The sequence below is a fragment of the Hyaena hyaena genome, unplaced genomic scaffold (genome assembly GCF_003009895.1).
Source record: "Hyaena hyaena isolate Hyena2069 unplaced genomic scaffold, ASM300989v1 scaffold_16, whole genome shotgun sequence".
Classification (NCBI taxonomy): Eukaryota; Metazoa; Chordata; class Mammalia; order Carnivora; family Hyaenidae; genus Hyaena; species Hyaena hyaena.
Window position 1 is genome coordinate 1,000,560 of NW_024080650.1, and position 57,827 is coordinate 1,058,386.

The 57,827-nt window shown below is 53.7% G+C and overlaps 3 protein-coding genes and 1 pseudogene across 7 annotated transcripts; 1 reads left to right on the top strand and 3 right to left on the bottom strand.

Annotated features, from left to right (window-relative positions):
• Window positions 1-9,038: 9,038 nt before the first annotated feature.
• On the top strand, window positions 9,039-29,893 carry HSPA12B (heat shock protein family A (Hsp70) member 12B). The gene is made up of 13 exons (XM_039224336.1): window positions 9,039-9,132; window positions 14,874-14,933; window positions 16,722-16,819; window positions 17,775-17,899; window positions 21,818-22,004; window positions 22,352-22,456; window positions 22,757-22,873; window positions 24,815-24,989; window positions 25,925-26,011; window positions 26,464-26,568; window positions 26,677-26,935; window positions 27,395-27,498; window positions 28,313-29,893. The coding sequence occupies exons 2-13, from the start codon at window positions 14,891-14,893 to the stop codon at window positions 28,948-28,950; spliced, it is 2,043 nt and encodes a 680-aa protein (XP_039080267.1). The 5' UTR covers window positions 9,039-9,132; window positions 14,874-14,890; the 3' UTR covers window positions 28,951-29,893.
• On the bottom strand, window positions 20,464-20,857 carry LOC120226163 (annotated as a pseudogene).
• A 374-nt stretch (window positions 29,894-30,267) lies between the features above and the next one.
• CUNH20orf27 (chromosome unknown C20orf27 homolog) lies at window positions 30,268-43,344 on the bottom strand. 2 transcript variants are annotated; one of them, XM_039224343.1, is made up of 6 exons: window positions 43,219-43,344; window positions 36,517-36,633; window positions 34,941-35,083; window positions 32,164-32,302; window positions 31,159-31,281; window positions 30,268-30,919 (listed from the first exon to the last, which is right to left on the bottom strand). In XM_039224343.1, exons 2-6 carry the CDS (start codon window positions 36,533-36,535, stop codon window positions 30,819-30,821), a joined length of 525 nt encoding a protein of 174 aa, XP_039080274.1. In that variant the 5' UTR covers window positions 36,536-36,633; window positions 43,219-43,344; the 3' UTR covers window positions 30,268-30,818. The 2 variants fall into 2 exon arrangements, with proteins under 2 accessions (XP_039080274.1, XP_039080281.1); XM_039224350.1 differs by having other exon boundaries at window positions 36,517-36,687.
• Window positions 43,345-52,096: 8,752 nt separating this feature from the next.
• On the bottom strand, window positions 52,097-55,851 carry SPEF1 (sperm flagellar 1). Of its 4 annotated transcripts, none has more exons than XM_039223882.1 (8): window positions 55,584-55,851; window positions 54,271-54,382; window positions 53,796-53,952; window positions 53,573-53,612; window positions 53,358-53,418; window positions 53,037-53,160; window positions 52,827-52,920; window positions 52,097-52,558 (listed from the first exon to the last, which is right to left on the bottom strand). In XM_039223882.1, exons 1-8 carry the CDS (start codon window positions 55,690-55,692, stop codon window positions 52,203-52,205), a joined length of 1,053 nt encoding a protein of 350 aa, XP_039079813.1. In that variant the 5' UTR covers window positions 55,693-55,851; the 3' UTR covers window positions 52,097-52,202. The 4 variants fall into 4 exon arrangements, with proteins under 4 accessions (XP_039079813.1, XP_039079815.1, XP_039079817.1 ...); XM_039223884.1 differs by having other exon boundaries at window positions 52,817-52,920; XM_039223886.1 differs by lacking the exon at window positions 54,271-54,382 and having other exon boundaries at window positions 55,584-55,628.
• Between the last annotated feature and the right edge of the window lie 1,976 nt (window positions 55,852-57,827).

Genomic DNA, 57,827 nt, shown 5'->3' on the forward strand with positions numbered 1-57,827 from the left:
GGAGGGAAAAGGAGAGCTAGATAAACACAACAACAGCTACAACATCTGACTACACAGACAAAGGGCCCAGGCATGGGAAAGTGTGCATGACAAATAGACTCTGTGGTAACATAATGGAAAGGACATCTGTTTCTTCTCTCTGGAAGAAAAAGGAAAGGCAATTAGAAAACCAGAAACAACAAAATCTATTCCAGGGACCGAATATGAAGCAAACACATGTGAGGCATGGCTTTGAGCAATTAGTGGAGTGTAAGAAAAGAGAATCCGCTTGACCTTGATGTTGGAGACGGCAAATCTTCAAGCAGCATAGGGTGGAAGGAATGGTGTTACATTTCCTTCTCAATGGAGCTATCTCATTATTTGGTTCTGTAGTAAGTAATGTTTATATAATCATAAAATTGGTTGGTTTTCAGTTTTCAGAGTCACCCTGAAAATGAAGAATGGGAGATTTAACTGTAATTACAAAACGGAATGTAAGTGTTATAAACGTTGACCATGGAAATGTGAAGATAAAACCAACAGAAATTAGAAGGAGGTGGGGAAGGAAGGCTAGTTAGTCTTACATAGTGATGGGGCTCAAGAAGTTGTCTGAAGTTGGGTAAAGAGGAACTAAGTTTTGAATATAAATTGTTCGGAACTATAAGTAACAGCAACACGAGACTGTGATAATAGTATAGCCAATGGAACCAGAACCGAGAAAGTGGGCAAGGGGGGAGATGGGATATAGTGTGATTTAAATTCTTCCTTTTTAAAAAAGTTTATTTATTTTTGACAGAGAGAGAGAGAATGAGCAGGGGAGGGGCAGAGAGAGGGAGACAGAGAATCCCAAGCAGGCTCCGCACTGTTAGCACAGAGCCCAATGTGGGGCTCGAATTCCCAAACCATGAGATCATGACATGAGCTGAAACCAAGAGTTGGATGTTTAACCAAGGCAGCCTCTTAAATTCTTGCTTTAATGATGAGATATCATTAGATATTCTTGAGTTACTAAATTTTGAACTCTAATGTTAGAAATCCGGAATATCTGAAAATAGGAAAACTTCTGAGGAATGGAACTGCTGTAGGAAATTTTTCTTTCCATCTTGTCCCATCCCATACTGATTGAATTTCTTTACCTACCAGACCCCCACCCACCCACCTTGTTCTATATCTTATGTTCCTATAAAGGGTCAGCACCACCTTCTGGTTTGTCTACCTGTGCTGCAGAGGCTTAAAAACTACATTTGCATTTCCCAGACTCCTTTCCAGCTACCTTAATGCCACCACACTACTGTTCAGCCGTAATTAATTTCTCACGTCACCAGACTGGTCAAATAATAGGGTCTCTCAAAAATCTGGAACTGGGACTAAGCGACACCACTCGGTCTCTTGTAGCTGAAAGGGGGGGGCAGATAAATTCAGGAACGCTCACACGCATGGAGAAGAAAAAAATAAATAAAAGGCAATCTGTTAAGAGAATGAAAAAACAAGCCACAGACTGGGAGAAAATATTTGCAAAACACAGATCTGATAAGAGACTTGTATCCAAAATATACAAAGAACTCTTACGCCTCAACAAAAAGAAATCAAACATTTAAAAATGCACAATGGGGAGCGCCTGGCTGGCTCAGTCGATGAAGCATGCAACTCTTGATCTCATGAGTCCAAACCCTACGTTGAGTGTAGAGATTACTTAAAATAATAAAAAAAATTCTTTAAAAAAATGCACAAAGGATCCAAACAGATATCTCACCAAAGATACACAAATGGCAAGTAACCCTGTGAAAAGATGCTCAACATCATATGTCATTGGGAAATTGCTAATTAAAATGGCAAGGAGATATCACTACGCATCTATCAGAATGGTCACAATCCAGAACACTGACAGCAACCAAAGGCTGACAAGGATATGGAGGAATAAGAACTTCCATTCTTCTCTGGGGGGTGTGCAAAATGGTACACTACTTTGGAAGACAGTTTGGCGGTTTCTTACAAAGTTAAACACAGTCTGACCCTATGATCCAGCAGTCACACTCTTAGATATTTACCTGATTGAGTTGAAAGCACGTCTACACAAGACTCTATATGCAAATGTTTATACCAGTCTTACTTATAATCGCCAATAACTGGAAGCAACCAAGATGCCCTTCAAGGAGTAAACGGGTACATAAACTGCGGTATGTGCATGCAATGGAATATTATTTAGTGAGCAGGACAAATGAGCTTTCAAGTCATGAAAAGTCATGGAGGAAACTTAAATGCATATTACCAAGTGAAAGAAGCCAGTCTGAAAAGACTATATTCTGTATGATGCCAACTACTTGACATTCTAGAAAAGGCAAAAATATTTTTGCCTGTGGTTGCCAGGTTCTCCACAGATGAATAAGTGGAGCACAGCGGATTTTTACAGCAGTGAAACTATTCTGTATGATACTGTAGTGACATGATATTATGTAATTTTCAAAACCTATACATGTACAACACCAAGAATGAACCTTAATGTGAACCATGGACTTTAGTTAATAATGTATCAGTGTTGGCTCATTAATTGTAACAAATTCACAGCAACTAATCCAAGATGTTAGTATAGGGGAGAGACCGTGCCAGGAAAGGATGTATGGGAACTCTGGACTATCTGCTCAATATTCTTGTAAACTTCAAACTGCTTTTTAAAATAAAATCTCTCGGGTAGGGGATGGGTAAGAAGGAGTAAAGGGGAGTGGGAGGGACAGTCTTCCAGTTTCAGAATGAATAAGTCACGGGGATGAAAGGCACAGCATAGGGAATACAGTCGGTGGTACGGTAATAGCCTTGTATGGTGACCCACGGCAGCTGCACTAGTGGTGGACACGGCATGGCGTACAGACTTGTCAAATCACTGTGCTGTACACCTGAAACTCCTGTAACATTGTGTGTCAACTGCACTTCAATTAAAACATAACTAAAATCTATTTTTTTTTATTTTTAAAAGTTTATTTATTTTTGAGAGAAAGAGAGACAGAGCACGAGTCGGGGGAGGTGCAGAGAGAGGGAGACACAGAATCCGAAACAGGCTCCAGGCTCTGAGCTGTCAGCACAGAACCCGACGCGGGGCTCAAACCCAAGAACCATGAAATCACGACCTGAGCCTAAATAGGACGCTTAACCTGCTGAGCCACCCAGGTGCCTCTAATAATTAGTTTTTAAAGGGCAATCTACAAGAGAAGAATCTGGCAGATATGCAGAGAGCAACAGAGAGGAGAGTCCTTGTAGCAAGAGGGGGAGGAAAGTGGCCAGGTGACAGCTCCCTGGCTGCTGGCAAATTTCCAGCGCCTATTCCAGGCTCTTGTGAGGCGCAGACACACCCTTTTCTGCCCCCTGGATTCTACAACACACAAACCCTGTGTCTTTGGCATAAGTTTCTTCTTTACCCACACTGCTCTAACTGGTGTGGTTTTTAAAAAAAATTTTTTTTCACAAAGAGCCCAAGCAGGCGAGAGAGAGAATCTGAAGCAGGCTCCTCGCTCAGCATGGAGCCCCCTACTCAGGGCTGATCCCACAACCGTGGGATCATGGCCTGAGCCAAAATCTAGAGTTGAACGCTCACCTGACTGAGCCACCCAGGAGCCCCTAACGGGTTGTTGATATTTGTGTAACCCTTCTTTCTTTTTTTTTTTTTTTAAATTTATTTCTAGGAGAGAGAGAGAGACAGCATGAGCAGGGGAGGGTCAGAGAGAGAGGGAGACACAGACTCTGAAATAGGCTCCAGGCTCTGAGCTGGCAGTCAGCACAGAGCCCGATGCGGGGCTCGAACCCACGAGCCGCGAGATCATGACCTAAGCGAAAGTCGGATGCTTAACCGACTAAGCCACCCAGGCGCCCCTTTGTGTAACCCTTCTAAGGCCATTATCCAAATGGACCAGTCTCTGAGTGATGTCATGACAGACGAGGTCCAGTCTAGCAACCAAAAAGTAATTTCAACAAATTTCAAGTTCTGTGCGTTTTCTTGAATATCATGAAAGGGATACTTAGGTTATAGCAACACATTATGAAAACCCTTTCCTTTCTTCTTCACCCACTTTGCCGCACACCATAGCGGCTTCTACAGTTCTCTCCGGAAAATCTCAAAACCACTTCCCCAAGCCCTGTCCGTATCCCTCTTACCTTTTCCCTAGCCTCCCTCCATCCTGATTCTGCATCATAAAAACCAAAAAGTGTTCTGGGGAGGCAGAGCCCTCCTTATACGACGTTGGGAGGGGGGCGGATGAAACTGAGTGGCAAAGCCAGAACCGTCTGTTGTGGGCAAAAGGGTGGGGTGGGCTGCCTCCTAGGAAGCCCTCCTCCTTCCTCTTCCACACTGCACACTCTGCCTGGGTGATCTCATCCACTCTCGTGGCTTCCATTACCACGTCCATGAGAACGACTGCCAAATCTCTCCCCGCAACCCCACACTCTGCTCTGAGCTCCAGATCTATATACCAACTGCCTAGTCCACATTTCTCTTTGGGGTCGAATCAGATAGGATTACGTTCTGCCATGAGTAACAGAGCCTGAAAGCACAGTGACCTAAACAAGAGTTTCTTTCTTTTGCATTAAATGTTCGGACGTCCACAGCCTTGGGCTGGCATGGGGTTACTGCTCAAGTGCCAGTCCGTCTGCAGGCCCCTTTTCTGCTACCACTGGGGTGTGTTCCTCAACTTTATGTCATCCAGTTCTCCCCTCAGCGCTCCAGGGGAGAAAAGCAGAATGAGATCAAAGAACAGGCACCCACCAGTGTTTAAGGGCTGGAAGACACCACATAACACTTCTGCTTATGTCTCATTAGCCAGAACATAATCACATGGCCACACCTAGCAGCAAGGAAGACTGGGGAATCTCTTCTTTATGCTGGGTAGCCATGTGCCCAGCTTAAAAGAGAAGATTCTATTGTTTGGGTTTCTTTAAGTTTATTTATTTATTTTTGTGAGAAAGAGAACGAGCAGGGGAGAAGCAGAATGAGAGAGAGAGAGAATCCAAAGCAGGCTCTATACTGGTGGTGCAGAGCCCAAGGCGGCATGTGAACCTGAGAACCGGGAGATCATGACCTGAGCGGAAACCAAGAGTCAGATGCTCAGGCGACTGAGCCACGCAGGCGCCAAGAAGATTCTATTGTTAAGAACAAGAGAGAAGATATCAGAGGAAGGGACAACTGCACAGTCTCCTCCCACGTAACACGACTGAAATGGAAGTGTTTTCTTCTCCCAACATTTTCCTGTTCCCTTCGACCCTCAGCCCTTTTCTGTAGGCTCACAGAACACTAGCAAAGGGGCAATTCTGTGGGCTAGAAGCTGCCAAGGAGAAGAAGCACTCAAGCTAAGGAAAGGGGTGAGCAGAGAGAGAACGTACAATGAAGCTTAACGCTCAGTGTCTGGAATAGAAACCAAAGATCCCAAACAAGATGCCCCGGTGGAACAAGTGGTCAGGTGTTCCTGTCGATTCCATCCTGCTTCCTGCTCTCTCTGCCCTCCCCATCCTCCGCTTTTATCTGCTTTTATTTTATTTCCTCCTCCTGGAACATCCTTCCTACTTCTCCACGTGGATAATTCCCTCAGTCGTCCTTCAGGGCTCAGATCAGGGTCACCTCCTCCAAGAAGTCTTCCCCATGTACTTGCTGAGGACCCTAATAACATCACACTGGAGATGGGGCAGTGAGTGGGACAGTGTTGCTGCCGAGTTCTGAGAGAGGGGCCAATTCTGGTCCTTTGGGTGTCCTTTGGGTGCTGGAGGGGCTCAGCGGGAAGGTGGGAGCCCTGGGCTTTCTTTTTATGGAAAAAGAGGCACCAGCCGCCCACCCAACAGTGGAGGCAGGGCACTGCCAAAGCTGACCACGGGCTGGGCCTCCCACACTCCCATCTCCAGTGAGGAAAATGATATGGCTGTGGGCCACAGAGAGGAAGTCCAGCTGGGTGGGGTCAGGCAGAGTAATTCCTGGAAGGAAGCTTGCACCTCAGGAATCTGGAAGAGGAACACTCTAGAGGCTTCTGTCCCAGGAGTCGTCCACCTCCTGTCCCTGGGAAGGGGCAGGCAGAGCTGGAAAACCATTAGGGAGCCGCCTCTGGCTGCCTAGGTGCCATCCTCCCCCGACAGCCTCCTCGCACAGGCAAGGGCACGGGCCCTGAATCCACCACTGGGTCTGAATGGGGCAGAGCCCTGTTCTCTCTAAACCTCAGCTTTCTCTTCCGTAGAATGAGGATTGAGGACCCTCCCCCCAAAGCGTTTGGTGACAGGGTAAGGTACCAAGCTGGGCACCAGCACACCATGAGATTCAGGCAACAAGGTCTCCTGGTGAATACGAGCCTGTGCCCACCCTTCCCAAGGCACCTGCCCTCCCCCTGGTGTGTTATGCATGTCTGTGCCCCAAGCTGGGCAGGAGGGAGGAGAGACTGAGACCCCCCTGCCTAAAAGCACCTGCTGGCTGCCATGACAGGTCAGGTGGTGGGCGCTGGGAAAGGAGAGCCCTGCTTCTGCCTTCCCAAGCCAGAGTTTTCCTGAGAGCCCCACCTCTGGTGATGACTAGGGCTGGGGGCCCCCCAGACTGACACAGGACCCACAACAGGATCCAAGGGCCCAGTTTCTCCCCGAGGGCTCAAGGGAAAGAAGAATGTTTGTTGAGCAGGTCAGGGGTGGGGCCTGACCCAGGTGGACCGAAGGTCTGGAGCTTGTTGTGGGAGGGCAGGAGACGAGGCTGGAGGTTAGGTCTGGGAAGGCGAGCTCGAGAGGTCAACCAAGGGCAACCTTGGGTCACTTGGGCCTTCCCAAGTGATGGGGAGGCACAGAGAATATAAACTGGTGAAGCGGTGGGGCCAGACTTGCACTTTGGAAAGTCACCTTCAGTTGCACAATAGAGATGGGGGTGGAGGGTGGGGGCCCGGAGTGATGGCATCCTCTGGAGAATGGATCAGCCAAGGCCAGAGTGGGAAGGCCTGGTCTGGAGAGGCTGCTCCTGCGAGGACACTCTCAGAGGCTGATCCTTCCTCCAGCTGCCCCACCCGGAGAAGCAGAAAGCCAGTGAGGTCAGTGGGCAGGCACATGAGGGCACTGGGAGGGAGAAGAGGGGGTTGCAAGGGCACAGAGAAGACGGTAAAGCAAGGGCTCTGCGGGGTCCTTGCGCATGCCCTCCTGGGCCCAAAGCCGCTGGCAACTGAATCGAACATTCTCGAATTTGAGGATTTTCTGGGCTTCCTTGCTGTCCTTCTTTTCTGTCAGACTGGAAGCTGCCCAAGGGTGGGGCCTGTAACTCCCAAGTCAGACTGAGGGGGCCTGAAGTGGGGGGGGGGCAGAAAGGAGGCCAAGTTGGAGGATGCTGGATACCAGATGCCGAGGGCTGGGGACCCCCTACCATGAGCCTTCCCTTCTGCTCTGAGCCTGCTGCTGTGGCCCTCAGAGATGAGCCAGTGTGCAGAGCTGGGGCTGGGGGGGTGGAAGAAAACCACAGTGGAAAAGAAAAAGAAAAACAAGAGACAGGTTGTGTCGAAGGAGCCAGACCCTTTGCCCGCATACACTCACCTGCAGCCACTTCAACCCGCCCAGGCTTTGCTCGGCCTCTGGCATGACATGAAGGCCTGACAGCCCCCATCACACACCTGTCACACACACACACACACACACACACACACACGACACAGCAACACATACATATAATACACACAGAGAGAAAGACACAGTCACGCAGACATCCCTAGAGGCACGCTAACACACGGACACAGACATACACGTACACAGTCACTGGCACACCAAGACACTCATACACACAGACACACCCGCACAAACAGATGCACACACACAGTCCGTGGAGGCTGCCGATAGGATACCTTGCTGGCTTGCGGCCTAGGCACTGATGTCCAAAACCGTCTGGGGCAGCTCACTCCCTACCCCCACCTTGCGGCAGGGTGCTCTAGGGCAGTGGCCCTGACAATAAGGGCAACAAGCCTGCGGTGACACTTGAGCTGGGGGACTTCGAGACGGGCAGTGAGGAGGAGGTACAGTATTCTAGGAAGGGGAAACAGCCTCTGCAAAGGTTTGGGGTGGTGAAGCCGCTGTGATGCCCAAAGAGCTGTGGGACCCTTGTTTGGGGCGAGGGTTGGAGACCAGACAGGAAGCCGGCCCCCCCTGGTGCAGAGGGACTTGGCTGAGAAGCAGCCCCTGGCCCCCTTCCCACCTGTGCCCAGTCTGAGTCCTTGTGGGGGCATACTGGGTAGAGGGAAAGGGGCCCAGCCCAGGCCCTGCCAGAACGAGGAGGTGGTGATGGGCAAGGTGAGTTAGCTGCCTTGGAAGGGCCTAGCGGAAAGGGGTCTCCAAACCCCTGCTTGGAGCCACACCCAGCACCCCTAGAGGGCCTGGTTAGGATAGGAAGAAGGCTAGGAGCCCTCACAGGAAAGGGGCTGGGTGCTCTTTGCAGAGACTGGGTGAGTTTCCAGTGATCCCCTTGCCAGTACTGAGAACCCTTCCTCAACGCCCCAGGCCTCAAGGACAGAACTGGGCCCTAGGCTGAGGACCAAGCGGCTGACCTCGCCTTCAATTCAGCCTTTTCTCTCTGACACTTGGAGACCCGGCTAGGGATGGGTGGGGGGTAGAATGTGGGATGGACCGGCCACTGTAAGGAGTCTGGGCCAGGGGACGGGAGGGGTCCGGGCGGCGAGGCTCTGGAGCTGGGCTGGCCTAAGCTGAGCCCCTGAGGTGGGCCCGTAGGGGCGGGGAGGGGGAGCCTCTCGGCCGCTGGCTGCAGGAGGCCGAAGAGGGGTCTGGAATTCCTCTTCTCTCCCTCCACCTCCCCTTCTCACACTTCTCCCCCGCCCCGCCGCCCACCCCTTGGGCTGCAGGCGGGGCGGAGAAGGGAGGCGCAGCGACGGGGCGCAGGAGGGGCGCCAGGAGGGGCTGGGACACGGGGCCGGGCTGGGCCCCTCCGAGAGGCCCGCGCAGGCAGGCCCCGCCCCGGCCTCGCACATCTGGGCCGGGAGCGCGCGACCATCCGGCCTGGGGGAGGGGGCCGCGGGCGGGGTGGGCCGCGCGGGGCGAGCCGGAGGCGCGGGCTGGGTGCACGTCGAGGGCTGCGGCCGCCGCGGCGGGGTACGGCCAGGGGCTGCGGACCCGGGATCCAGGCGGCTGAACCGAGGTCGAGCTGTCGAAAGGGCAGAGGTGAGTTCTGGGCGGGGGGACTCCCAGAGAGGAGAAGGGCAGCGAGCTGTGCCGCCCTGCCCGTCCGGGCTGTCGGCTGAGAACCGCCCCCCACCAAAGGTTTCTAACCCTGGGGGGCCGGGCTGGGGCAGCTTCTGCAAGACGTTCTCTCCACTGGGTCTGCGGGTTCGGGAAAGCAGTTGGAGCGGCGACCTTGGGCTCACATCCAAGCTTCGGGACCCCACACACACGCACTGTGGAGTGGGGGGAGGGGGGCGGGGAGCGGGGGCTGGGGAGACCCCTGCGCCGCGGTGGAGGGGGGCTGGGGGGCTAGAGTGGGGCCGGGGTCTGCTCCAGTAAGCCAATTTGTGAACACAACGCCTAAGCCAGACGTGGAGACCTGGGGGTTGAGTGTGTGTGTGTGTGTGTGTGTGTGTGTGTGTGTGTGTGTGTGTGTGTTTGGGGGAGGGAGATCGCCTGGTGGGAGAGGGTGGTCTTAGGGCCTATGATCTGGGTAGCTCGAGAGTGGCAGTGACCAGGATGCCACAGTTGCAGACTGTGAGCTGGCCTCCTGACCAGGACCTCTGGATTCTCTCCGGAGGCCAGCTCCGGAGTGGGGGGCGCTGGTGGGGGGCGGGGGCGGCGCGGGCAGGTGGGGTGGGGTCTGGGCTCCCTGTGGGCGCAATGGAGCCAGTATGTAAAGCAAGCATGTGTTGTGGGGAGAGAGACTGGGAGGGAGGGAAGCTCTAAAATATGGCCTAGATGTGAGAGCAAGGGCAGCTTTAGAGCCCCAGAGGTAAGGGAGGTGATGGACCGGTGGGCACAGGATGGGAGGGGCCTCAAGCCTCGGGCTCTGTGGGACAGAGGTTGTTTGTGACCTGAAAGCTCCCATGGTGAGGACCCAAAGGGGGTGGGGCAGGATGTATGGAAAGAAAAGTTGAGGACAGGGAGGGGCCATGGGAGACCATTTATGTCACCCCCTGCCTCAGCACAGGAGGAGGCAGCATCCAACTGGTCCCTCTCCTGGAGGGTTCCTCTCTAGAGACAGACTGGGGCAGCCCTTCGGGTGCCATTTCTGATCTGCCCCTTGGCCCTGGTTGGCCCAACCTGTGGTTTAGGAGAAATGCCTGTGGCCTCTCTGCCTGCTGACAGAATCCCATTCCATTAAAAGGCTGGCAGGATGTTGAGCAGAGAACAGTGGATGGGAGAGGCAAGGTCCAGTAACAGGAAGTCTGCAGGGGATGGAGGGGACTGTGAAGATCGGGGTGGGCTCTTTGTCATACAGAGGACAGGTATGTGTGGAGCCCTGAAATCCAACACCACCACACACCCTGAGTGCTCTTTGGGGGCATAAATACCCAGCCCTAGTGTCCCCTCCTCAGGAAGAGATCCTTGAAAATTCTCTCCATCAGGCCAGAAGTCCTAAGCTTTTGTGAGTCCAGGAATGGACTCTGGAATGGGAGTCTCCCGTTGTGAGTCTCTACTCAGCCACACCCTGTCCTGGTCCCCAGTGACTGATAGGTCACACCTATTGGGGAGAAGTCAGGGCCAGGGGTCAGTGTGAAGCTGAAGATTAGAGATCAATATGAAGCCAAGGGCTAGGGGGTCAGTCCATGGGAAGGTTAAGTCCATGTCTGTGGGTAGGGTAGGGGTCAAGCTGGGGCCAGAGTTTAGCCTGTGCTTGTAGCCAGGAAATGAAGTTGCTTTCTGTATAAATCAAACTGCTCCACCCAGTTATGTTCAAACCCATAAGCATCACCAGTCTGAAATTAGTGGGCCCCTGCGGTGGGGATCTACTTTGCCCCATTTCCAGCTGTGGATTCTGCCCCAGTCATAGCTTGGAGGAACCAATACTGCCTTTAAATGTTTCTGGGTGTGTATATACATGATGGAGGAGGTCCCAAAGATATATGGGGCCACCACCCCCTTCTACCTTCAACTCTCAAGAAATTGGCAGGACCCTCCTTCTTTAACACAGATTGATTCAGGTCCTCCCTCCTTCCCTAAAGAACTCAGAATGATTAGAATAAAAGTCTCAATAAGACCAAAAACTTCCAAGAAGAGAAAATTTAGATTCCATGTCACCAAGGATAAGAACAACTGCTCACATCTGGGGCGTCTGGGTGGCTCAGTTGGGCCAACTTCAGCTTAGGTCATGGTCTCACTGTTTGTGAGTTCGAGCCCCGCACCAGGATCTGTGCTGACAGCTCAGAGCCTGGAGCCTGCTTCGGATTCTGTGTCTCCCTCTCTCTCTCTGCCTCCCCCCCAACCCCCGCTTAAAAATAAAGAAACATTAAAAAAAGAACAACTGCTCTCGTCTGTCCAAGTTCCTGCCCTTATCAATCACCTTCCTTACCTGGACTTGTAGGTATTAACAAGCCTCCTGTGTAACCCATTTTATAGGAAAGACACTGAAGCACAGAGAGGCGACATGACGCACTCTGGCCAGGTGCAATAATAAACCTTGCTGGCCTTGACACCCCAGTGTAGGCATAATCCGTATCCACATACTCAGAGACAGGAGATAACCGGACCAGCTTCAGGTAGCTCGGAGGACTGTCAGCACACAGTTTGGACATGGAATCCAGGTTAGGGGGATGACTCCTGAGTCTTTTTTTCCCGGTAGTTCTAGATTGATTCTCCTCTAAAATCAATAGTCTTCATCCAGAAAATCCATTTCATTCATTCAACCACGTAGCACAGAGCCTGACACAAAGAAATGCTCTATAACTTTTTGCTGAAGAACCGAAACAATGTACCAATAGGGCTGTCAGCTTCCCCCTTGTGGCCTCGATCCAGCGGTGTGCTGTGGTCAACACCGTCAGCTCTCTCAGAGGGAGAAAAACCTGATTTATAGTGTTTGCCAATTTCTGTGGTGTAAATACTTCTATCGTGGCTGACTTCAAGTTAACCGATGTGATGTCTGTGAACGCAGAGTTGGGAAGAGATGCAGAATCAGCTCTCTCACTGGGGAGGACCTCCTCCATGAGCTGAGCCCCTGTCCTGGCTCTCAAGGCCATGTCCATGTCCACTATTTGCCTTCCATTTTCTTAGCATCACCTCACTGCTCTGAGAGCCTAAAAGCAGCCCCAGTCTTTCCCGCGATTCTCATTCCTGGGCATCCAACTGTGTGCCTCTGCTGACAGCAGGATTGCATGTATCTGGAAACTTCTACGTTGCTGGCCACATGGGAGTATCCTGGACGTGTCTGAGTGTCTGTCCACGATGGGGCTGGGCCGTGTAAACTGTGTGTGAGCAAGGGTGTGTGCTCTGCATGTGTGTGCATGCGTGTGATGGTGCCCAGCTCTGTGTCTGCCTGCGTTCTGTTTGCAAAACTTCCTGATCTGGCCGCTGGCTACAGAGAGGGACTAGGCTCTGAGCAGCCTCACCTTTGTTTAGCAGGGCTGCCAGGCCCACAGCTGAGGACCGTCGCACGAGTGATCTGAAGATTGGTCCAGGAACACGTTGAGCAGTACTTCGCAAACTTCCATGTGCATAGAACCACCTGTTAAAATGCAAGTTCTGACTCGACAGGTCTTGGGCAGGGAGTGGGGTTGTGCATTTCTAATAGCTCCCAGGGGCTCCAGTGCTGCTGCCTCTAGCCTGGCCCCCAGACACGAACTCAGGTTCCTCCCATCTTAGGAGAGAAAATGGAAGCACATCCTCCCCTCCTCAGACTTCCTGTTCCTCCAGCTACTGACCTCACACCCACCCCTGATCTCAGCCATGCTTCGTGGAAGTGCTCACTGCATTCTCTTACCCTCTGCTCGCTCGTTGCCCGGGCTCACTTGGCTTCTACCCCATCTCCTTTATTCTTGTTTTTTTAAATTTTTTAACATTTATTTATTTTCGAGAGACAGAGTGCGAGCAGGGGAGGGGCAGAGAGAGAGGAAGACACAAAATCCGAAGCAGGCTCCAGGCTCTGAGCTGTCAGCACAGATCTTGATGCAGGGCTGGAACTCACAAACAGTGAGATCATGACCTGAGCTGAAGTCAGCTGCTTAACTGACTGAGCCACCCAGGGACCCCTCCATCTCCTTCATCCTGATGAAATGATGGCCCTGGGCCATTAGAACAGGTGTTTCAAGGCTCATCTAATAACCTCTAAAGGCATCTAGCTTCATGCGCTTCTCTTAGATCTGAGATCTTCATGGGACCATAGCAAGCATCCAGTCTTCCCAGGCAGCCCACCTTCCTCCAGCCAGCCTTTACATGCTGGTTATCCCTACTCTTCCCCCACTACTCCCTGCCAGGCCCCCCTTGACCATGACTCCCAAATGTGCATCTCCCCCTCGGCTTTCTCTCTGACCTCTGCATCATACATCATCTGGCTCATTGGTCTGTTCTCTGGGCAGTTTCAAAACTGTACCCAGAACTCTGCCCCTTTCCCCTGCCAGCCTGCCCTTCTCCAGTATCCTCCATCCCACTGTCCGTCCCCTAGCTCAAACTGGACAATGTCACCCTTGACATCTTATTCCTAATCCCCCATATCCAATTTGGCCATCTTCTATCAGCCCTGTTTGTCTCTCTAACTTTAGAACTCCACTTCTGTCTCAAGACACATAGCTGCCACCATCATCTGTCACTTGGTGCCCCTATAGGGCTTCTGCTTCCAAATTGCCTGCTGTAATCTGCAATCCATACAGCCAGAGGGACTTAAAAAAATTTTTTTTAATATTTATTTTTGAGGGGTGCCTGGATGGCTCAGTCGGTTAAGCATCCGACTTTGGCTCAGGTCATGATTTCACGGTTCGTGGGTCCAAGCCCCACATCGGGCTCTGGGCTGACAGCTAGCTCAGAGCCTGGAGCCAGTTTCAGATTCTGTGTCTCCCTCTCTCTCTGACCCTCCCTGGCTCATGCTGTCTCTCTCTCTCTCTCTCTCAGAAATAAATAAAACATTTAAAAAAATTTTGTAATATTTATTTTTGAGAGAGAGAGAGCATGAGCCAGGGAGGGAGGGCAGAAAGAGGAAGACACAGAATCTGAAGCAGGCTCCAGGCTCTGAGCTGTCAGCACAGAGCCTGACGCGGGGCTCGAACTCACAAACCATGAGATCATAACCTGAGTCAAAGTCTGATGCTTAACTGACTGAGCCACCCAGGTGCCCTCAGAGGGACTTTTTAAAATGAAGGCTGAGTCATGCCCCCACCTATGCTCTGCTACTTCAAACTTCTCAAGATTTGCTGTTCCCCTTCATAAGAAACCAAATCTAAAATAGAGTCCCAGAGGATCTGCCTACAGGATCAGCCAGCCCAGCCCAGCCTCTGTCTCCAGCCTTACCAAGACTTCCTGCTTGGTTTGTATCCAGCTGTGACCTTGACAGCATCATTTGTAATCTCAAATTCGCTTGGGTGATTATCTGGCTGTAATCAGTTTCCCCACCAGGCCGTGGGCCTCCAGGGCCAGAACAGCGTCTCTCTGGGTGGCTAATGTCTGCTAACACCTGGCACAGAGTGGGCACTCGAAAACATTTAGGAGCATCCTGATTCCAACAAAGCAAATGCTAAGACATTTTGGAGACAGGCTGGCACTGTGGGAATTCTGTTAATAATGTCACACATGATGATGGCGTTGCGACGACGTTTGTGAAGTCTTTATCTGTTGGAGTGACACACTGAAGAATTTATAGGTGAAACAACACGATGTCTGGGGTTTGCTTCAAAGGACTCTAGCCAAAAGTAAACAACGAAAATAAATAAGCTTTCAGTGAGGGAACAAAGGAACAAATAAATGCCATTCTGTTTGTCTGTTCCTGTTGACAGTCACAGGGCCTGCAGAGATGCTGGCTGTCCCCGAGATGGGCCTGCAGGGGCTGTACATTGGTAAGACTCTCCCCTTTTCCCCCAGCCTGTGTCCTGACCCACCACCCCACTCACCCTGGCACTGAGACCCACCCCCTGCCTGCACACGGGCGCCTCTTCCAGATGAGGTTCTTGAAGAGAGTGTGTTTATGCAGGAAGGGTTGGTGGTCACAGGACTGTGTCTGTGAGTGTGTGTCTGTGAGTGTGTGTGCACAGCGGATCTGTGTGCACAGGACTGAATGCATGGGTATGTCTTGAGCAGGGTCTGTGTACACGGGACCTGGTATGAGTGTCTGTGTGTCTGTCTGTGTCTGTGTCTGTCTGCCCGCGGGCAAGTCCGTGTGTACAAGGCCTTGGATGAGAGTGTATATATAGTGTCAGGTGGTCTGCATGCACAGAATTCTGCGTGTGTACACCTTCATCCGCCTGTGGCCTGGTCTGGGCGCAGGCTTCTGGGCTCTCTGCAGGGGTGGGAGGTCAGGAGGCAGGAGGGCCACTCCTCAGGAAGTCCATTAACAAAGACCTGGTGGGACGGGCCTTCCTTCCTGCCTCCCTTCCCAGGCCCAAGCCACAGCAACTTGGCCCCTCAAGCTGGAGCCGGTGGCACGGCCCAGGCCTGTTCTGGCCGCCTAGAAAAAGGAGCCCTGGGAGACTGACCACCATAACCCTGCCCCTCCAGCACCTCAAGACAGACTCTGGCCCTGTCCAGGCGCTTCCTAGAGTCCCCCTCATGTACATGTTCCCAGGGTATCCCAAGGCCAGGAAGAGCTGGGACCCATCACGGCACACAGCAGGGTAGCTGCTAAAGGAACACAGGACCTGGCCTAAAGCGAGCCAGACCAGTTGACATGTCCATGGGTCTGCACGTCAGACCCCATCAGCCTCCCAGACCAGCCTCCCTGTCCCCACACATGAATCTCAGGGCAGCTCAGTACCGCTGGCAGGGGCCTTAGCAAAGCCCAGTGAGGTGGTGATGAGCCACCAGCCTCCAGCTAGGTGATGTCCAGCCACGCAGGCCCCTAAACTGCCTGATCCTCCAAGCTAGGCTTTGGGCTGCCTGCTGGAGCTGCTCTGTTTCCTCCCAGCAAAGCTCCAACTCAGTGCTGGGCCCGAGAGAGGGTTTCAGTGGGGCCTCCTACCAGGTTTCTGTGTGTTGTCGGGAAGGGAGGCTCAAAATCCAACTTCCTAGTGTTGTGGACACCCCTCAGGTCAGAGCTGGGCTGCGGGAAGCGCTATTCCCCTTCTTGATCCTCACCACACAGCCAGCTGGGCCTATCCTTGGCCCTTGGTGGAGGGACTGGGGTAGGGAGGGTGGCTCCCTCAGGTCCTGATTAGAACCCTGTGGCCGAACTCTAGTGGGGAGGGGAGCAGCCCCACCTCCTGTTCAGTTCCGTCTGCAGCTCCCCACCTCTTCTGCTTTCTCTGCCCTCCACCCTCACCCTGCCCCAGGAGCCCACCCACCCCATCTCTCCTGCCCTTCTGACTCTGGACTCAGTCTCCCCCACCCCCCATAATGTTTCTCTGTCTCTCCTTTCTCCTGCTGTGTCCTAGGGATGCTGGGGGACACAAGGAGTCCTCAGGTGAGGCATGGGTCACCCTCCAGGGGTAGGTCACCTCACATTGATAACAGGTCCCCAGACTGCCCCTGCCTGCCTCAGTCCTGTCCCTCCTCCCTCCCCAACTATTTGCCCTTCCACAGCAGGGTGCCCCTTGCCTCAGGCCAGCAAGGACTGATGGAAAACCTCCCAGTGCCCGGCCACCAGCTCCTAACCCGATTGGGTGCCAGAGTGACTTGCCCTCTCTTTGCAGGCTCTAGCCCCGAGCGGTCGCCCATGCCCAGCCCGCCCGGCTCCCCGAGGACCCAGGAAAGCTGTGGCATTGCCCCCCTCACACCCTCGCAGTCTCCAGTAAGCCCGGGGGCAGGGGTCGTGGTGGTGGGTGGCCTGGGTGGTATGCTCCAGAGGGCAAGGCCTGGCGTCTGGCAGAGCCCCAGCAGGGCCGGGGGTGCTGCCTGCATCTTGCCCTTGCACTCTCCAGTCGTGTCCCCCCCAAGAAGAGTTAGCCTTAGATGACCTTGGACAGTAGGGGTAACGGTCTACTAAGGTGAGCCCCATGTAACTAACACCCAAACAGCACCGCTCTGGGCTGACATCCACAGACCATAGCAAGGAGACTTCTGACATGTAGTTACTTCCTCAGAGCACTGGGCCTTCAGAGTTGCTCTGCCTCCTGTGGACCACCACCCTGCCCTCCCTGAATACAAATTATATCTGGGGAAGAGAAGACACATTGCTAAAAATTAGTTTGGAAACTACCAGCTTGAAGTATCCAGTATAACCTTCTCCCAAACTCCCTGGGTCACCCCACCCAGGATGGCCTCACCCTACTCATGCAGCCTGGAGACCCCCTTGTTCTTAGGGAGCCCAGGCCTGGCCTGGGAGAAGGCAGGGACTGCTCTGGGTACATATGCCCAGGCCTTTCTTCTCTGCCACAAAACTGACAGCATCTGGTTGTGTCACTGTGGCCACAAAGATCTAAGGGGTCAAATATACACAGGTCTGTGTATTCCTGAAGGTGCCAGAGGAGCAAGATTGCCCCGCTGGGCCACGGCTGTGCCAGCGGTGAGGTGGGGGTGGGGCTCAGGCCAGCCAGGCAGAGGGCCGACAGAGAACCGAAAGAGGAAAGCAAGAGCTTAAGCCAAAAGCTGCAGAGGGTGACCTGAGAGGCCTTGGGCTTCGGAGCAGTTGCAGTTCCAGGGCTCAGCCTGGAGCCTGGGAGGGGAGGGGATTTCGGGCTGGTGGCTGGACCCAGGACCACTCGGGCCCTTGGGCTGCTGTCTGACTCTGAGTCTTATCCTCACAGAAACCCGAGGCCCGAGCCCCCCAGCATGCTCCCTTCTCTGTGGTGGTGGCCATCGACTTTGGTACCACCTCCAGCGGCTATGCCTTCAGCTTTGCCAGTGATCCTGAAGCCATCCACATGATGAGGTGAGGGTGGCCGGGCTGGGAGATTGGGGCAGAGGGTCCTCACTTCCTGGGATGGGCCTGGTCTCAGGAGGACTGTCACTGAGGAAATGTGTGTCTCTCCAGAGCTCCCTCCATCCCTAGACTGGGGCTTCCCGTGGGCTCAGAAAGTTAGAGGATAGGTCCTAGGCCTGGGTTCCATCCCCAATCAGAGCAACACCTAATAGAAATATTGGGTTTCATTTTTTTTTTAAGTTTACTTATTTATTTTCAGAGAGAGAGTACAAGCAGGGGAAGGAGAGGGAGAGAGGCAGACAGAATCCCAAGCAGGCTCCGTGCTGTCAGCACAGAGCCTGACATGAGACTCGAACCTATGAACCATGAGATCATGACTGAGCCAAAATCAAGAGTCTGATGTTCAGCCAACTGAGCCACCCAGGCACCCCTGGGCTTCATTTTTATTTTTTTTTATTTTTATTTTTATTTTTTTTTTATTTATTTCTGAGAGAGAGAGAGAGAGAGACAGCGTGAGCAGGGGAGGGTCAGAGAGAGAGGGAGACACAGAATGTGAAGCAGGCTCCAGGCTCTGAGCTGGCTGTCAGCACAGATCCCGACGCGGGGCCCGAACCCACGAACCGTGAGATCATGACCTGAGCCGAAGTCGGACGCTTAACCGACTGAGCCACTCAGGCGCCCCCTTGGGCTTCATTTTTAATTTTAAAAAATATTATTGAGATATAGTAACCATACAGTTAAATACACAAATCCCTTTCTGGGCTTGTATACAAATGCACAAAGGCATATATGCACATATGTGTGTTTGTAAAATAAAAGTGGGAAGGGTGCCGGTGGCTCAGTCAGTTAAGCATCCAACTTTGGCTCAGGTCATGATCTCACAGTCCATGAGTTTGAGCTCCAGGTTGGGCTCTAGGCTGACAGCTGCTTTGAATTCTGTGTCTCCCTCTCTGCCCCTCCCCCACTCATGCTCTGTCTCTCTGTCAAAAATAAACGCTGAAAAAAGAATTTAAAATAAAAGAGGGATATCATACAACTTGCCTTACTTTGAGCTTTCAAAATTATTTTGTAGAGGTTTTGTGTCAACACAGAAAGCCACAATTTCTTCTTTTTTTTTTTTTTCAAATCCACCTGCTTTATTTTTTCTTAAAAAATGAAAAAGAAAAAGGAACCAAACAAACAAAAACAAGGCAGCCGCCTGGCTCCCTTGGGCTCTGGGCATTCATCTTGGTTGACAGGCCTCTTTTTTATATCGGCTCCTGCTGAAGCCACAATTTCTTTTAACAGTTGCAGAGTACCCCACAGTACAGGCATAATTTGTCCATTTTTCTACTGATAATTTTAGGAGGTTTCTTGCCCTCTAACTTTTCACTATTACAAAAAGTTCTGCGGGGCGCCTGGGTGGCTCAGTTGGTTAAGCATCCGACTTCGGCTCAGGTCATGATCTCACAGGTTGTGGGTTCGAGCCCCCATAGGGCTCTGTGCTGACTGCCAGCTCAGAGCCTGGAGCCTGTTTCAGATTCTGTACCTCCCTCTCTCTCTGACCCTCCCCACTCACACTGTCTCTCTCTCTTTCTCTCTCTCTCTCAGAAATAAAACATTAAAAAAAAAATTAAAAAAAAAAAAGTTCTGCAATGAATACCCTTCTTTGAAAACCTGTGCTGGGATTTCTGCACCGTAGACTCCTGGAGGCAGATTCCTAGGTTCAACACCTCAAGTGAAGGACGGGGACATGAAGAATCAGAGGGCTGAGTTGACAAGTTACACAGTTGTTATGAAAGAGATGTTAAAAAAAAATCCTGCTGATATAGTTGAGTTTTGTTTGAACAAAACATTTGTTTGACACTCCCCTCCAGGCCTCAAGACCTTGATCCTTTATGTCTTAGTGAAGCTGCAGCCAGTAGGTGGAAGGCCCTTCTAGAAGACCCCAAAGCTCCAATGCGGTTTGGGATGGAGGAGCAAAGGGGCTTCCCCAGGGCCCAGATGGGTAGGTGGCAGGGTGGATGGAGAAACAAACATAGAGATTACTTCCTCAAAGATACAAGGGACTTGACCTACATAAGCATGAACTGCCCTTCCCCTTTCTCTGCTCCACCCATAATGAGGCCACAATGGCTCTGGGCACTTACAGCCCTCTAGGAGCTGCAGGACATCCCAGCTGGCATGTTTGTCGGTGCACACAGCTGAGACCATGCTGCACCCCATGCTGGGATGGAGGACACAAGAAAGGACACTGTCTCAGTCCTATGGAAGGTACACTCACAGGAAGTAATTGGGGGGACATCTTGGCTTCTTCCCAAACCCTCCCCACCCCTACCAGCCATCAAGACCTGTCATTTCTACCTCCCTAGTATCTCTGGAACACCTAGGCACTTCTCTCCACAGCCACCATCTCTAAGTTCAGCTCCACCCACTGGAGAAGGTTTTCCTTCTCCATTTTTCCTCCCCTCCATCTGTTGCCACATGGGGACCAGTGACCTTTCTTTTTCCTTTTCATTTCTTTTCTTTTCTTTTTTTTTTTTTTTTTGACTGGCTAAGCAGCTTTATTAGAGAAGGCCAGGATTACAAAGGACTTAAGAGTTGGCATTAGGGCCCTTCTTTTGACAATGGTGGGCACAGCATTAACAAAGCACCAGTTTGACTGCATCCACTGCTTGGCCTGGCCTGTCTTCTTTTTCTCCTGCTTGGCCACTTTGGGAGTCTGCTCCCTAACTTTCCCAGCATGGTCCAGAGAACCATGGACTTTACCTCCAAGCATGTGGATAATTACTCCAGAGTGGTCAGGGCCTCCACCCCACACAGGCCCTGGTAGCTTCATCTTCTAGGGATGCAACTGTCAGGAGCACGATTTGATCTCCTTGGAGCATGACCCTCCAACAAGTCTATGTGAGCCTTGATCTGGGCAACTGTCTCCTGGCCAGTCACCTTGAGGGTGTGTAGTTCCTGGGTGCAAACAAAAAGCTGCATACCAGCGACTGAATGGTGGTCACTGCTGCTGCTACCACAAAGATGGACCAGTGACTTTTCTAAAGGCAAATGTGGTCATGATTCTTCATTTTTCTTCTTAAAACCCACCAAGACAATTCAGACATGGCATTTCATGCCCTTCCCTAGCTGACCTTATCATTCCTGTATTTTCTTCTGCATATTGAGCCAGCCTATAGCTGGTTCTCCTTGCCCTTTCACACCTCTAAACTTTCTACATGCTGTTCTTTCTGCCTGGATTCCCAGTTCTCTCCCCTAAAGGATGCAGGGCCAACCTTGGCCTAGAGGCTTCAGGACATCAGAGAAGTTAGAGGAAGGGGAGAAATAAGTTGCCAAACCAGTGAACTAGACCGGGAGTTCTGGGTGGAGATCTAGATGGTGCCTGTAGATAGGGAGGCTTGGGAATGTCATTCGGGTTTTGGGGTCCTGCTGGAGGTGCAGTCAACTGGGGTGTAGCTGTTTAAGTGGGTCAGACAGGAATGATCATGAATGCCTTGAAGGAGCTTGGTGGTGGAAGGCAGCCTAGAGGAGGACATACCATCTGGCTGGGAGAGAGCCTCTGCTAGAGTCCTCAAGAGACACATCAGGAGGCCAGACCCAGGCAGGTGGATGATGGCTTGCTGCCGCTTACGGGTACAGGGAAGCGAAGTCCAATGGTATACCTCATGGGAGGAAGCAGGAGCTGAGAATGTTGATAGGTCCCGTGGCCTCATGGATAGAAAGGATCCCATGAGCAGCATTTTATGGAGATTTGAGTGGATGCCAAGCACTGTCTTCACAAGAACTCTAAGAGGTAAGTACTATTATTATCTCCATGTTACCACAGGAAGACTGCTGCTCAGGAAGGCTAGGTGGCCTGCCCAGGGTCACACAGCTGATTCCAGACCGGGTACCCAAACCCCAGGGTTCGCTGACCACACTGACAGTCCTGTGCCTCCACAGGAAATGGGAGGGCGGGGACCCAGGAGTGGCCCACCAGAAGACCCCCACCTGCCTGCTGTTGACCCCGGAGGGCGCCTTTCACAGTTTTGGCTACACCGCCCGAGATTACTACCACGATCTGGACCCCGAGGAGGCGCGGGACTGGCTCTACTTCGAGAAGTTCAAGATGAAGATCCACAGCGCCACCGTAAGGCACATTCTGGCTCGGGACGCTCCAACCGGGGAGGCGGGGGCAGGAGCGGAAAGGGCGGGGCACACGGAGGGTGAGCAAAAGTAAAACGTGAGGAGAGGATGGGGGGCGGGGCTTGGGAGTCAAAGTAGAGGAGGGGCTAGGGGGTGAGGCCAGGATCAGAGGAGGGGCGGGGCTAAAGAGAGGGGCGGGCGACAGAACTAATACGGGTTTAGCAGGAGAGCCCAGCCGAGCCCACACTCCAGAGGGAAAGCACCAGGATATGCGGTGATTTTCAGAGAGGGTTTGTCAGGAAATGGGGGCACAGCTATGGCCTCCTGCAGAATCGCCTCTGTCCTTGCCAGGATCTCACCTTGAAGACCCAGCTAGAGGCCGTAAATGGCAAGAAAATGCCTGCCCTGGAGGTGTTTGCCCATGCCCTGCGCTTTTTCAAGGAGCATGCCCTTCAGGTACGCCGTAGCCCCATCCCTGCCCACCGGGGCAGGGACTCCCGCCAAGTCCATCTTTTCCTGTCAGCCCACCCGTTGGAGGTCAGAGGTCATTTTCTCCAGCCCCTGCCTTCCTATCTGATAGACCTTGCGTGAGCCATATGGATGTTGGGGGAGGAGGTGTTAGGAATTCTTCCAACTCAGCTGGGAAGTCCTTCCTGAGGCCTGATTAGTTCCTCCAGCTCCCATAGAAGGCTGAAGACCCTTCCCCGCCCAGCAACCCAAGCCAGCCTACCTGTCATTGCCCCCCTCCTGCTCCAGGAGCTGAGAGAGCAGAGCCCATCGCTGCCAGAGAAGGACACTGTGCGCTGGGTGTTGACGGTGCCCGCCATCTGGAAACAGCCTGCCAAGCAGTTCATGCGTGAGGCCGCCTACCTGGTGAGGATGTGCAGGGCGGAGCAGCGGCTCTGGAGGGCTCTAGGGATGGCCCAGACCCTCATTTACCCACCACCCTTGGGACCGGTCATTGTGTAAAGACCTCTGGCCTTCCCCTGCTGGGCATTTTGGAAGGTTGTCGCCACCAGGAGAGGGCGTGAGGCAGCAGGAACAGAGAGCAGAGAGACAAGAAGCAGGGCCCAGGCCAGTTTAGCCAGTGTCGTAAGTCAGGTTTCCTAGCAGAGCCCAAGGTGGGAGTTCCTGTGCATGTGGTGTGTTGGAGAAGGGCTCTCAGGAGAAAGAGGAGTGAGGGAAATGGGCCAAGAGAAAGAGCTGAGCAGGAATGTGGTCTCAACTGGAGTCTAGCCTCAGCCCAATCCCATGAAGAACATCGGAGGGAGAGCTGTACCCAGCCGTTGACCACAGTAAGGCAAGGGGGCCTGCTTTTTGTATATCCATAGCAGTTTGTCATGGGTTGCTGGGGATGAGGGCGAAACCTCTCCAAGTGAGGTGGTTTCCAGTCAGCTGAGGGCACTTCTCCAGAGAAGGGGGCAGCTGGGAGCCAGTAACAGCCAACACACAGTAGGTGGGCAGGGCACCAAGAGCATCCACTTCAGCCGGCTCCGGCATTTTGGGGGACTCCACCACCATGGCCCAACCACTGGAAGCTCTTGAGTAGGGGAAACAGGACTATGAAATTATGAGGCGATTTGGGTCAATGCTTGCTGGACTTCCTATCGTAAGAGATGCCCAAAGGTCTGGAGACTGGGGACCTGAGTGCACAACTCAGGTTCTCCCACCACCAGTAAGATGGAGTGGAGAAAGAGGGGAGCACAGCCTCTCAGAGCAAGACTCATTGCTTCGTCCTCCCCCTGGGACCTTGGGGGACACCCGAAGACCTCCAAAAGGCTTGCCTGTGCACCCCCTGGGAGATACCAGAGCTCCCACCCACCCCACCCCCACGCACCTGTGGGCCAGGCATACCCCCCATGCTGGGTCTGCAGGTACCTACACTTGACACTGGAAGGAGCAAACCCCGAGGTGGTGGGCACCCCCTCTGCAGAGACCAGGATGAAAGCAAGGCTGTGCCCAGCCAGAACAAACACCCCCCACCCTAGTGCCCCTTGCTGGTTTATCCACCCTGCTTCCTCCCACATGTTCCTGGCTGCCAGCTCAGGAAGGGCTGGCCCTAGGCAGGAAGTCTCCATACCCGCCCGTGCCCAGCCCCCACCTGGTCAGAATCCAGGGAATCCCACAACACCATAAAGTACTTCCCACAGGGATCCCCTGTCCTGATATAGGAAGTAAGAGATCCCAAGTATTTTTCTCTCCCAACTGGCCCATCCTGGTGCCTGGAATTTCACTGTTGAGAGTCTTCTCGTGCCTATATATCTTATTCTCTGGGGAACAGTGTTCTCCTGGAACTCCCCTGGAAGTGGGGAGGCCTGTGGCTATTATCTGACACCAGCCTGGTGAAGGAAGAGGGCTCAGTGAGCCAAAGGGAACCCCCCCCCCCAACACACACACACCACCTCCTCTGACTGGTGGCCTGGCCATTACACCCCTAACACACTGTGCTAGAGTCTGGGCTAACAGTCCTGCACCTGTGAAGGGGACCTTGCTGCAGCCTGGGCCACTTTGGGCAGCTTGGAGGGGCACATCCCAGATGCTCTAGGTTTTCACGGTCTGGGGTCTCTTCCTGCTGGGCAGTCTCACAGGTATTCTTGGCCATTGCCATGCCCCTCCCCAGCCTGGTTACAGGGTAGCTGTGAGGCAGCTCCAAATTTGTGCAGCTTGGAGGGGCCTGAGAGGCCTAGCATGGGTGAGGTGTGATGGGGAGGCAGTGGGAGCCCCAAAGGCCCTGGTTGCCTGCCCTGAGGTACCACCTTAGGTATGACACTTGGCCCATGGAGGTCCCTGGCGCCACCCACCACCTATTCCCAGGCCGGCCTCGTGTCCAGGGAGGATGCAGACCAACTACTCATCGCTCTGGAGCCAGAGGCTGCCTCTGTCTATTGCCGCAAGCTGCGTCTACACCAGCTCGTGGACCTAAGCAGCCGGGCTCCGGGCACTGGACGCCTGGGTGAGCGCCGCTCCATCGATTCCAGCTTCCGTCAGGGTGAGCTGCCCTCAGGGACACTGCCTGGTGGTATTACATTTGACTGGGGGGTAGGGAGGCGGGGGTCAGAGGGTCACTGAGGCCAGACACTCGGCCATGTCCCACACGAAGAGGAGACACCCTTGGCCCCCAGCCCAGTCTGAGAGGGCAGAAACATCTCTGGTGGAATTCAGTCTGAGGGAGGAGGTGCAGCCCTGCCCTGGGGGAGCCCAATCTGAAGATAGAGATTTCACCTTGTCCTAGGGGAGCACTGTCTGGGCAGGGTAGACTCCGTCCCAGTTCTGAATCTGAGGGGAAACAACGTGCCCTGAGGGGAGGTGCTCAGGTACTGAGAAAGGAGGAAGTCAGCCTCCACTCTGAGCCAAACGTGGTCTTTGGTTGCCTCTTCAACAGCCAAGGAATAAGCAGCCCCTCCCATCCTGGCACACAGCTGGCTTCCCCCTCCCCCACAACAGCCCTGAGCTGCTGCTACCAAGCTCAAGGGCCAGTGTCAGGGCTGGGCACTGAGACAGCTATGGTCAATCTTAGTCACTCTCCCGGATGCCATCTCCCAAGACTACAAGTCCCAAGTCCCAGGCTCCCCTGGATCTCCCAAGACCTCCCCCCCGCCGCACACACACACACAGACAGCTCCTCCAAGCTCTCCTAACCCCTATTTTGCAGTGGCCTGAGCCCACCTGAGTTAAGGCAATGTCCTGAGGCCAGAGATACTTCCCCTCAGCTGTTGGTCACAGCACCTGAGATTACCTCATTGGGATTCCGGGATCCTTTGAGGTTCAGCATTGCCTTCTCCTAGTTAGGAGTAGAGTAGGAGTTTCAGGACAACTGGCTGCTCCAGATGCTCATGGAAGGTGCTGGTGGGAGGATGGGGGTTGAGTGCGGTAGCTGAGGCGCCTCCTTCTAACTGCACTGTCCTGCTGTCCCTCAACCCCCAGCCCGGGAGCAGCTACGCCGGTCCCGCCACAGCCGAACGTTCCTGGTGGAGTCCGGCGTCGGAGAGCTGTGGGCCGAGATGCAAGCAGGTGGGGGGGGGGGGGTGAGGGGTGTTTCTTGGGCCCTGCGTGTCACCACATACCGATAGGGGACATGGGAACATTTACGAAGTGGGGTCCAGACGTTAGAAACCCAGACCCTCCTCCTCCATTGCTGCACCTAACCTGGCAGTCTCCTCATGGTCACCTGCACCGTCACCCCACTCAGCCGCGCCCCTAACTCCCACTTCTCCTGGAGATTCTCCGCGAATGGAGTTGCGGAGCCTTGGAAACATTTTCCTCCAAAACCTTGCGCCCCGTACCGTTGGTGTAAAAGTTCAAGCACCTGAAGTCCCTTAGAGCCACCCCACCCCCATCCTCCCCGCAGGCAAGGCTAGCGACAGGGGCGGGGGGAGGCAGGAGGGGGTGGGTGAGTCTGGAAGGGGCGCAGAGCTGAGGGTGCAAAGCCGGCCAGGAGTGTGTGCTCACGCTCGCCGCCGCAGGAGACCGCTACGTGGTGGCCGACTGCGGGGGAGGCACGGTGGACCTGACCGTGCACCAGCTGGAGCAGCCACATGGCACCCTCAAGGAACTCTACAAGGCATCTGGTGAGTAGCCGGGCAGCACCGTTGGCGCCCAGCGCGCCCAGGCCCCGCCAATGCCCCCTGGCGGCTGAGTCTGCGCTGACGCCCCCTTCCCTCCCTGCGGGACGTCAGGCGGCCCCTACGGCGCGGTGGGCGTGGACCTGGCTTTTGAGCAGCTGCTGGGCCGCATCTTCGGAGAGGACTTCATCGCCACCTTCAAAAGGCAACGCCCGGCCGCCTGGGTGGATCTGACCATCGCCTTTGAGGCCCGCAAACGCACGGCAGGCCCGCACCGCGCAGGGGCGCTCAACATCTCGCTGCCTTTCTCCTTCATCGACTTCTACCGCAAGCAGCGAGGCCACAACGTGGAGACAGCCCTGCGCCGCAGCAGGTGGGCCAGGGGCCCGAGGACTCAAGCAGGGTTTGCGGATGCTGGACGCCCCTGCAAGGGAGGCTGTGGGCCCCGGAGGACAGTGGGAGGCCTGCCCAATCTGCTCTGTGCGCATGTCTTGCCAGCTGACGGCAGGGGACGGGCATAAGCACCCCGGCTAGAATCCGTGGGCCGAACTGTGGCGAGAGAATCTGGAGTCCTGGGGGAAGGGCCGACATTTTCCTCCTCCCCGCACCCCCACAGCCACACACACCATGCCGGCCGGGGCGCCTCGGCTCCCCTGCCCGGAGGCTCCTCTCCAGGGACTCCGTGCCGGGAACTGGAGCAGGCAGACGGCTAAAAGCTCCTGAGGGAGTGGGGTGGGAGGACGCATGCCGTCAGCGCCCAGTGCACGCAGGCCTGGAGCACATGTAGGACTCCAGACCCCGACCCAGGAGCCTGTGCCCCTTTCACCCACAGCGTGAACTTCGTGAAGTGGTCCTCACAGGGGATGCTCAGGATGACTTGCGAGGCCATGAACGAGCTCTTTCAGCCCACGGTCAGTGGGATCATCCAGCACATAGGTGAGTGCCTGAGCTTGGGTCCTCCATTAAACCCCACGTTCACACTCAGATGCAGGAATGATCCCTCCTTATTAGTGCCTGGAAACCTCCACACACCCATACACTGGAATGAGACCCAGAATCGTCTGGAACAACCCGAGGACACAGTGTGGTGGCTATTAAGATCTAGGAGGAACGATGTGTCCAGCGTCTCCAAGGGAAAGAACCTCTGGTGCCTCGGTTTCCTCATTTATAAAATGGGGTGATAGCACTGGGTTCCCAAAACTGTTACCACTGGGACGTAAATGAGCGGAAGTACTAGAGATGCACTCACAGGGGGCAGTAGGCACTGTAAATGCGGGTCCTTATTTCTCGCCCGCCCTCCATGACGTGAGGGAGAGGAAAAGGGGGTTGAGTGTCAGAGAAGCGGAGCCCATGCAGGCTGCCGAGAGCACTCAGTGACAACTTGGTTTTTCTTTCTCAGAACCCGTCTACCGTTTTAGGGTGAAAAGGGTACTTTCTAGTCGCCAGCAGGGTGCAGGCTGGTGGAGGGGAGGTGCCTGTGGCCTCACCGCGGCGGCCTCAGAGGCTGGTGCCCTTTCTCACCTCCCCTTCCATTCTCTCCTCCCGCCCCCNACTTCATGCAGAAACACAGTCTCTGCCTCTTCACTCTTGCTGCTACAATAGTCCATTGTCCTGATCTCACGGTCTTTAGGTTTCTGACTCTCCCTGTGTCCTCAGAGGCTGGTGCCCCTCTCTCTGCCCCCTACCTCCTCCTCCTCCCGCCCCCTCCCGCCTTCCCGCCCCCCCCCCCCCCCCCCCCCCCCCCCCGCAGAGGCGCTGCTGGCGCGTCCCGAGGTGCAGGGCGTGAAGCTGCTGTTCCTGGTGGGCGGCTTCGCCGAGTCCGCGGTGCTGCAGCACGCGGTGCAGGCGGCGCTGGGCGCCCGCGGTCTGCGCGTGGTGGTCCCGCACGACGTGGGCCTCACCATCCTCAAGGGCGCGGTGCTGTTCGGGCAGGCGCCGGGCGTGGTGCGGGTGCGCCGCTCGCCGCTCACCTACGGCGTGGGCGTGCTCAACCGCTTCGTGGCTGGGCGCCACCCGCCCGAGAAACTGCTGGTCCGCGACGGCCGCCGCTGGTGCACCGACGTCTTCGAGCGCTTCGTGGCCGCCGAGCAGTCGGTGGCCCTGGGCGAGGAGGTGCGGCGCAGCTACTGCCCGGCGCGCCCGGGCCAGCGGCGCGTGCTCATCAACCTGTACTGCTGCGCCGCCGAGGACGCGCGCTTCATCACTGACCCGGGCGTGCGCAAGTGCGGCGCGCTCAGCCTGGAGCTAGAGCCCTACGACGGCGCGGCCTCTGGCCGCCGCGAGATCCGCGCCGCCATGCAGTTTGGCGACACCGAGATTAAGGTCACCGCCGTCGACGTCAGCACCAATCGCTCCGTGCGCGCCGCCATCGACTTTCTTTCCAACTGAGGGCGTGCGCGCGGTCGCCTTGCCAGTTCCCCGGTGCCAGGCCCCGCCCTCTTGTGGTCGTGGGGTCGACTCCAGGGGACAGAGCTGGGAGTTCTGAAGTCGCGCCTCTTCCCCCACCCTCCTGCCCGGGGATATGAGGTCGCAGGATGGGTGGGGACAGACTCTGGCTTTGGAATTGGGCCCCGGTCCGCTGACTGGAAGGCTGCAGAGCCCTGCCAAGGGCTGAGGTCAAGGAATGAGAAGAGGTTTGTGAGACGGTGCGCCCACAGGGGGCACGTGACCCCGAAGGCAGAATGCACCAGAAGACCGAGCCCTGGCCTGAAGTGGGAGGGGTGGGGGGAGGCGTGGAGGCAGCTGGGAGAGGCGGAGCAGGGCCGCTCCAGGAGGGGCCGCAGGAGGAAGGAGGGTGTGCAGACTTTGGCCTGAAGGGCCGCGTGCGTGGATTGATGGGCTCAGCCTGCAGAGGGAGCTGGGCAGAGCAGCCCTTTGCCGCAAAAAAATGGCGGGGGGACTGGCACGAGAGGTATAGGGGTATAGGACCTTCCCGGGCGTGGCATTGACCATCCAGGTGTGACTTAATTTTAAAACTTTCTCAGCAGGCTAATGCGGAGGATTCAGGCTGAAGGCACTTATGAGAGGATGTGGGGGAACATGCGGGGTGGGGGGTGGGGTGGCGGCTTCCTTCAAGACAAATGACTCCTCTGAGAAGGCCCCTAGGGCAGCGTATGAATGACCCACTTGCACCCTGTCCCAGCTACCCAAGCGCAGTGGGGCTTGGGGAGCTGTAAGGTAGGCAGACAGAAGGAGCACTAAGAGCTGATCCTGGCTCTGCCATCAACTCAATGTGCCACTGGGACATTCCCTGCCCACCCCCATAACATGCAGCGGCCCCACCTGCCTGAGAACCCTAAGGTGACAATAAAGCATTTATGCTTAAGGTGAAGCCAGAGCCTTCTGGTACCTCACAAGAGAGGACCCCAATGGAGGAGTAGTGGTGGGGGCCTGGGTTCAAAAAAGGGAGACTGCTTTCAACTCTATGCAGAACTGGGGAATGGCCAGAAGGGGGTGCTGCTGTCTCTGTCAAATCTCCCAAACAGAACTTTCTTAGGCATAAGGCCCCTCCCCAGCCAAACTGTTCCAGACTCTTCCCAGGCCTAAAATACCACTCGCGCATCCTCCTTTGGGGGCTAGGTGCTACAATACCATGGAGTGCCCTTGCCTCTTGAAAAGAATGAACACAACCAAAGCTGTTCCTTAACTCCTCCGCGAAAGATTTGGCATTCTCAGAGTGATGGAAAACAAACACTAGCTGGCCTCTGATGTCCACTGAAAGTTTTATTTCTTTTGGGTTTTATCCCAACCAGTCCTTTAAAAACCAAGTAACATAGACCTGGGGGTTAGGGCTTGGGGACTGCACCTCCCTCCTACGCAGCATGGGCAGCAGTAGGAAAGAGGGAGGGGGCAGGGGAGGGCAAAAGCCAGACAGCAGCAGCAGTAATGGGGGTGACGACAACGTCACAGAGCCAGCTCCCTCCTCTCCCAAGCCCTGGCTGGAGCCCCTATGACTTGGGGTGGGGGTGGGTAGAACCCACCCAGGCCCCCCCTCCCCTCCTCAGATAGCCTCCTTGGGGGCTCAACCCATTTCTTCTGGCAGGAGACTGAGGCACACAGAGAGGAGGAAGTGGGAGAGGAAGACACAGGAGAGGCAGGGAGGTGGCACAATGAAGGCAGAGGTGAGAGGCCCCTGGACACCCCACACCCACACCCACCCCGCGGAGGGGTGAGGAAGCCACACCATGACACAGCATTCGGGGAGATGAGGTGGGGTTTAAGGCTATGGGGCCCAGAGGTGCGCAGGGCCGCAGGCCTCAGTCAAAGCCGTGCCAGTCGCTGTGCTCTGAGTCGTATTCTAGCTCAGCACCCACGCACTTGACCCCATCAAGCAGCATGGGTGTGCCGTGGTGTCGGTCTGCAAGGCAGGTGACAAATCAGGATGCCAGGCTGGTTCCCTGGCCCCACCCACTCTAGGAGACTCCCTTCTACCTTCCCTCTGGACTCTGCTGGGGGGTGTGGGGAAGAGTGGGAGAAAGGCACCCGGGATCCCTGGGCCAGGGCAAGGACTCCTTTTACAGATGGGGAGGGCAGAAATCCCTTGCAGTCAAGCTGGCACCTCCCTCCTCTAGCCAGACCCAAGGCTCGTACGCTCACCCATGACTCGCGCCTGCACTGTCACTCGCACGCAGGTGCCGGTGCCACCTTCACAGGCTAGCAGCATCTCCTCCTTGAGGACGCCTTCCTTGTGTGCCGAGTATTCACACTTGACGCTGTAACCTGCCCAGATGATCGGCATCTCTGTGGCCTCCCACCCCTGCACCCCAGCAGTCACTGGCCTCAACCTGCCACTAAGACTGACCACCTCCTCCTAAGGAGTAAGGATGGCCCATGACCCGTCCCCCCAGGGCTGGGCACACAGGCCTTGGGAACTTCCTACTCTTCAGTGAGGTCTATGTGTCTCCAGCCTGTGGACAACCTTTGTTATGTCTCCAAGGGTCAAACTCAGGCTTCCAGGAGGAGGGTCCGCTGATTCCCCAAAAATCAGGGAGAGCGGGTGACGGGGAAAGGGGGATGGGCAAGTCCTGAGCAGATTGGGTGGCAAGAGGTAAAGGCCTGAGGAAGCTCACTCAATCCACTTAAAGGCAGTCATGAGGAGGAAGTAGGGGGACATGAAACTGACACTGGGGTGTGAGTGTACCGTGAAACTGACACCCTAGCCTCTGGCTGGCAGGAGAGGGCCTGAAGCTGCAGGGTAGGGAGAAGCAGTCCCAAGTCCAGAGCCTGTGACTACCAGGTGCTAGGAGGTTGCTGCCCAGGTCCCTGGGGCTCTGGCAGATTTTTCTTGAAGGGCAGACAGGAGGGAGAGCTGGAGGCCCGGAGCCAGCTGCTCACTGGCTCCATCATCACACGGAGGGGATTATCAAGTGATGCACAGGCCAATAGTGTGAGCCCATGGGCTCCTGGCCAGGGAGCGAGGCCTGGGGCATGGGACCTGCCAAGATGCCACACTGCAAGTCCATGAAGAGGCGTCACGTCCCCCAGCTGCTGAACTGCCCATCTACCCTAGAACGGGGGGAAGCACCCCATGCCCTCACTCTGGTCACATCCAGGCCCCACTGGAGGAGGGTGGGCCTCCAGCACCCTGAGCAGGACACACACCTTCTGGGATGGGCATGACGCTGAGGAGCTTGAGGTGTAGGCTGGGGACAGGTGCTTCTCGGAGGTCCTTGCTGAGCCTGTGCACCGGGGGCAGAGTGAAGGTAATCTCGTACCTATGCAAGATCTTCAGGAAGCCAACCTGTAGCAGGAAGGTGGGGAGGGGGAGGCACCTGGTCACTCTCAGCCTCCCCCAGGGCCCACCCAGCTCCTGCCACCTAGGATCCTGGGGGCCCCTGCTCTGGCTGCTCTAGGAAGCCCAGAGCGGGGCCTGACTACCTCGGCCACTCCAGCTTGTCCACACCCCAAGCCCGGTGGCTTCAGGCACTTTGCCTGAGGACCTCATCCCCTCAGCTTGTTCCTCAGCACATGTTTTGTGGGCCCCACAGCAAATGGTGGCCCACTTAACAGACAAGGAAATGGAAGCCAGGCAGTGTGGCCAGGGGAAAGCTCTCCCTAGGCCTCTTAGCTGCTCCTGCCACGTGTGGCACGTAGCAAGGCACCAGCCATTGCACCCAAGGGGAAGCTAGCTCAAAGCCCCGCAATGAGGGCCATTCGCCTGTCCCCACCACTGCCGACACCTGCCCAGAGTCAACAGGCTAGGGTCAGAGACACTGGTCCTTTAGCCACTCCTGTGAAGGCAGTGGGCAGCACACACACTGCACAGGGCAAAGGATGGGATAGAATCAGAAAAACAGACATGAGACCAGCTGTGTCAGCATAGAGCTGGCCCATGGGCACCAGCTGCCGAATCCTGCTGGCACCTGAATGTGGATGCCTGCCTGCCCACTCAAAGGCTCAGCGTGCCCAAAGCCCCCACTCAAGGCTCAAGCCATCCCTGTTGTTCGTACACGGTGACCGGCAACCAGTGCCCCCTGGGACAGATGCCAGCCTTGGACAAGTCCAGTCACGTGAAGGGCCCCAAGCTGGGGTGGCTGCTGAGCAGGTAGGCTGGCCAGAGGGCAGTCCAGGAGGCACATACCCTCATGTGCACCAGACTGGCATGCCCGGTTTCAAGGGCTGCACAGTTCTATTCCTGGGGCTCATTAGGACTGGCTGCGTGAAGCATTTGGTGGGAAAGGCAGACATCACTGGATGATAGGGCTCAGTCCATGTGGCTCCCACACTCTGCAGGTGGAGGGCACACTTCTCAAGAATGATTTCTGGCGGGGCGCCTGGGTGGCTCAGTCGGTTGGGCGTTCAACTTTCGCTTAGGTCATGATCTCACGGTTCGTGGGTTCGAGCCCCGCGTCGGGCTCTGTGCTGACTGACAGCTCAGAGCCTGGAGCCTGTTTCAGTCTGTGACTCCCTCTCTCTCTGACCCTCCCCTGCTCACGCTGTCTCTCTCTCTCTCTCCTAGAAATAAATAAAACATTAAAAAAATAAAATAAAAAAAAAAAAAGAATGATTTCTGGCTATCCCGCCAATGGTGACCCTGTGGCCCAGCTGCACCAACTGCAGAATTTTCCAGGGAAATCTCAGAGATGTGCAAAAAACACTCCTCACCCGCCCTATTTGTAACAGTAAGAAATAGAAACATTCGTAACACCAGGAATAGTGAACCAGCTAAATCAATGATGATACATTTAACGGAATCCCAGGCAGTTGTAAAATCTAGTGGCATTTACTGACATAGACAGGAAAAGGTTCACAACACAAGCAAGCAAAAAACTATCTGCTGTGATACCAGCGTTTTGTTTCTGTAATCAAGCAAAAAAAAAAAAAAAGCCTGAAATGACACATCAAAAATCACTGTCATTGTGTCTAGACAGTATGATTGTGTGTGCTTTTAAATTCCTTTATAGTTTTCTCTAGCTTCCAAAATTTCTCAAATAGACGTCAATGGATCTTGCAATGGGGAGGCGGGGGGAGAGGGAGCTCTTCCTATTGCCTAAGGTTTTGTTCATTCTGTTTACTCCCTTGAGGAAGTTATCAGCTGTAGGAAACAAGCAAGGATCTTACATTTGGGCAGAAAATGATGAATTTAGGCCCCTCCTCAGGAAGGTCGTCTCGATGGACCAGGCACCCTCCGCTTGCCAGGGCATTCCTGCTCAACTCCAGAGCCCTGGCTTCGAGTCCACCCTGAGGGCCTCATTCTTGGTTTCCTCACAATCCCTCCCACCCCCCGACACTTCTTCCTGCCCCTTCCAAGTGCACGTGGGATCTGACAGTGCCCCAGCAGGTGAAGAAACCACACCGGAGGTGTGTGAGGTATGACCACCGAGAGAGGTAGATGCTCCACCCAGAAAACATGGGGGTGCTAAGTAAACACTAACACCGCACAGAGCCTAGATCAGCCAGAGGTTTGGCAAGAAGGGAAATAAAGTCACACTCCGTTATCAGCAAAATTAGCCTCATACCTTCGTGACATACATACATTCTTTCATTTCATTCTCGCACTAACTCTCTGGGGTGTGAACTGTCTTCATTTCAGAGAAGAGGAAACAGGCGTGACCTGCCCAAGGTCACAGAGACAGAATAGCAGGTCTGGACCTGAACCCAAGCCCACGGCACCTCAAGCCCTGACACCACCTTCCTCTGCTGTTGTTAGGGTGACACTAATGACAGAATTCTCTTCCTCTTGTTTGAGAAACATGCTCGAACCCATCCATCACTGCAATCTCACCTTACAGATAGGGAAACCAAGGCCCAGAAAGGGACAAAGATGTGCCTGTGAAGCCAGCTTAGAAGAAATGAAACAGACAGGTCCAGGAAACCAGGCAGGGCCAGGGAGGAAGTGGAGGGAGGAACGGGGGTGATGGAGGGAGGTGTGCACATACCTTGACCAGAAAGCTGCTGTCGCTCTCCTGGGTGACCATGACCATGGAGTCATGCAGCTTCTCATCAAAGTGGACATGGCTCTGGGAGCCTTCTGCATCATGGCCTGCCGCAAAGCGGATACTCCGGACTCTGGGCTTGTTGCCTAGGAAGAGAGTGGGAGGGCTCCAGCGGCTGCCGGCTTCCTCTACCGCCAGGAAACTATCCCCCCTTGTCACACCCTGGACAACCCGCTGGCTACTGCCCTTGACATCATACAGCACCCACTGTCGGGACTCCTTTCAGGGCCAGGCCACAACATACTGAACACTAGGGGTCATGAGGGTTAAGGCTGCCTACATGCCCTGTCCTCCCACAAAATATAAACTCCCTGAGAATGTGACAGAGGGACTGGCTAGTACAACCCCTTCCTTAGAGGGGATGAGGCTGATGACAGAGACCAGAAGAGACAGTCCTCCAGATCCTCAGCAAGTGCCTGGTAGTGCAGACCCGGCCCCAGGCCTTGGGTACCCTGCACAGTGCTCTCCTTCACAATACCAAGCTCCCCATCTCTGGAGTCTTCTCTTCCAGGTCTGTCAGTGCCAAGGCCCCTCCTGGTGAACCCCAACCTGAGAGGAGCGGGGGCAGGGACATGAACAGGCTCTATAGGACCTTTCTGGGGGTGGGAGAAACAAAGGGGGCCAAAAACCACACTGGGCCCACCTAGAAGAGGCTGCAGTTGCCTCTAAACTCCATCACTGATCACCAGCAATAAAGATGGAAGAACCCAGGGGAGCCTCTCAGACCCCATCCAGAAACACCCTTCCCTCCTCTACTTAACAACCCCCCGCCCAAACACACAAGGCCCTCAGGTGTCTCTAGCTGTGTCTGGTTCTCCAAGAGCAGGAGGCAGGGAGTTGAGATGGGCAGAGCTGTTGGAGCTGGGCTGAGGGCCTGGGCTGGGGGAGACCCAACTTGCCATAAGCAGGACCCCAATCTTCTCTGGCCCACGGCCATAGCCCTTAGGCCTCCCAGGAGCCCTGCCCAGGGTCCTTTTGGTGGCAGGGGCTGGGCCAGAACTGGCCTGGGTTCTTGGACACTCACTGGAGGCTCGGGGAGGAGGGAGGGGCCAGCCTGGCACTTCCACATTCCCTGCTGAGGCTCCCAGAACTGACCCTCCGATTTTACCTGGCCTCCCTTGCCTAAAACCTTGTGAGCCCTTCTGGACCCTGAATGAAACCCAAATTCCCTTCTGTAGCTTTCTGTCACCCTACCTACCTTGTCAACCTCAGTGCTCACCCTCAGGCCCTAATGCCCCACCCCAGCCCCCACAGTAGAATAGGGAGGGCTGAAACATAGGGACATGAAGGCACACACTTCCATAAACCAGCACACCAGGGAGCCAGCAGGAGTCCTCAGGTCCCCTGATAGCTCTTGGATGAGCCCTGGGACCCAGCACAAACACTGGTATAATTACACTGATGTAATTCACACACACACACACACACGGCCAGTGCACGCCCCACAAGCAATAATACCCCTCCCACTAGTGTCCCCTGGGAAACTGGTGCAAATCTGCCAAGCTAGGGAGGCACTCACCCTTGTTGGCTGCAGCCATGGATGCCCTCCCTGCCACGGGGTAAGACGCGCAGCTCCGGCCAGACACCGCCGCTCAAGCGCAGCAGCCTCCCATGCTCCAGGGACGCCAGCAGGAGCCTGAAGAGTGAGGAGTGGGGAGGGCAGGGGTCAGGGCCACCCATGGGCCCGTGGCTGGGGGAAAGCAGAGATCTCTCTTTAGGGAAGACACTAAATCCAACACCCTGCTGCTCTCAACAGCCCAAAGGGTCCTTGCACCTTCTAGCTTCTGCTAGAAGCCCTCACCCCTGCCTGCTGCCCTACTGACCCAGAGCCCCATCAGCATGTGCTGAGCTGCAGCTTCTCAGTGCCAAAGCATCGCTATGGGACTCTTATACCCAACCCACCTGAGGCTGGCAGGAGGGGCAGCCTGAAAAGAGGATATCACTGGCACATTTTAGAGGCTAGTTTTCGTGCTGGTGACCCCAAGAGCTAGACCCTCTTGCAGCCAGATGCCACATTATTCAGGTTACACACCCAGTGGAGCTGGGTCCAGGTCAGGGTCAACAAGATGCTTGAAAGAGATCAAGAATGGGGGCCCACATAAGATGGGTCCTTGGAGGTTCCCTCCTGGTGACAGGTCAGCGCCATATGCCCAACAAATGCCCCGTGTAGGGGTTGCCCCGTTGGCAACCCATCAACCCACCATTTGGCTTCTGGCCTGATTCTCTGGGCCGCCCTCTTAGTTTAGCTCCCCAAGGGCAGCCTCAGGTCAGGGGCAGCGGGAGGCACCTCCAGGAAGCCTGTGAGCAGCCTGGCCTCTGATGGACTGAGCTGGGACCATCTAAGCATCAAAAAGAATAATGAGGGCAACTGATGGAAACAGATGGAATACATAAAACCGGAGCATTCACAGAGATTACAAAAAAAAGAAGAAAGCAAAACAAACAAACCCGAACTCTCATTTGTCACCACTGACAGTAGCAAGGCCCATTTTACTCTGAAAATTGGCAATAAAGGGAAATAATTCAGCCTGTTCCTTAGCCTTTTATGTAACCAAATTGTCCCAGTGGTTAAAGGAAGGCTCTTCTTTACAGAAGAATTCTCGCTATTAAATAACAAAGGAATGGCCCAATGCCAAGCAAGTGCCAGAGAAACAAATCCTGGAGGCAGAGGGTCCTCAACCAGGAGGGCAAAGGTTGACAGAAGTAGATGCTCACAGATGCCCCAGTGCCACCTGACGGATGGCCTGGCGTTCTTAACGGGAATGACACACATTTGCATGGAGGGATGTAGTGTCAGCCGGTCATATACTGCTCAATCTCCCCTCATTCACAGTGGGACAACCTGACACACGGAGGCCTCCTGATGTAAGAAGGCATGAAGTCACAGCATCACGGACAAGAGGGTCCTGCCTGGAATGTCTAAACTGGATCCAAAGAAGCCCCAAGCTCTAACTTCTTACTAATTGAAAATGTTGAGGTTATTGCACACACTGGATGGCTCCATGAGAAAGCAAGGAAGCAAACTCAGAATATTCTGCAAGACAACTGACATGTCATTTTGGTGTTCTCCTTTCAAAGTGCAAGAAAAATAAAGGAGAGGGGCGCCTGGGGGACTCAGTTGTTTGAGCATCTGCCTCTTGATTGCGGCTCAGATCGTGACCTCATAGTTCGTGAGTTCAAGCCCCACAGGGGGCTCTGCGCTGAAAGGATTATCTCTCCCCCACCCCCTCTGCCCCTCCTTGGCTCTCTCTCTTTCTCTCAAAATAAACTTAAAAAAAAAAAAAAGGACGAAAAGAAAAGAGGGGCGCCTGAGTGGCTCAGTTGGTTAAGCATCCGACTTCAGCTCAGGTCATGAACTCGTGGTTTGTGAGTTTGAGCCCCGCGTCAGCATGGCCGGTGGGCTCTGTGTTGACAGCTAAGAGCCTGGAGCCTGCTTCGGATAGTGTCTCCCTCTCTCCCTGCCCCTCCCCAACTCATGCTCTGTCTCTCTCTTTCAAAAATAAACATTAAGCATAAAAAAAAAAAAGAAAGAAAAGAAAAATAAAGGGGGGGCAGCTGTTCTAAATAGAGGATGGGCAAACTATAGCCCGAGGCTGCTGCCTGTTTTCTGTAAAGGTTTATTTGACTACAACTGTCCTCCTTTGTTTACATGTTGTCTAAAACTGCTTCTGCACTAAAGCAAAGCTACTTTGAGTAGTTACAACAGAGACCACATGGCCTGCAAAGTCTAAAATATTTACTATCTGGCCCTTTACAGAAAAAGTTTGCCAACTGCTGTTCTAAATTAACACACAAAGAGACCAAGAAGGCAGGATACTCTATGGGACAAGTGACCTGGTTTTTTCCACCACATCAACTGCAAGAAGAAAAATAAATGGGGTTGGGGGTTCTAACTACTTACAAAGAAAGGACATTTGGAGGATAACTGGAAAACGTGAATGGGACTGGATCTGAGGTGGCGTTAAGGAATAAGAGCTGATCTTGTTGGGATGATGGAATTGTGTCATATAGAGATGTATGTCCTTATTTTTCAGAGATACGCACTGAAGTATTTAGAGATGAGCAACCCATGAATGACCTTGGCTAATCCAGGGAATGAAGAGAAACCACAGAGTGGCCTCACAGTTGGGGGCTGAGCCTGTAGAGGGCATGACCTCAAGGTCCCTTAGGTACCAAGGTGCTCCGGGAGCAGGTCTCAACTCCTTTTCCACTTCCCAGTGCAAGAGAAGCCCACCCAGCCCCAAGTGCCTCATCGGCCGGGTAAACAGCTCAGACGAGAGGCAGGCCTACGGAGGTACAGCGAGGGGCCAGACTTGGGTCACAAGGTCCCAGTCCCGCCCCCTGCCCCTGCCCCAGCTAGCTCCCAGTCCCAGGGTACAGGGAAGGGAACTCTGCCCTCATTTCTCTCTGGCCAGGGCCACTCTGGGGTCAGTCCCAGAAAGGCAGCCCCTTAGCCCTGGAATAACGCTCAACTCGTCCCCAGAGAGCCTGGCCCTTAAGGAGAGGCCTGCCCCCCAACCCACCTACTCCAGCCATCTGCTGAAGCTGTAGACTCAGAGCATGTGAAAAATGGCCAAGCACAAAGGTACCAGGCCCTCTTCCTCCCTTCTGCAGAGGCTGCTCCAGCCACACCTCTGCACCACAGGGGAGTGACAGCCCAATGTTCACAAGGTCCCCCCATCTCCCAAGATACTTCCTGGAGGCTGGTGAATCTGTAGAGTCTCCTTCCACAAACACTCTGACCCAGTACATGCAGGGCCCCCTCCCCGTCTCTCTCAATAACTCACTCCCTGCGGCTTGCCTGCCTTTGTCTAGGCCCTCCCTCCTGCCTGGAACAATCCCGTCCCCCATCCGAACCTTAGCCTCTGTCTCAGCCCCAGAGGACTTTTTTTTAGGGTAGCACAATCTTATCCCACCCACTCCCATCCCAAGATAGGCCTGAAAATCTTTAAAAGAATCCCCTTTCCCACCTCTGGGATCATTTTATGTTCCCCACCTTACCAGGGCAGGGACTGTGTTTTTGCCAGACACTGTCCCCAGGACCCAGCCATGCACCTGGCAGGGAGCAGCTGTGTCCTGTTTATATTTGTTAAATGAATGAATGACCAAACTCAGGGGAACCCAAGCATGGGTCTTGGCTGGATCCTCTTGGTAGATGTGACATGTCAAGGCCAGGGACTCTAAACCGGAAGCTCTCAGAAAGAGGAACTCACCCTGCTCTCTTAGCCAACCCTTGCCCTAGAGGGCACTCCCCTCCCCCATCTCACAGAGCAGTGGCCTCCCACTGGGCATTATCCTAGCCTTGCCACAGTCAGTTGCTCCCCTTGAGATGGAATGCCCTCTGCACTGCCCAGAGCTCAGTACAGAGCGGGCATTCAGGCATGCCGGTAACCCTTGGGCAGTGAGAACACAGTGATGGACAGCAAGTGACTTAAATGGCCCAGAGGAGGCTGGAAAAAGCAAGCCTCCTTTCTCAGCAGAGAGCCCTGTCAGTCTCTGTCGCCCAGGAGCCAGACTCTCCTCCAAACACAATTCCTCATCAGAAGCAGAAGGAGCCGGTATCTAGCTTCCCCTGCTGCGGCTGTGTCCACAGGAACTGCTAGGCCCCCTGGGAACCCCAGGCCTCCTCCTGTGCTGGCCACGTCCTGGTGACAGTGAGGATGTGGTCAGGAGCCTGGGCTCCAGAGCCCAGGGGTCCTGGTTCACATTCAGGTAGCATGGGAAGTGACTGCAAGTCTCTGTGCCTCAGTCTCCTCATTTGCAACACAGGAATAAGCAGTGACCTCTTCCTCTGAGGGTTTAGTGCAGCTGGTACCTGAAGCTCTGACACCGCTCCCTGTTCCACCCCCCTCTTTGCAAAAGCAAACCCCAAAGGCCCGTTTCTGAAGCAAGAGCAATTTCAGGGTAGCGCTGGTAGAGAGGCTCTTCAGGCTAATCCTCCAATGGTCTTCAGGGTGGGCCCCAGGGACTTCAGCCTTCTCAGTAAACAGCTCAAGGGTTGAGGGGCCGCCCTCCCCCTTCCCTTCTCCCGGCCTCCCTCCTCCCCCACTCCCAAGCCAGCCAGGTCCCCAGTGATTGCCAGAGGGCAGATTCGCAGTCTGCTGTCCCCTTCAACCGGAGGAAGATGCGAAGAATGTTGCAAAGGATGTATGTTCTCAGAAATGTCCCCACCCCAACAACAAAAACAAGAAGACCCCCCTCCCCAGGTTAGATAAGCTAAGGTCACCAGCCCTGGTACCATGGACAGTCACAGGATGGGGAGGGCTGGAAAGCTGGAACAAGGGCCTTGCGGAGCCTCTCTGGTTCTTAGTGACTCTCGGGGAAACTGAAGGAACCCTCTCTTTGGGAGACAGAGAGCTGAGGTCCCTCTCAGCTTTAAAGAGAAAGGCTGCTTTGAAGTTACCTTATCCAGGGCAGGGCTCAGCCAGGCCCGGGGGGAACTTCTGGCATGAGAAGGCTCAGGGACACGGCAAGTGAGCAAACAGATGGACAAATGGACAGTGACACAGAAACCCAGAGTTCTCAGCCCCCTAAGCTCCTGTCCCACAGGGTGCTAGCTGCTACTCCAGGCTGTCCCACGATGGGGGCCAAGGCTCCAGACTGGAGAGAGGGCCAAGATAATAGGTCCATGGCAAAAGAGAGCTCCAGAAAATGCCACGCTTGCCCTCCATCCCACAGCTGCACCCCTCTACCACCTTTCTGCCTCAGAAGCGGCCCTCAGATGCCAGGCAACCCAGGGCAAGCCCCAGCTAATCCTCTGCTTTGTGGCTGGGGGCATGGCCCCAAACTCTTGGGGTCTCATTTCTCATTCAGTGCTCCATCCCCATCCTCAGCCTGTTCAAGGACTTTCTGAGCCAGGAACTCCACAGCCTCCTACCCTCCCTGCCTCCCTCCCTCCCACCCCACGGCTAAATCCTGACTTCAGCACTCAGTCCAGCAGAAGCGCTGTCCAGAAGCACTGTCTCATTAAAACTCAAGCTTGTAAACAGTGTGCCCATTGAGATGACATTGACCTGCTGATTCCAGAACCTGACATAGGACTGGGCATAGTGAGCAGACTGCATACCTACAACAAAGCCTGGAAAGGCAAGGCTGGATGCCAGGTTTGGTTGTGGCAGTTTTACATCAACTCAGTGTGGATGTGACTCCATGTCCTCCTCTCTCCACCGGGCAAAAGTGCAAGGGTAAGTAGAGTGTTCTCTCTCTCACAAGCAGGGGTGAATTGGGGAAGAGATGCCCACCATCCCACACCCTTGTATCCCCCCCTAAACGTCCCTCCCCCATGCTCCAGCTAGAGGGTTCTTAGACCCCTCTAAACTCCAGATTGCCTGCCCCGCCGAGGCATTTCCCTGTCACCTGAAGGCCCCCATAGAAGTAGAAGCCAGGCCCGGTCCTGAGGGGACACTTGCCTCTGATCTTCTTCAGTTCCCTGGGGAGAGAAATGCCCTACCCCCACTTCCCAATGCCAAGATTCAAGAGAAAAGGCAACCCAAGGATTCTCTTCTCAGTCCAGTAGGGCTCCTAGTCCAGAACCTAAATAAAACCGCTCCTGGTGCAGATAGGGAGGAGCTGGGCAAGCCCCCGAAGGCATCAGAACTCGGTGTAAGACCCTGCATCCTCTCAGGCCTCAATCCCGTGGGTGTGGCGCCCCATCACCAGCCCTTTCTCATCTTCTTGGGGGAGAGATGCAGCTAGACGTCCCCCCTCCATCACACTCCTCCCAGGCTTCTAGGTGGCAGCTCTGTCCCTCAGAGATAATCCTCTGCCCTCCCCACCCTCACCTCTGCTGACGCAGGAGTCTCAGGAGCCCGCACTGCCCGCTATCACCGCCCTCCTCCCTGAAGATGTAGAGGCACGAGAGGTTCAGAGGCTACCGGTCCAAGGTCACACAACGAGGCGGTGACGATAGCGGGGAAGGGGTGTGTGTGTGCTGACGGTACTGACCCCATTACGCCCTGACCCTCGCTGTGTCACACGTGCCCCCAACAAAGCGCAGCGGAAAACATCCCGTCTCCACCACCTAACGACCACCCGAGGCCTCCGGGCTGGCATTTCCCCAGCTCGGATGCCAGAGAGCACCCCGGGTGCGGCCCGACCGCGGAGCCGCCGCCCCAGCCCCGTGGGTTCCCAATCACCAACTGCCTAGGACTGCGCTCGGCCGGGAGCGGATCTCGGCGAGTGGGGCGGAACTGGGAGGTGGGAGGAGGAGGAAAAGTCTCACCGTGCAGGGCGCACCCCGGGACCAATCGGGCACGGTCGACCGCGGCGGCGGCGGCGGCGGCGGTCGCGGCGGCAGTGGGGGCTCAACGCCGAGCACGAGGAGGGAGACCCGCGCCGCCGCCGCCGCCGCCGCCCGCCCCACCGGCACGCCCCCGCCTCCGCCCATTGGCCTACCGAGGGGGTGGGGCGAGGACGTTTCCGGCCAATAAGCGGACGCCAGAGAACCGCCAACGGGCGTTGCGCCACTGCATCACGTGCAAGGGGGCCCTCTGCGGCGCCGGGCTAGCCCACACCTAACCACGGCTCGGCGAGTTCTCGCGATGAAGGGATCTAGGCAGCCAGAGGTGGCCAGGGGCCAGCATAGGGCGGAAAGGGAAGGAGGAGCTTCTCGAATACGTCCCGCCCGCGTCCCAACTTCAGCCCTGGAGTTTGCATCTCCCGCCTGGGCCCCAACTCCAAAAGGGGTTTCCCTGGGCTCTGTCCCCTCGAGTACCCGTAAGGTGGGACTCAGATAGGTGGGGCACCAGAACGTCGCCTTTCTCCCTAGGCTTCCAAGCCCGCATCGGCAATCGATATGGGCATCCCTAGGTCCTCCTGTTCAGGAGCTGAGGAACCCACCATCCTTCCCACTTTGCAACCTCAGGGTTTCTGCCTCTTCCTCTTCCACCCTATCCCTCCGTCTCGGAGGAAGCGCTCTCGCGCGGACTCGAAAGGCGTCGTAGGAGCCAGGCCGGCCGGATTAAGCATCAGAACAAAGAAGACGCGCGGGATGGGCCCCGGGGGACCGCAGCCTCTGCTCCTGGTCTCCATGGAGGCGGTCGCCATGGCAGCGGGATGCGCCTAGCTCAGCGTCGCGGGGTGGAATGTGAGCACCTGCACAGAGACCGGGAGCGAGAGGCGGGACCCTAGGGTCTTTAGGAGTTCCAGTAGCTGCTCCGCCGGGTGGTCCTGGAACAACAGTCCCCCTCCCCCATTTCTCTGGCCTTGACAGGGTCCCTAAAGTGCCTGCGGGGAGCTGTCCAGAGCCCGAGGTTCCCTCCTTCCCATGTAACTAGGGGAGAGATGGTATGGTGCGGCTGAGGGTCGGCTTCCTTTCAGAAGGACCTGGGTCGCTGCTTTTGGGGAACCTTCAAGGTTCCTGTCTTCCGAAGGATACCCGTGGTTCCTAACCTATCTCACAGCCTCTGGCTTCCAAACTGTTGACAAATTAATCTTCCTGAACTACTGTTGCCATCGCATTTTCCCCTCCTCCAAAACCTGCGTGCTCTGGGACTGTCTGCAGCAGAGCTTCACAAACTTTTTACAAGCATTTTGGGCGATTCATGCGCACTCTGGCGTTTGAGATACTGCCCTCCAGCGTGGGCATTGGGAGAGTCCCACATTCTGACCCCAGCGCATCCACTCCTGCAGATGCTTTTTCACTACCCGGCCCCACCATTCCATGTGCCCCACTATGCTCCCCCCGCTAAATTGTATTCCCATGTCTATTCTGTTCTATTCTTCTCGTTTAAAGTTGGCAGACAGTGGGCCTAAAGCCGACTACAGACTACTATATTTTGTTTAGCCCACATGAGGCTTTTAAAAATTCTAATTCTTCTTCCTCTTCTCCTTCTCCTCTTTCTCTTCCTCCTCTCCCTCTCCCTCTCTTTCCTCTTCTTCCTCCTCTTCTTCTTATTCCCCCTTTGAAATACCAGAAGATCTAACAACAGGGACTCACATTCTATCCTGGTACCAAAGACTGGCACATCAACTTTCTGTTGTCCTCACCAATCTCAATTTTCTCACATTGATTTTACCTTCTGGGTTTGCTTTCATGACACCTTCCTTATGCTACCTTTCCACCTAGAATGCCCTTTGCACTCTCCTTTCACGGACAAAACTCACCCTCCAAGACCAAGTTAAGCCTTCCCTGTATTATTATGTCTTTCTAGACAACTTCTCCTCAAAACTATTCCTAGTGTGGGCTGTTTCAAACACAGAGACTAGCTGCTAACTGGGCACTGCCTGGGGCCATTTCCTAACTGTCAGCTGCTTTAAACAAATATTGACTAAGTGTGCATGATGGGCAAGTTACTGTGCTAGGCTGTGGAATTACAGACTCTCACAGTTCAGGGTGGGAGTACACCACACAAAACCAGCTGTGGTTTCTTGTCCCTGCCAAACACTCCTCACACTCCTAGGTGCTGGGCAGTCTGGCTGACTGGCCAACTGGAAGGACCTGCAATACAAAGCTGCCCATGCCCCGAGATACTACAGGCTCCCAGGGAAGGCCCCAAGGCCACAGTAAGTACAGATGGCTCTGGAAAGCCTCCAGGAGGAAATGAGATTCTTTGTGCCAGGAGGAGGTCAGATTAGATGGCACATGGCTGCCCCATTACAGCCCGATGGGTCTGTTTACCAAGAAGAAGGATGATAACATCAGAGTGTGCCCAGGCCGTGGGACTTCCTGTGTGGAGGGCCTTAATAGAGATTTGAGGGAAGCCACAGGCTCCCTGGAGATTGGGGCAGCATGGGAAGGAATTAAGAGCAACTTCAGGGGTCATGATCTCGCTGTTCTCTGACAGTATGCACTTGCTTGGGATTCTTTGTCTCCCTCTCTCTCTGTCCCTCCCCCTCTCTCTCTTTCTCAAAAATAAGTAAATAAACATTAAAAAAAAAAAAGAACAACTCCAGTTTAGGACAGATTGAACTCATGTAAAATATCCATTCCAGCTCCAAACACGTGGTATTCTCGACTCTATTCTTTGTAATAAAAATTAAACAACTGTAACCTTGTTGGAAAACCACTGGGCGGTATCCTAATAAAGCTGAAAATGCCAACCCTTTGACCCAGCAATTCCACTCTTAGTTACATACCAAAAGACATGCATACAAATATGCACGGCAGCACCACTTGGAATAGCCCCAAACTGGAGACAACCCAAGTGTCCATCAAAAATAGAATGAATAAATAAACTGCACTGTATTCATACAAAGGCCTATCATACAGCAATGACGAAGAACAACCTCTACTGAATATATGCAACAACATGATGACTCTCATAGGCAATACTGAGCAAAGGAAGCCCTGCACAAAGATAGTATAAACTGTATTGTATTGTGTATTCTAGTACCAGTCTCGGTAAACATGTATGCATTTCCCCTGAGTATATATTGAGGAATGAAGTTGCTGGAGCATAGCTGTTGTGCCTTTATAATGTGTCAACTTAGGTGTGGTGGACTACATTTCCCAGAATTCCCTCCCAATTAGGGTGGGCCACAACAGGCATTTAAAAAAAATTTTTTTTCAATGTTTTTTAAATTTATTTCTGAGAGAGACAGCATGAGCAGAGGAGGGTCAGAGAGAGAGGGAGATACAGAATCTGAAACAGGCTCCAGGCTCTGAGCTAGCTGTCAGCACAGAGCCTGAAGTGGGGCTCGAACCTACAAACTGTGAGATCATGGCCTGAGCCGAAGTCAGTTGCTTAACCGACTGAGCCACCCAGGTGCCCCCACAACACACATTTTTAAAATATATTTTTATTTTTTATTTTATTAAAAAAGTTTTAAACTTTTATTTATTTTTGAGAGACACAGAGAGACAGAGTGCAAGCAGGGGAGAGGCAGAGAGAGAGGGAGACACAAAATCTGAAGCAGGCTCCAGACTCCGAGCTGTCAGCACAGAGCCCAACTCAGGGCTCTAAGCCACAAACTGAGATCATGACCTGAGCTGAGGTTGGATGCCCAACTGACTGAGCCACCCAGGCGCCCCTTTTATTTTTTATTTTAGAGAGAAAAAGAGTGCAAATTGGGGAGAGGGGCAAAGGGAGACAGAGTGAGTATCTTAAGCAAGCTCCATGCTCAGCGCAGAGCCCAGTGCAGGGTTCAATCCCAGGACTCTGGAATCATGATCTGAGCTGAAATCAGATGCTCAACTACTGAGCCACCCAGGCACCTCCACAACAAGAATTTTGGCATGAGCTTTGGAGGGTGGAAGACAGAGCAGTGACTGTGTTGGCACACTTGCAAAGTCTAGGCAGAAGTTTTGTAGCTCATACATTTTGTTGCCTGTTAGCTCACGTCATTGACATGGGATAGCAGTCAGGCTCGCAACTACTCCACCTCTCCCTGGATCCTCCTTTAGTTTCTTTGACTCCTGGGCCAGATAACAGAGGGCACCAGCCTCTCCTGCAGGACACCTATAACATCAAGTTTGGAGGTAGTGGGAACTGATACGAGCTCGAGTTTGCAATCAAAGCTTCCAGCTTATGCTCATGGATTCCGGCTTGTCCTTTCTCTCCCCCACTTTATATCCACTCTCCCTTCCCAGTGGCGTGACCTGTGGACTTTAAGCTCCAGCATCAGATGCAAAACCACAATCTTACAGAAACTGTTTAACAGCTACCCAAAGTCAACTATGTTTTTTGTTTCTATGTTTTTATTATTTAACCCTCACTGATACAATAGCATAGACAGATGTTTAATTTTATACGACACTCCCAAACTATTTTCTGAAATGGTTGTACTCATATACCATCAGCAGAGTACTAAGAGAGTTCTAGTTGCCTTACCTCCTCATTAATACAAAAATTATCAGTTGGTTTTGTAAAAACATGACACTGTGCAAACCAACGCATGGCAACAGGCCACCAATCTTCAGCCTCTGCTCTGAACCATGCCCTTATGGAGGACAATTTCACTATATTCATCAAGATTACAAATGCACAACAATGCTCAGCACCCCTCCTCATCAGGGAAATACAAATCAAAACCACACTGAGATACCACCTCACACCAGTCAGAGTGGCTAAAATGAGCAAATCAGAGAACTCTAGGTGCTGGCGAGGACGTGGAGAAACGGGCACCCTCCTACACTGTTGGTGGGAATGTAAACTAGTACAGCCCCTCTGGAAAACAGTGTGGAGGTTCCTCAGGAAACTAACAATAGAACTCCCCTATGACCCAGCAATAGCACTGCTAGGAATTTACCCAAGGGATACAGAAATGCTGAGGCATAGGAGCACATGTACCCCAATGTTCATAGCAGCACTCTCCACAATAGCTAAAACATGGAAAGAGCCTAAGTGTCCATCAGCGGACGAATGGATCAAGAAGATGTGGTTTATCTATACCATGGAATACTACATGGCAATGAGAAACAATGAAATCTGGCCATGTGTAGCAACATGGATGGACCTTGAGGGGGTTATGCTGAGCGAAATAAGCCAGGCAGAGAAGGACAAATATATGTTTGCACGTATAGGAGGATCAGGAGGAACTTAACTGAGGAACAAGGGGGAGAAGAAGGGCGGAAATAGTGGGGGAAAGGGAGAGAGGCAAACCATGAGAGACTCTTGAATGCTGACAAAAACTGAGGACTGATGGATGTGGGGGGGCGGGGGGATGGGCATGGAGGAGGGCACTCGTGGGGATGAGCACTGAGTGTTATGTGGAAACTAATTTGACAATAAACTATTTGTAAAAAAATAATAATAATAATAACACACAAACCTCCCCCCCCAAAAAATATTACAAATGCACATACTCTTTGTCCTAACATAGAATTAATCATGGAGATATACTTGCATGAAATCCTAAACTGAATGCAGGAGGTTATTCATTAATCCATTATTGTTATTAATAACAACTTAAATGTCCATGAACAGAGGGCTGATTAATTAAATTTTGTACACACAATAGAGTATTATACAGCTTCTAAAACAGGAAGTTTTCAATGTGTTGATATGGGAAAATATTGTATTAGTTGAAGTTCACCAGAGAAACAGAATTAATGGGAGATGATACAGAGACAGGGCTTTAGCTGATATAGGTGATACAGATAGACTTATTATAAGTAGTTAGCTCTTGTGATGAGAAAGCTAATTGGCAAGTCTGCATACAGAATGAGTCAGCAAGCTGGAACCTAGGAGAGTCAATCCAAAGGCTGGCAGGCACATGACAAAGGAAGAATTGATATTTCAGTTAGAGTCCAAAGGCAGGAAAAAAAAATCCCAGCTCAAAGGCCAACAGAAAGAAGAAAGTTTCTCTTACTCAGGGAAGAGACGTCCTTTTCATTCTGTTCAGGCCTCCAACTAATTGGATAAGGCCCATGCACATTAGGGAGAGCAATCTGCTTTATTCAGTCTACCTTTTTTTTTTTTTTAGTTTTTTTGAGAGAAGGTGGAGGGAAGAAGAGGGAGAGAGAGTCTTAAGCAGGCTCCATGCGCAGTGTAGAGCCCAACACAGGGCTCAGTCTCACACTCGTGAGATCATGACTTGAGTCTATGTCTGACGCTTAACCAACTGAGCCATCCAGGTGCCCCTATCTTTAAATGTAAATGCTAATCTCATCTGAAAACACCTTCACAGAAACACCGAGAATGTTTGACCAAATACCTGGGCACCCTGTGGCCCAGTAAAGTTGGCATATAACATTCACCATCACATACTGATAAGAGATCGATGGAGTGGAAAATCAAGATACAGGACGGAATGTGTAGTAAGCTTCCCCTTTATGGTAAAAAAAGAAAGGCAGGTGCAGAATAGCAATAAAGGTGAATATTTGCTTGCATTCACAAAAAGACATTCTGGAAGAATGCACAGAAACTAAAAATAAAGGATAACCCTATTGCAGGTGTGTTTATCTATTCAAAACATTAAGTAACAACAAAATTTAGGTACCTGTTTGAATGCGTTCTCTTCTAGGATTGTGAATACTTGGGGAGACAAGCCATGTTTTATATTTGTGTTCCTAGCACTTAGTACATAGTAGGCACTAAATGAACATTTGAGGAATTAATAAATGAATGAACCAGAAGAAATCAGATTTCGTGTGGGTCAGAAAGGGAAGAAGCGTGTGAGGATCAGAGGAGGAAATTATGGCAATGGCTGTCAGAGGGGAAGTTTGGGGAATAAGAGATGTTGAAAGAAGAGTTATAGAATTATGTGGTATAATCCACTTTCATACTTATTCCCAAGAAACATTCAATAAAATTCTTCATTGGGGGATTTAATTTGTTAGGTTTTGAATATGATTTTAGATTCAGGCACATTTCGGTATTAGGAATAGACAAGGCTGGGGCAAGGAACTCAAAAGAAGAGGAACCTCCAGGACTTGGCCCAGCCTCTGCCATGAAGGAAGCCAGCGGACTCCTGAGAGGGTGATCCCTGCCACCAAACCTGTACTCTGGGCCCACTGTCCTCCTGTCAGGCAGAGCCATGCCCTACCCAACCTCCTGGTCCCCAAGCCCCTCTACAAACCATTCCTACCAGCTCCACACACAGGAGCTCCAGGGTGGTCCATGATGACAGATTCAGAGACCAGAACTCTGGAGAATCAACGCAGACTACAGCAAGATAACAGTGCTAGAGCTGGGGTCAATATGTGTGATGGCTGGTGGTTAATTTGGGGAAAGTAGAAGATCAGGCTGAAGCCAGTGGAAACCTAACACCAGGCTGAGTGCAGGGAAGAGGCAGGGAAGAGGCTCAGCCCAAGGTCAGGAGTAGTCGTCAATTTGTATTTTTATTTATTATTTTAGGAGCTCAGGTGAACAGAATTGTGCTACCCATACTCCTTAGTTCATAACGCTCTCTCTCCCTGCTTGTCCATAAAATGCCCACTATGAACACCTGTAAACCCACCACCTGCCCAAGGACTAAAAGATTAAACATAACTTGCTAATATGCTTCTTGTATCTCTTCCCTCTGCTTCCTCTCAGAGGTAACCACTCTCCTAGATTTTATCCTTTCCTTGCGTTTTCCACCTTGTGGTAGACAGCTTTTATAACGGCTCCCAATGATCCCTGTCTCCTGGTATTCACACCCATGCACACCTCTCCCCTTGAATGTGGGCTGGGCCTCATGACTTAACTTCTAATAAATAAGATACAACCAATGTGATGGATGTCACTTCTGTGATTATATTACATAAGATTGTAATTGCCATCTTGCTAGAAGACTCTGTTAACTCTCTCCCTTGCTGGCTTTGATGAAGTGAGCTAGCACACTGGAAGTGACCAAATGGCAAGGAAATGAGGGCACCAGCCAACAACCAGCAAGAAACTGAAACCCTCAGTCCCACAGCCCACAAGGAACTGAACTCTGTCAACAACTTGGAAGTGAATCCTTCCCCAGTTAAGACCTCAGATGAGACCACAGCCCTAGCCAACACCTTGAATGCAGCCTTATGAGAAACTCTGAAGCAGAGGACCCATCTAGGCCATGCCTGGCCTCCTGACACACAGAAAATGTGGGATAATAAATTTGTGCTGTTTTAAGGTTGTGGTGACTTCTTACACGTGATAGAAACTAATACAAGTTATCTTCAGTTCTTTTCTATTACAAAGAATGTCACTGCACAGTGTCACAGAATGCAGAACACAAGAGCTTAAGTTTCCCCTGGTATATGCTGAAATATATCTAGGAATAGAATTGGGGGTCTCAGAATGTAATACTAGTAGTCAGTAAATTATCAGAGTTAGGGTCACATCATGGTCATAGTGTCTTGATCAGGATTGGGAATCAATCAAGCTTGGCCTCAGTCCATAGAACTAGGGGTCAGTCCGTGGGCACGGTTGAGGGTGAGTGTGTGGCTACATTTGGGGAGAATCAGAAGCCTGGGTTTGGAGTTGGGTTTGGACAGGGCTGGAGGTTTCTGTGAGGGTGAGAGCGGGGGTCAATCTAGGGCCAGTGTTCGAAGTCAGGCTGTTCTAGTGCACAAGACCTGACTCTTGTGATATCGTCCACCTATCAGGCAGCGGCCACCCAGGGCCCAGCTGCCCAAAGGTGAGACCCACTCTGGGCCTACAGGCCCTTTCACTCAAAGTGGGGGGCGGGGGTGAGGGGGCAGTGCGGCATAAGAAGGGCAAGAAAACTAGACAGAGAAGGCAGTCGCAAGGCAGTCGCAGGAAAGAGCGTTTCTTTAATGGGGGTAGTGCGGTCCCGTGTCTACAAAGCATTCTCAAAGGTGCCCCCATAGGAAGGGAGGGTGGTTGGAACAGGCACAGCTCATGTCTTCCCCACTCTAGGCTGAAGCCACTCCTCACCCCTTCCTCTCCAGCTGTTGTGCTCTCCAGCCTCTAGCGGGGTCCCAGGTGAGCGTGCAGGAGAGGGAAGAGTCTCCCTCAGCTGCCTCGGGCAGCTTTCCCCGAGGCCCAGATGGCAGAGAACTAGCCTGGAGGGAGACGCCGCTGTCCTCAGAGCTGGGCGGGGACCTGTTTCTAGGGGTGTGCACCGAGTCGGGGCACCGCCCTCTAAAGCCCAGAGCAGGGAGCATCGAGGTGGGGCTCCTGGTGTCGGGCACGGCTTTGGGGAGCATGCCAGGTCTCTGCATGTGGCTTCTGGGTTCTGGAAAGCGGTCCATTCTGCTGACCCGGATGGAGTGGAAGGAGTTGGCTCAGGGGAACTCCTTCTGAGGGCTCCTGCCTCACTGCCTCCCAACACTCACCCCCATCCCAAGGGATGCGCGCGCTGGCGCCCCAGGAGGCTCATTGGAGCTGCCGGCTCCGCCCGCCCGTTGGTCCGTCAGTCCGTCGATGGGTGCGTGGGTGGGTGCGTCGGTCTCGGCGACCCTGCTCTGGCGGGTACTCGGGCGTCCCTGCGCGGCCCGGGCCGCCGCTCACCGCTGCTTACGCTCTGCCTGCTGGAGCCGCCGGGAGAGGTCGTCGATGCGCACGTTCTTGAGCTGGAGCAAGTGCTCCAAGCGCCTCACCTTCATCTGCAGGACCTGGGCCGCGCCGCACAAAGGTCAAGCCAGGCGCTCGCTGCCTTCTGTCCCCACCACTGCAGGCCCTAAGCACTCACCACCCCACCACCGCCCGCGCCTTCCCAGCGCACCCTCACCTGCACAGTCTCCTGCGAGGCCAACAGCTCCTGTTCCTTTTCAGCGATCTGGAGGACGAAGCTTGGGTCGCCCTGCAGTGCCTGACTATATCCCGGAGGTCTGGGCGCGGGCGGCCGGCCCCCCCTGGGGTGGGAAGCAGTTTAGCGGAGGCCCGGACCTCGGGCCCTACTCTCACCCTTCCACTGCCCCTCGGCCAGGTCTTCCCGCCCCGTCTCCCCCATTCCTGCCTTCCGAGGAACAGCCCGCCCCCACCCTTACCTGCCAGCCCTGTGCAGGGAGATCATCAGGCCTGGAGAGGTAGGCACTCCCAGCCTCCTTACCTGAGCTGCCCTCCTCCCTGGGGGTCCGGGGCACCTTCCCCTCGGGCCTTCTGGGACAAACCTGAGACGAGGCAAGTGGAGGAGCTAACCGTGCTGGAGTCGTATCTTCCGGACTCCTCCCTTGCTTCCCGCAACCCCGCCCCTCTCCCCCCATAGGAAGGAAGGACGGGAGGAAAGCTGCTCCTGGGGGAGACGGAAAGGAAAGGCCACTTTACCCACATCCATGTAGCCAGTGCCATCCTGGGGAGCCAGCTCCTGAAAGAACCCCTGGGGTTTACTGTGCGGTAGGACCCGCTCATCCTCAGTGAGCCCCATGGCTCTTCCGTGGTTCCCAAGACCAAGCTCCCTTTGCCAGACACCCTTCTCCCACACTTATTCCCAAGGCGGGGCTTCCCGCTGTCTGGGAAAACAGTGGGAGAAGCTTGAGTGGGGAGGCACCTGTAAAGAGCCCGCGCCCTGCTTCCTGCGCCTCTGGCGCTCCTCCAGACGCTGCCTCAGCGGAATGAGCACTAACTCCACCACGCCTGGCGCGCACTGCGCGATCTTGCGCATCACGTCCTCCGGTACCGAGAAGTTTAGCTTGTTCAGCACCTTCCTGGGAACAGACACAGGAATGGAGGACTGGGTCTTCGCGGAAGGAAGTGAGGGGCGTGGGGGAGAAGAAAGGGGTGCAGCCCTGGGGGAATGAGTCCGAATCTTGGTTGTCCCGTTCCTTTGTCTCCTCAATTAAAAAAAAAAAAAATCCCTTGATTTTGTTACCAGTTCTGCCTGCGCTGTCCCTCCCTACCCTGCCACCCAACAGAGTCCCAGCCTGGGCTTTGGAGATCATGGGGGGTGGGGGTAGCCCTCCTGGATCCTGTGTGGGGGGGTGTGTGTGTGGAGATTCCGCTAGTGCACCCAAGAATTCTGCTACCTGTTTAGGTGACCCCAGTTGCTAAGCTTCTGTTGGAGAGAGTTGGCGGGGACATAATTGTGCATCTCCACCATCTTGGGGAAGTAAAACTTGATGACTTCTGCGACCAAGACTGAGGGAATGGAAGCAGACATGGAAGGGGGGGTGGAGTAGGTAAGGGAGAAGGAGTAGGGAGAAGATGTGCATGGGATAGGAGAATGGGGGGTTACAGAGTGGTGTGGCCAAGTGGATGGGTGGAGGTGTGGAAAGGGAATGGATGATAGGGAGGGAGGGGTAGTGGAGGAGAGGGAAGAGGTTCATTAAAGCGAGATTAGAAATCAGTGAATAGCCTCCAGCATACCCCAGAGAGGCAGCAGCCCATCCATCCCCATTAACTCAGGCATATGAAAACTGAGGTCTCTGGTCTTCTAAAGAATGAGTCTCCAAGAGAGCCCATCAGGGGGCCTGGGGCCCCACACTAGGCATTCACATGGATACACACACACACACACACACACACACTCCAACAGCAAAGTCCCAGGAAAGAGTTACAGACTCACACAAGAAGACACATGTAATGAGATCCCCTTGCAGATATGGTCATAGGACAAAGTGTGTAGAAACATAGGCACACATACACACACCGCACAGAGATGCACAAACACATACACATATTTCCATCACTGAAGTTCCAAGAGACGGTCAGCAACACATACATACAAGCACAATAAGTCACATAGGCACCAATATACACATACAGAGATACATACTTCTTTCATTAAAATCTCAGGAGACAGTCTTAGACACACAAACACCTAACAATCACAAACGCATATGTACACAAGACCCCCTACATGCATACAGGACAGAATGTATCAACAAACATACGAACATACACAAGCTCAGACTCCCACAAGACAGATATGCAGAATATAGTAATGAACAAGTACACACAGAGAGATGCACAAAAACATACACAGACACACGTCTTAGTCATTAAAGTCCCAGGAGGGAGTTTACACAGACTCACACTCAGACATACACCACAACCACACACGCATAAAGGATAGAACAAAGGGATATATGTATAGACCCACACACAGCCATAGCCCCACAGATACAGATACACACACACACACACACACACACACACACGTCCATAATTGAAGTTCCAGGAGATAGACACCTCCCAACATACACATACCCACACGCACAGAAGCACAAAGAAACACATGCATACAGACTCCTTACACACATACATACATGACAGAAAGTGTAGACAAACACGGACACACGGGATGCACGCAGGGGTGCACACACACTGAGGCGCACACCTCCATCACTGAAGTCTCTGGAGAGATTTCGCTTGGGCCGGGACAAGGGAATGTTGTCTACCCACAGGTACAGCTGGTGCAACGCCTCCTCGTCCACGCTGCCTGCCATTGGCACCCCCAGCAAGGCCAGCCCGTTCCAGCCGTGTAGCGTCAGCGCCAAACCACACGATCTCTCAGGCGCCTCTTCTTTCGCCACCGAGGGCGCCCAGGCCGGCCTCTGCCTCTCTAACCGGGAAACTCGCCTCCCAGCTGGGAGCAGCCATATTGTTTTCTGAAACCATGGCAACTGTCCTTGACTCTGAGGAGAACAGGGGCTTCTGGGAGTTGTAGTTTTCTCCCTCTACCTACTCTCCGGCCCCAGCTTTGAACAGGCGATTAGGTGGCCTTGTCTTCCCAGCCATCTGCTCCCACTCCACCTGATCAGCCACTGGCCCACCCTGGGGCCTGCCAAGCCAACTGAGCCCTCAGAATCCCTGCACCAGCATCCTCAAAGCGGAGATTCCCCTTCTGGAGCCTTCAGCTATCTGTACTAAGTGAAGTCAGCATCCCAATGTTCGTCAGGTTTACCTGGGTGTACACTGTAATTAATCATCTGCTGCTTCCCATTTGGATTGTGTGATAGGCTGTTTGACAGTGTCTCCTTGCTGGGTGTCCCCTCAAAGCTCTGTGCTACTAGGGCCATCACCACTACTGCCCTTCCCAGCAGTGTCCTGGTAGGGCATTTAATATGTCACCCAGACTCCCAGGGAGAATTTGGGCAGGTTACTGAACTCCTTAACCTTATTTTCCCTTTGTGAAGTGGGAATGGCTCTCACCTATTTGTCCCAGTGGGGTAAGAGGGAGGAAATTGGGAAGGGTACTTACAGATTTGCATTTGTATGGGGCCTGAGGGTATGGGAATTGACTGCCTGTATAAAAGCTGCAAGAGCTCCGGTAAACACTTCCACAATCCCTCATCTACCTCCAAAGAGCTATTCTTCCATGGGTTAGAAATGGATTTCAGTAGCCAGTCCCATTTCAAAGGAGCACTATTTGTAGAAGGGTTAGGGATGTGGGTTCTTCCTTAATGAAGGGACACAAATTACCAGTAAAGGGGTGATCTAGGGTCAGCCAGGGAAGAAAGCTGGCTTCCAAGACGCAATGTGGCTTTGGGGACATTACTAGACCTCTCTGTGTCTGTTTTCTCAGGGTTTTACCTACCTCGTAGGGGTTTTGTGAGCATCTAAAGTGCTTAGCAGAGGGCCTGGCACCTAACAAGGGCCCTATTAACATCAGTTGGTCCCATCACTAATATGACCTCAGTTCCAGCAGAGGAGAAGACACATGGAAATGATTTGCCTTGTTGGTATTTGAGATGAGGGAGTGGGTTGACCAGGGGCACCTGGGGAGAAAGCTACCGCTCCCATCTTACTCCAGAGCAGGTCAGGGGATAGGCTGGGCTTCCTTACGAGTTTCCGGTTTCCTCCTCCATAGCTCAGATGGTGGTAAGGGGAATCCCAACTACTTTTTGCCATCACTTAGTTTCACTGCCTTCAAAGCCTACAAGGGGAAACCCTGAGTGCCAGGAATGTAGCAGGCCAAGTGTGGAATTGTGAGTCTACCTTCTTGTTTTAAAGCCATACATATTGGCCTTTCTAGAAGGGACCACACCCAGGGCAGGCAAGGGACAAAAGATGGCCTAGATATCCCCCCACCCCCAACATTCCAGGGTGGAGAGAGGAAGAACTGAAAGGAAGTGGTGGGGAGGGAACTGCAGCAGTGATGTGCCAGCCCTAGTGAAGGTGGGAAAACCGGTTTGGGGCCCAGGCCCTCCCATAGCTGGAACCATGGGGGCCTGAGGGCCTCAATGAGGGAGGGGCTGGGCCCTGAAAGGAGAAAAGGGGTAAGAGATCAGCAGAGGCACCAATCTTCACCTGTGGACTGGGGTGCCCTCTGGAGGGCACCACACAGCGAGTTGCCCATTCTTCCTCAGCCTCTTGGGGGTGCAATCTATCCCAGGAATATTACCTTTCTCCTGCCACTGTCTGCGGGATAACCAGTCACCTGGCTTGGATGTGCCAATCACTGAAATGCCTAAGGGCTCCCCCTTAAAGCATCAGAAGGAAACCAAGGGAGGCCCTGTATGTCCCTCTGAACTCCAACCCGGACCACAGGAGTTGCCCCAACACTCCTTTTGCCCTGCCTTCTGGCCCCACTCCTGTAAGGACCTTCTTTAATGGGCTTGATAGGCCTACTTCCCAGTTT

What these genes read in the sequence shown, in the direction of transcription:
- HSPA12B (XM_039224336.1), top strand. Translation starts at nt 14,891, where the DNA reads ATGCTGGCTGTCCCCGAGATGGGCCTGCAGGGGCTGTACATTG. An exon ending in TGCGTGAGGCCGCCTACCTG is followed by an intron (nt 22,874 to 24,814) that starts GTGAGGATGTGC and finishes ACCTATTCCCAG; the next exon opens with GCCGGCCTCGTGTCCAGGGA. An exon ending in GGAACTCTACAAGGCATCTG is followed by an intron (nt 26,569 to 26,676) that starts GTGAGTAGCCGG and finishes GCGGGACGTCAG; the next exon opens with GCGGCCCCTACGGCGCGGTG.
- CUNH20orf27 (XM_039224343.1), bottom strand. An exon ending in CGTCATGCCCATCCCAGAAG is followed by an intron (nt 31,282 to 32,163) that starts GTGTGTGTCCTG and finishes TCATCTGGGCAG; the next exon opens with GTTACAGCGTCAAGTGTGAA. An exon ending in AGTGCAGGCGCGAGTCATGG is followed by an intron (nt 30,920 to 31,158) that starts GTGAGCGTACGA and finishes CCTGCCTTGCAG; the next exon opens with ACCGACACCACGGCACACCC.
- SPEF1 (XM_039223882.1), bottom strand. Translation starts at nt 55,692, where the DNA reads ATGGCAGGCAGCGTGGACGAGGAGGCGTTGCACCAGCTGTACCTGTGG. An exon ending in AGGGCGCGGGCTCTTTACAG is followed by an intron (nt 53,613 to 53,795) that starts GTGCCTCCCCAC and finishes GGGTTCTTTCAG; the next exon opens with GAGCTGGCTCCCCAGGATGG. An exon ending in GCGGCTCCAGCAGGCAGAGC is followed by an intron (nt 52,559 to 52,826) that starts GTAAGCAGCGGT and finishes CCGGGTCAGCAG; the next exon opens with AATGGACCGCTTTCCAGAAC.